The sequence below is a fragment of the Sebastes fasciatus genome, chromosome 15, assembly GCF_043250625.1.
Source record: "Sebastes fasciatus isolate fSebFas1 chromosome 15, fSebFas1.pri, whole genome shotgun sequence".
Lineage (NCBI taxonomy): Eukaryota > Metazoa > Chordata > Actinopteri > Perciformes > Sebastidae > Sebastes > Sebastes fasciatus.
Window position 1 is genome coordinate 17,951,027 of NC_133809.1, and position 72,089 is coordinate 18,023,115.

General features: G+C 41.7%; 1 protein-coding gene and 1 long non-coding RNA gene across 2 annotated transcripts; one reads left to right on the forward strand and one right to left on the reverse strand.

Annotated features, from left to right (window-relative positions):
* Positions 1-7,829: 7,829 nt before the first annotated feature.
* Positions 7,830-16,703, reverse strand: otx2b (orthodenticle homeobox 2b). The gene is made up of 4 exons (XM_074660116.1): positions 16,391-16,703; positions 13,683-13,891; positions 11,993-12,144; positions 7,830-10,418 (listed from the first exon to the last, which is right to left on the reverse strand). The coding sequence occupies exons 2-4, from the start codon at positions 13,777-13,779 to the stop codon at positions 9,780-9,782; spliced, it is 888 nt and encodes a 295-aa protein (XP_074516217.1). The 5' UTR covers positions 13,780-13,891; positions 16,391-16,703; the 3' UTR covers positions 7,830-9,779.
* A 417-nt stretch (positions 16,704-17,120) lies between these two features.
* LOC141783107 (uncharacterized) lies at positions 17,121-22,067 on the forward strand. The gene is made up of 3 exons (XR_012597215.1): positions 17,121-18,034; positions 18,703-18,817; positions 21,697-22,067. It is a non-coding gene; the product is annotated as an uncharacterized LOC141783107 (long non-coding RNA).
* Positions 22,068-72,089: the final 50,022 nt, after the last annotated feature.

The following is a 72,089-nucleotide window of genomic DNA, read 5'->3' on the forward strand; positions in this document are numbered from 1 at the left end:
CTCATACACATAAAGCGGGCACGTGATCGACGGCCCCGAGTCCACGGGCCTGCCAGCCTCATGGCATTGTGTTCCCCTTGGGCAGGCAGCCGGCCTCCCTAAATACCCTTTTGTCTTGGGTGGGATAACAAAGCAGTGGCCAAGCCGCTGGTGTGGCACGCGCACAGCCACTCATCCCCCTGGTCTGTGACCTAAACAGGTGGATAGGAGGGAAGGGCTGGTTGTGGCGGGTGGACGGAGAGGGGGGAGGAGGAGGAGGAGGGGGAGGAGGGGGGAGGGGAGAGAAGAGGCTGCATCTGTCCCCACACTCAACGACTCCCTGGGTCAGCCACGGCCCCATATGCTCTCAGGAGAGAGGGAGGCACGCATGCAGACTCAGACTAACAGGTGGAGGGCGAAAGGGGGGGATTAAGAGGTAAAATTGATCAGAGGGGGATAGAGGGGTTTTGAAACTGTCAAATTAGCTGTATAAGAAGAAAGACAGATTTGTCTATCCCCGGAAGATTTCACTTAGAGGAGATTCTTAACCCTTAAGCCATATCAAATGTTTGGCCTGCATTATGAGAAGCCCTTTTTGTGTGTCTGCCTAACGGCCATATTGGCTCTCTAGCCGTGGAGCGTCATCTCTTCAACAGGCAACTGTTGCTGTTTTCATGCAGTTGGCTCTGTTTTCAAGCCAGAAACTCATTTACACTGTAAAATGTGATGCTTTCTTAATTCCCTCTTATTAAGTTGTGTTTTATGCACTTTCTCCCTGAGTTTTATCTCTTTAATGTGGATTGTGTGTGTTTGGGCCATCAGATGTAGGACTGTCCGCAGCTGATTAGTCGACTAAACGGTCGTTTTGGTCTTAGTTGACTGTAGAATAGAAAATACTTTATCGTCTACTTTTTGCGTACAAAAGGCAGAAATTTGTATTCGGTTTACGTTTGCAAAAAGGTGACTACGATTTCTTTAGTCCATTAGTCATTTTTTCTGCTTTTTTCATGCTGAATGAAACTTACAACACATCCCTGGTAAACACAAGATTTAAAGTGATTCTTTGTGGAGTAACTCAGTTTCACAGGTCTCTCGATTAAATCACCTAATCAATTAGTCGGTAAAATCGTTTGAGTATTAGTCGACTAAGAATTTCTTTGGTCGAGGACGGCTCTAATCCGATCTTCTTGGGCATTTGTGAGTAGATCGATGGCAAACTAACATTCACATAGTAGAGAAATAATGCTGCTCCACAGACAAATAATGCTCACTTCTGTGAGGTGATTTTACAAATAGTTGTAGTTGTGCCTCTAACCTGTATTAATGCAGTTGAAGCAGAAGAAGGTAAAGATACTTTTTCAGTTGTGAGCATTAATGGGAAGCATACGGTGAATGTGGAGCAGAAGCATAATAGACCTTTTTCACAGCAGACATTTTGACTCGTCATAGCAGGAAAAGCACAAATGAAACTGAATTTAACGATGGCTCAGCTCCATCAAGTGTCTTCGTAAGCCATGCCAGTGAGCCGGCATGCACAATACCAGAACCCTGCTCACCTAAATGGAATGCAGTCGTTTTTTTAATGTTATCAATTACGCCTGCGCTTTTCCTGCGATGACATGCCAAAATGTCTGCTGGGAAAAAGGCCGATTGAGTCTGACGCTGTGTATGGCAGCACAGGTGTGTAAAATAAATCATCAATAATCAAAATCAAAAAAGTGTTCAAACACACTGGACAAGTAACAACATTTGCTATATTCATAGATGTCAGTATGCACGCTGAATTGGTTTGATTTTTGAGTTTAGAGTCGTTTCTGTGCTGCTGGTGAAAAAGTGTCTCAGTCATGTGGATGTGGTGTTTCTAGAAGTTGAACTATGTTTTGAACTTGTGTGATAGAAACGCCTGCTTTCATGTATTCGAGGCACGTTGGGGCCATGAATTCAAAAGGCTTAGCTTCTGTGCGATGACACCCAGCAACAGTTCATTGATGTATAACACTTAATGAAATATTGAAATAAGGAAAGAGGAGATATTCTCTCTTTGGGCTGATTAGCCTGTCCTCCCTCTCTGCAACTAACTGTCCATCTAGGCAGTGAGGGTGGGGGGTGGAGATGGTCTCCAAGGTCTAATCTGTTGGATGCAGCTAATTAATTAGTGGTTCCTCCTATAGGCCCACTGTCTCACAAGAGACTAGTGTTTGCAGGAGATTAAGAGATAGAGTGTTAGTCAGAAAGGTGTAAATTATCAGTGAGCACCTGTGTTAATTGTTCTAATGAGGAGTCTCGTGGGCTCAGCGGCCTGGTGAGGAGGAGACAAGTGGGTCTTTCACAGGTAAATTGTGGCTTAGTAGAAACATGGGAACCCTTTATACTTATGTAGTCTAAACATGTTAAAGAAAAACATTGTTGTGGTATTATGTTGCCGGTAATGGTGAATTACACATAGAGAAAGCTTGGCTTTTATGAATGAATTCATTGACATTGCTGAATTCATGGGGCCAGGGATTAACGTGTAAATTATATTATTGCACTACTTTTTCTCTTTGGAGATACACTGTGGCTGTTTTTGATATACCGTGTAGCCTGTGGTGAGAATACTGGCAGAATGGAGAGAAATTGGCTCCGTTCACCATGAAGTCATTAAATTTGTAAGCTATTTGTGATCAAAAGGTGTGTTTGAGGCCATTAACTATGGAGTTTGATCATGGCTTATATGCAGTGTCAAATGTCAGCTGTTCCTGCTATTTCCCCCAATTTCAGTTGAAAGTAAGTATTAAGCAAGAAGAGAATATCAAAAGCTTCCTATGTAAATGTTTGTTAAATACCACTACTGAAGTTCATTATATACTGTATTGTTTCTGACGCCCAAAATCCTCACTTTGCTTCGACTCAGTGGGATTACAGTGGGTTACGTCCATCGGTTCTTTGGCTCAGACCACACGCCCTGATAGTAGTGTTCATTTTATGGACTAAACCATGCAGAAATATTTTGAACTTGACGGTTCATTCTTGACCTTGGAAGCAGCAGCTTGAAAAAAAAAAAATTGGACATAAGGTCTAATTTACTTGTTGTTTCCGGAGCTTTCAACCACATCTTGTGTCCTTCATACAACTGAATTTGGGGGGAATAGTAGGAAAAATCTTCATCACAACTTCCTCCATTCACTGTGCAAGGCCACGAGATGTGGTTGAAAATGTCCAGAAACTAAACATAAGCTAGACCTTTTGTTGAGGATATCTTTCTCAATATGCATATTTTGAGTTGCAAAATGCTTTTTTAGCTGCAGGAATAGTTTCTTTCCCTACATATTTCCATTGCAGAAATAATAGGTCTAGAGAATGAGTGCAATTCTGACCATTGATCGCATATGGCAGAAGTGTTTTCTCAAACCCTGGCTTTATATACTGTATGTATGACATGTATGGCAGTCCTTTGCTTTGAAGCTTAATGTGGCTCCATTTAATACTGAGTGGCCAAATTGTCTGTTTGAACTTCAGCATTATTAATAACCATTAGTCGTCAGTTAGGGGCGATTATACTTGTAACATTTCAGCACTTTACTCTTTACCGTCCCGCTGTGTGGCGGACATCACCATTAGGACGAAGCATAATCCACTATGAAAATATTTCCATTTGTCTCATAAGGAGATTTTTATTAATGGTTGGTGAATATTTAATGCGAGGAGTTTGAAAGACCTACAAGCTTAGAGTGCATTACCACTAAATGTCAACATTTTAATGTTATTACTGTCCACAAGAACAATGTGGTAATCGAACATAAATGTATTATGATATTTTAGTTTAAATATTTGCAAACAAGTTGATTTATACTGAATGCATTGTCCTACATTTTGAAAATAAAATAAAATGGACAACCTCTTTAGTGCTAACTAGGTGAGCTTTAACTAACTGGGTATTAACTCGACCCATAAGCATAGTAATAATGTGTTTTTTAACATATGCTGAGATCTGGTAATCTTCTTATGGGTTTGAGGTTTTTTTTCTGAATAGCTTAACAAAATATGCCTCAGTAATGGATGGTGGTATCCTCATCCATCGCCCTCCTCCCACCTACTATAACTTGAAATAGGCCATCAAGTGGCTAATGAACTGATAAGCCCTCTGTGTCCTGTGGGGCTTATGAACATCATAAGCCAAATGTTTAGGCATATTTGGTGAGAGTGTGTTTTAAAAGAGCGCTTATGTGGGCAAAGGACTACTGAAAAAATAGTGCTGCAACAGTATGAGAATGGACTTTAATAGATCACTGCAGGTTATGGAGGAATATTTCTGATTTATCTCCCAGGTTGTGCGATGCTTGCCGGTGTAGAAAGAATGTGTGGCCCTTTGCTTCGTCAGACCTCCAGCTAGTCAAGCTGCTAGTATCATTATCAGTTTTGGATCTCTGTAAATCCATGGATTTGTGTGAGCAGTCTGAGAAATTAAAATAACATGCTTTTTACTGCGCTTACTTCAAATCTCTTTAGACTTCATTTTTTAAAACATCTAAATCTGTTATTATGTAGGCTATACAAAACCCCCTTTTAATTTAATCTTTGACAAGATTATCAAATTCATTGATGATGTCACAAACTTAAATAATTTCAGAAAATGTCGACTAAGCCCGGATAAGCACTTTCAAGGGGATACTGCTGGATTATCTTAAAAAAAATATTATTTATTTTGTTGTTGTTTTTTTATTAGTTTTTGGCACATTTTCTCACATCATTATGTTATAGCGTTAATTTGTATTTTCATTACAATAAATACACGTGCATATACTGTATATATCATGCATCCTACCATGCAGCTATCAAACAAGTTGTAAGATCTAAAAGCAATGTGGTAATTTGAATCTAAATTACTGTGATTTATTTTCTTTTTAATTTAGAGACACACATTATTATTATTATTGTTTTTTTTCATTTTTAATTTTTTACAATTTTACCAAACTGTCCCACATTCATGGGCAGTTTTTATAATCTATCTCCGTCTATTTTTCCCTTTTTTCTCAATAATGAACTCGTTTTTTTTTTTGTTTTTTTTTTAACTTTTCATCTCTAATACTTACTCTTTATATTCATTGAAAGTTCCAGCGAGTTCAGCATCAAAAGTAGATGGTAGTTTGACTTGGATTACTTGGTTTAAGGGTGAAAACACCTGCAGACTTGTGCAGAGGAACACCTGGAGGGAATCTCATAATCACCCATATCCTAAATATATATATAGGCTGGGTCTTTCTTTTGGATATTTTGTAAATAATATTGCTTATTCATCCTATACTTTCATATCATTTTCATAACTGATGATCAGACCCCTTACTGGGTAAATAATACCCCGTTCCCCCTGCAGGCGTTGCGGCCTTTGCACCAACTTTGCTGGTACACAAAAACCAAGAGGGATTAATGCAGCGTCTGTTGGTCCCATATGCTCCTCAGCTCTGCTTTGCTCTTGATTAAAACTCTTTGTATGTATGAAGCATTGTGGAGGCCGGATGTCTAATCCTCCTCATGACTTGTGCACTTTGAAGACACGAGGCTCCAAGGTTACAATAACAAGCCAGGCTGAAGCCATTGTGTGTTTTCAGCTGATATTGGATGTATCAGTGATCAGGGCCAAGTGAGTGCATTATTTTTTTAGCATGGAAATTTAAAGATGGTGAGACTGTGTGTTACATCTTTAAATCACACTATATAAGGGCCTTTCTTCCTTAAATATATAGTGTTTCTTTGGCAGTTTATAGTGACTTGAACTTGATATTTCTATAATAATCTGTGGTGCCACCTAATATTAAGAGGGAAATGTTTATATCTATTTGAGCTATACAGTTGTTTGTTCTTTAGGTGGAGTCTTCAAACTTGTCCTTCATTCGTCCTCCTTTCAGTCACTTGCTGACTTCTCTCAGTCCTTAGAAATAAGAGTTTTTCTCGAGCTGACATTTAAGACTGTGTGTGTTAAGACTGTGTGTATTACATCTTTAAATCACACTATATAAGGGCCTTTCTTCCTTAAATATATAGTGTTTCTTTGGCAGTTTATACTGACTTGACCTTTACGCATGATATTTCTTTAATAATCTGTGGTGCCACCTAATATTAAGAGGAAAATGTGTCTATCTATTTGAGCTATACAGTTGTTTGTTCTTTAGGTGGAGTCTTCCAACTTTTCCTTCATTCTTCCTCCTCTCAGTCACTTGCTGCATCTCTCTCAGTCCTTAAAAATAGGAGGGTTTTTTTTCTCGAGCTGACATTTAAGAGTGACCCTACAGCCTGAAACACTTTTCTTTCTCTTTTGCTGGAGGAGTCTGTTGTTGTTGAGGAGTTGTTGACACTGAGAGGAGACGCGTCTCATGAATATTCAGGCTTTCTGTCAGCCCAGGCTATTGTTTCCAAGTTCAATTGTTGCATTGTTTATCTCCACAACGATGCATATGCGTGTTGCTAAACTTGGCGTTGCATTGTTGCGATATTATAATTGATTCTTGAATATTACAGCCTGTGTGATAAATTAAAAAAAGAGCATAGGCACCAGGATATAAACAGCTATTTCTGCTTCACCCTTGAATAAGTTATGGATATGGGCTATTGTATAATTAAGTCTTTCAAAAGTACAATCCTTCTCCCTTTAACACACACACACACACACACACACACACCTATTTTTCTGTCCACGCAGGAGTGGAAATCAAAGTCGCTCTTCTCTTTTAACGCTTCGATTATTTCAAGCAACGCTTTTTAATTAGTGTGCTCCTTTAGCGGAGACTCCAATGAAAGAGAGATTATTGGCAATGTCAAGGATGCTAATTGAATGTTGGACTTCTAACAATTAGCCCACTGCAGAGCCATGTCGACTCATTACAGATCCCACAGCCGCTCTGACTTTATTGTCTCCTGTTCGTCAACCTGCACAGTAACGTTGGATTTGAGAGTTGGAGAAAAAAAAAAAAGTAAATACAAACAAACCCTCTTTAAAAAAAAAAATTAAAAAAAATCAGCCTTCACCTTCTGACTCCTCAGATTTATTCTAAGAAGCTGTAACCTCTTCCTCTGCACCGTCACGAAAAATGTGCAAATAAACCCATTACGCAGCATGTAGGTGAAAAAAAAGTTATAATCCTGTATAAAGTATTTCAAAGTCATCTATATAGCCCATATCATATTTTTTTACAGGAATATTATTGTGAGGTTTTTTTCTTGAGTTAAAAAAATACAGCACATAACGTTGCTTTAAGCAGTGACTTTGTAGGTTTTAGTGCCGAGTTTCTGCATGTTTATCCCTTGGATGACTTTTTTTTTTTAATTCACCACCCAGCATCATATTTACAGAAATGATCACCAACACTGCCAACTACCCAAAAATCATCAGCATTAAATAATATCTGCAGTGATTTTCAGTTCGCAGTGTTTCCTTCAGAGATGTAATTAAAGAAAATTGGTGCATGCAAGTTTCTTGATAGATTAATGCAATATATACCTAATGTGTGTTTACATTTTTCCTTGTTAGATGTAGGCTTCATGTTAGTGTGCACATTTGGGGATCAGGCTTGTAAACCCATGAGGTGCTTCTTTGATTTGGGGCCTCAGAGAAACCCCCGCAGGTCAAATATTAGGATTAACATCTCTTGGAGGCTCTCTTGGATTAAACACTGCTTTCTCAAAACGCACGCTCTCTTTGTGTTGAGATGATCTGAATTCAACTACCAGAAAGGGAAAAATAGGTTAATTTCGCTACATGAGCACAGGATAATAAACTATGACCCATATTCATGTTTTGACTAATTCCACTATTTTTCGTTAAAGGATTTTTTTGGGATGTATCCTCCCTTATTACTATACAATATATATATACAATGGACTTTTATCCTTTTATCCTTTATTAAACTGGTCCTTCTGTTGTTCTTGTTCAGACTATTTATTTATTAGTTAGTCTAATTTACATCAGTAATCGTTTTGGGTCCTGTTTTATATATATTTTTAGTTTACATATATTATTGTTGTTGTTGTTGTTGTGTGTCACTATGTTTATCTCTGTTTTTTATGTACAAGCTGCTCCAAACCAATTGCCCCTAGAGGGATTAATAAAGTTGTTTGAATTGAATTGAATTGAATTGAATCTAATATATGATTTAGTTAGTTTTGATAATATCACATATGTTGGAGTAACTAATGATGCATGAGGTAACGGTGTGGTTGAGAAGTAATTATTAGTCTAATTAACACACATGCAAAACTGCCGTCCTCCTTTTTTGAAAAAAAGCCTTTGTGTTCTAATTAAATCTGTGATTTTTAAAAATTTTATTTATCCCAAAATATTGATTCTGATTTTTAAATTATGCCTATTTAAGATAAAAATTCGAGTCATTATCATAAGTCTTTACTCTATTGGTTTTTACTCACTATTTCGTTTGGTATATAATGTGATAAAATGTTACTTAATTTATTTTTTCATTATTATTTTTTTAAGTTGTGTGTGTTTAAGAATATTTCTGTAACTTCATTTTTATTTTATTTATTATTTATAAATTGATTATTTATGTATTTTATTTTTTATTTATCCCCAAATATTGAGTCTGATTTTTAAGTTATGCCTATTTAAGATAAAAAAAATAGTCATTATCATAAGTTTTACCCTATTGGTTTTTACTCACTATTATTTCGGTTGGTATATAATGTGATAAAATGTTTATTTTTCCATTATTAATTTGTAATTGTGTCTTTAAGAATATTCCTGTAACTTAAATAAACCATCTAAAAAATACCCAAGCTTAGCTTTACACACACCATTTTCTCCTCCCTTCACCACACACACATGCACATGCACGCACACACAGACGGTTTCTTGATGAAAGAGTAAGCTCACAGGACCTTTATTCATGTCTTTTCAGCGGTGAGGTCACACCATCTTTGGAGCCAGTAAAGGATCCACAATCACCGTGTGTTGAGATCAATGGAGGGGAGCAAAGTGTGGAGCTCTCAGCAGCAGCAGAGAGTCATTTCCAGTATTGGCTATAACTCTGGATTATTAACTACCATGTGCTTGGAAAAGTCTCCTCTCTCTTTGTGATGCTGGGGCAATTTTTAACCATTAGCATATTGTTCAAAAAAAGTTAGAAATCTATTAAAATCACAGCAGAGAGAGTCTGATGCGAGAGGGGGGCTCACAAATTGCATACAATAATACAACAGATCACAGTTTCGAAGGCTAGCACAGATAAAAAAAACACATATGTACCATTTATATAAGACACACACTGATTGTCTCTTAGAAACTACATATTGATTCCTTATAAACACTTTTTTTTCTTAAAGTAGTGCATCCATGTCCACACACACCAATCCTCATGTCTTTTCTGCACAGCAGGTTGGTGTCAGAACAGAAGCCTTACAGGAGGTCTGTCCAGCCAGCCTGAGCACTTCACCAGGAGAATGATGGTGAGTTTTTGTTCTTGGATCAACATTAGTTCCTTGGCTGTGTGTTGTACTTTTTCTTTCAGAGTCCACTCTCATGTGTTGCCCTCAACAGGTGTTTTTTTTTCTTTTACGCACAGAGGCACACACTGACAGACATGGATGAGGGGCTACAACCTGTGAATGAAAGGGGGGGAAATCTCTTTGCCAGTGCTAAAATAAATTAAACCTCTCCTCTAGGAGGACCAAAGACCCATCATGCCAAAAAAACAGAGGCCCACTGAGAGAGCCCTGTTTTAACAACCAAGAACCAGTGTTTTTATTGAAGGATGGCAGCGCCTGTGTCTGATGTGATGTCACTGTTTGTGCACTTTTTTTTGACAGCTCTGTTTTCACAGGACCTGGAATTTCCACGAGGAAGTTTGATCCTTATAATCCAAGCAATCTGCATTGAAGTTCAGCTTCCACGACGCAGCTTGGTCCTTATAATCCAGGCAGTCTGCTGTGGAGTTGAAGCCCAGGCCGGACGCTCCGTAGCCCTGGCTGGAGATGGACGCAGGAGACTGGTTCAGATGGCTTGTGACCGCCGCTGTGCTGCCCATCGGACTGAGAGTTGATCCTGGTCCTGCTGACAGCTGGTGGTGCATGGGAGCGAGGTAAGAGCCGCAGTCCATGCCGCCGAAGTAGGACGTGGAGCCGGCGTAGCTCTGGCTGTAGCCCGAGGCCTGCGTGTAGGTCATGGGGTAAGACCTCTGCATGCAGGAGGAGGAGGTAGACAGCGGGTCTGACAGAGGAGAGATGGACGCAGGGCTCCAGATGGACACTGGGCCGGTGGTGGTGGTGGTGGAGATGGGTGCTGGGACCGTGGTGGTGCTGGTTGGAGGAGTGAACTGGCCGCTGGCTCCGCTCTCTGAGCTCACTTCTCTGGTTGGGGAACTTTTCTTCTTGGCAGGTCGCACCTTGTTCTGGCCTCCGTTCTGCTGCTGCTGCTGCTGCTGGCGACACTTTGCCCGCCGGTTCTTAAACCACACCTGGAAGAAAGAAGTCACATAATGGTACAAAGTTAGTGTCGTTAGATCCCTTTACTTATTTATAGTGTAAATACAACCCAAACTCTACTTTTTTCTCGAATATTTGGAGCGCAAAACAGTTGTTTCCACTGCAAATAATATCTAGTTTTTATTAAGCCATCAGAATCAGAATCAGAATTAGAATCAGAATTAGAATCAGAATCAGAATTAGAATTAGAATTAGAATCAGAATCAGAATCAGAATTAGAATCAGAATCAGAACCGGAATTAGAATCAGATCAGAATCGTGTTTATTGCCAGGTGTAAGAGGTATAAACTAGGAATTTGCTTTGGTTTTGTTGGTGAAAGTTAAACAGTATAATAACAAAAGAATAGATAAAAACGTTAGAATCAAATAAGAATAAAAAAAATGAATTTCTACCTGTGGTATAAAAAAAAGACTGATTCATTAATTTGCTTTCAGTCCAAATCAAGATGTTTCTATACTTTTGTTTGTTACAAGTGGACTGATCGGTCTCATTTTATTGCTCAAATTCTCGCAGGAACAGGAATCTACCGTTAAGTGGAATTATCTAACCCCACTGGCAAAAGTTTTCCACTTGATTTAAGGAGTCACATAATGGTACACGCTATTGTCGTTAGATCCCCTTACTTATAGTGTAAATACAACCCAAACTCTATTTTTTTCTCGAATATTTGGAGCGCAAACAGTTGTTTCCACTGCAAATAATATCCAGTTTATATTAAGCCATGTGGTATATAAAAAAAAAAAGACTGATTCATTAATTTGCTTTCAGTCCAAATCAAGATGTTTCTATACTTTTTTTTTGTACTAGTGAACGAAAACTTACAATTTGCAGTGGTATCTGCTACATATCACTTCTAAGGGCACATTTGTCAAATAAAGGCCAGTGACCATTATTCTGTCAGGTTATGTGGTTAAACAAAAATTATGATTCATGATCAAAATTTGATATAGATTTTTTTCCCCCAGACTTAAACAGAATACAGCAATTGTTTCATGTGTTTTCAGGCATTAAGCATTTTCTAATTCCAGGTGGGATATTCCTATTTGTCCTTCAGGGAATTTCTGTCAATTAATGTCATACAGTGCCCATCGGTCGGTCTCATTTTATTGCTCAAATTCTCGCAGGAACAGGAATCTACCGTTAAGTGGAATTATCTCACCGCACTGGCAAAAGTTTTCCACCTGATTTAAGGAAGACAAAATGCTGAGCTTTACCTATACTGTCAGTCACAGGTTAAGACGAGTGGTTTTTTTTGCAGTGCAGATATAAAATCAGTATTTAACAATATCGTTCGACCAAATTTAGTTTCATATTTATTCCCCGTAAATGAGATGTAGGTGTAGTCTACGTAAACTATTTTTTTCCACATTGTTAAATCTATACAATAGTTGTTTAAACACTACAAAATGTGTTAGACCCAAAGTGACACTTTTGCTTTAGTCTCACAAATAACAACTTATTTTTTTATTTTTTTCCCACATCTAAAATATTTATCTATATATCGATGATCATTTCCAAATCTGTCTGATGTTGTGTTTGACTCACTTGTACTCTGGACTCAGGTAGATTGATTTTCAGCGCCACCTCCTCGCGCATGAATATGTCCGGGTACCGAGTTTTGCCGAACAACGCCTCCAGAATGTCGAGCTGCGCGCGCGTAAAAGTAGTCCTCTCACGCCTCTGCTTCCGTGGCGTTGCTACAAGTAAAAAAAGTACATTTAACTTAAATACGTTTATTTACTTATGTATCCATAAAAAAAACCATGTAAAGCAAGTAAAAAAGATCAAAAGTCATCAAAGGCAGATCTCTAACATGATATCTATTAATCCATGTGGTATAATAAAAAAAATACTTTTTTTGGTACTAGTGAAAGAAAACTTACAATTTGCAGTGGCATCTGCTACCTTATATCACCTCTAAGGGCAGGTTATGTGGTTAAAAAAAAATCAGTGGAAACAAATTCTTCCGCGGTGTTGCTACAAGTAAAAAAAGTAAATTTAACTTAAATAAGTTTATTTACTTATGTATCCATAAAAAAAAACATAAAAGCAAGTAAAAAAGATCAAAAGTCATCAAAGGCAGATCTCTAATATGATATATATTTGTTGTTGTTGTTTGCGTAATTACGCACGAGTCCTGTGAGAATTAGAACGCCGGTGACACATTGTAGCACTCGACGTTCCAGTAAAATAACAGTAAAGAACTGGCAGCAAGGTTGCCTTTATGTTACTGTAAAATTAACATTATTATACTGTCGCTGAAATTTACAGCTTTGTACTGTTAATGAAAAATACAGTTTGAACTGTTTTTTTTAATTAATTTCACAGTATTTTACAGTTAATTTACTGTTTAAAGATACATTATATAGCTGTTTTGTCACCTTTCTTTTACATTATCTTACTGATTTGTTTTAATGCACTATTTATTTTTTTACATACATTTTAATAAACATTATTTTGTGCCTAGATGAATAGACTTAGCAGGTTACAGACATCGGAATAGTCACATTAAATACAATTAAAGGCACTTGTTAGGAAAAAGGCTATAATAGATTTGTTGACACTTTTCCCAAAAATGTCTGTCTATAGCTGGCTACAAGCACAGAATGCAAACCATAACAACATGTGAGTGAAGAACAATAAAGCTAATTCACTGATTTTACAATCATGTACAATGTACAAGCCTCACATGTGCAGATCAGGTCCCAGAATTAAAAAAATACTGCATGAAACTGTTACTTATGATACTTTAGACAGTTGATCAGCAGTAAAGTGCTGCTTTTTAAGAATGCATTATAGTTCAGTTAAAAAACGGCCTATGAGCGTAATTTAACAGGTTTTCTTTTGTAGCAATAACAGGTTAATACTGCTGAAATCCTGCTGTAAATTAACAGCAATTGTTAACAGTGTGCATCTAATATGCCAAAAAAAATAATGCAGCTTGAGCAGAAATCAAAGCAGTAATTCATTCGAAAGGCACATCTAAAAAATAAAATCACACAAAAGGAGACTTCTGTTCCCTTCAAGTTCAGTGCGTTTGCAAAAGAAGTTTGTTAGAATAACCTAATGTTGGATTTTCTTCATAATACTCGTCTGTGCTGTATCTCCCAAAATGTAGAAGTCATTAGATTTAGACGCTTTAAAATAGGTCCTGATTACATACTGTACCATTCCCAGTCCATTACTGTTCTCTCATCACTCCTTATATTTATTCTTCAAAAAAGTTTCCACCCACCTGGATAGCCCACTGATGGATGCAAAAGGTCCATTCCGGATGTAGTTAAGCTGAGGCCATTGACTGTGTAAGGTGGTTGCTTTAGATACGACATCATGCTAATGTTAGTCTGAGGGCTGAAGTTGGAAAAAATTTTGAAAAGTGGATGGAGCTCCTGATATGAACTTGGTGTCTTCTGCTCGCTGCGTGGTCCGTGTTACACCGGGAACCTGTTCCAACAAAACGACAAGAGAAGAAGACACCGATAAAGATGCATCTTGTGAGGAGATATAGAAATAAGCCTCCTCTCTCCAAAAAGCGCCAAGCACATCTCCAGCTGTCCTCTTCTCTACAACTTCCTCCACTACCTCCTCCCACACACAAAAAGCAATACACTATAATTGCAACAAGTCAGTTGAAAGTTCAATTAAAGACACTGGCTCCTATGAAGGACAATACAAATTAAATATAGGAACTTTTGACTTTAAAATAAAAACTTAAAAAAATAAGCTATTTACTTTATATTTGGCTTTGTTTCGGTTTGTTTGGCTCTATTACATTATTATTATTACATATGTTATGTAAAGTTTTGTTTAGAAATATAAATCAGTGGGAAGTGAAGAAAGAAACTGAATTGATGTTATAGAAACATATTCTATAAAAACATGCACAGTCAACATAAATAATCATCAATTTAAGATGATTTAAATACTATTCCTGAACTGCTGAATAAAAATGGCATTTGGTACCCTTTTTTTAAAAAACAAAAAAACAACAACATTGCTATGAATTTTCAAGGCAATTTGGAATGAAAATCATTTGAATTTTTTTTATTTCAAAACACGAGATTATTTGATTCTGAAAAGCTTTCATTAAACGAATAGTGATAATAACTTTACTGATCCCGAGGGAAATTCAAGTTTCCAGCATCACAGTTCCAAAGTGCAAAACATGTTAGTAAAAAGGCAGTAAAAAAGTTAGTAGTACGAAGTACAAAGTGCAAAAAAAAATATACCAGATATAAAAATATAAGGAGATGAAGAAAACTGTTAAAACTGAATATAGTGCAGGGTAACAGCTGTGATACACGACTATTTAAAAAAGTGAATATAGTGCAGAAGGGACTGTTAAAAATGAGTATAGTGCAGGGCAACTCCAGTAGCTTAGTCTATGAAAGTGCGCCGTTATATGTTAATATAGGCTGCTTATCTCAGTCTTCTATATGACATTTTTATTTAAAAACACGAGATTATTTGATGCTGAAAAGCTTTAATTCAGTAAAAAAAAAAAAGGACGTGCCTCCATATTGAACAGTTGTTTAAATAGCACTAGATGTGATGTTGATTGGTAAATGTGTGATTGCTGTCACTTCAACTTCACTGACCCTCAGCTTCTCTCCCCACTGAGCGTCTTGATTAGTTGCTTTTTTTTTCAACATCCAACGGTTTTAACCCCCTCATCCCAATCTGTCACACTTAAAACACACACACACCCGTCTACCAGTTGCACACAGCCGCTCAATAATAATAATCATCCTGTCCAAGAATTAATTATGATAAATGTGTTTTTTTTTTCTGTTGATGAATTAATGAGATAATCCGAGTGGCATTTATAGTGGAGCTGCAGTTTGGTGTCTATACAACCCAAATAAAGTGCTTCAGGCTCCTTAAAATCAGCAGCTGTACTGTAATCATATTTTTTTTTTAGTCTGAATAATCATCAGCACTTTGCAGAAAAAAATTAAACCACAGAGGAGACATTTAATTCTTATAATAAATGTTTCTTTATTTAAAAACTCCCAAATTACGCATCAGATCACAAGATCCTCGAAACAGGAGTGAAATATATGAAATGTGACATGTTGGTTTATTGTCCTCTAAATGATTTCGTCTCTGGAGGCAGAGGAGAGCCAGCACAGAGAAAAAGGCCCAGGAACATTATTTCTATAGTAGGCCTAAATGTTCTTTCTTTTTCAGTGCAGCTTTCAGCCTCAATCCTCCACAATTATAAATTTTTTATTATTGCCTTATTTTGTCTGTAAATTCACATCGTGAAACAAACAAAGTGTGCAGTATGAAATTAATTAAGGTTTTAAGTTGAAACTTCACTCATTGAATGTGGACTCCTCGGTAGAGAGACTGTGACATTTTGTCAAATAAAAGCTCCATGAATCATACCAGTATTATAAAAAAAGACAATTAAAATATCGGAAAAGCTTTGAATCTGTCTTTGTTTCCATTAGCAGACTATCATGGTGTAACTTCATCAATTTGCCACTATAATTATCGGATCCTCTATGCATCTATACATGTTTTAGTTTAGTTTTTTTTTTACATCATTTATGTCGATTTATATTAATCTAAAAGGGTTTGGTGCAGACACACCTATCTGTGCTCTGCTCAAATAAAAAAGGCAGAGTTTTATAAGAAGGTTTAGCCTTCATCTGCAGCCTATATAGTTTTCTCACTGGCGTTTCCTTTGAGTGTCTTCATAGATTTTATTTTAACGTTCCCTCTTTTAAAGAAAAAATATTTTGTAAACCTTTTTAAATGTAGTTATATAACAGGTGTGGTTAGGCTTCTAATTGTGTTTTACTTCTTTGACTCTATCTTGATTCCTTATTTTGATATAATGATAATAATAATGATGATAATACTAGTAATTATAATAATAATAAGGATGATTTTAATAATAATACTACTTCTACTAGTAATAAAAGGCAAACTTACCCTGTTATCGACGACTGTAAAGTTCTTTGTCTACTTGGTTCCCTCCAGGAGAAATAATACAACTCAGTGCAGATGAACGGCGTCCTGGCGCATAAAAAAACACCAAAGCAAGAAGAAGCAGAAGCAGAAGAAGCAGAAGCAGCAGTCTTCTTCTTTTTTCAGATGCAGAACAACAGTGAAACGGATAAAAGGTAAATGTTGAGCGTCTGCATCGGGTTTCTGAGCGGTGCTAGAGCTGCAGAGTGATGGAGGAGGCTGCATGAACGCCTTTAGGATTGTTGGTGTGTTGTGAGTGAAGTGCTTTGAGTTGGATTTTGTACAAACTGCCAGCCAATAGGAGCCGCAGGACTGAGCTGAGGTCTGTCTCTGTCTCCGTCTCTCACACCGGTGGGGAGGATGAGGATTTTTTTTTTTTTCCCTTTTTCTTTTTTTTTTTCTTCTGGAGAAACAAATGTCTCCAGCTACTTTTTTTTGACGCACAGTCCTCAGCCAATGGCAGCGAGAGGGCGACTGACAACATCCACCATCCCACTGCATTGATAATAAATAAACGGTATATGCCGGTGGATGTGGAGAAGTGGAGTTTAAAACCGGGGAAAAAGTCAGTTGTAGTCATATTTTTATTGCATTTTATATTCGACATCGCCCTTATCTAGTGGATGCATTGAACTGAGGAAAGTTACATGAAGGCTGGGCGGCTGATAAATCAGAATCAGAATCAGAATCGTGTTTATTGCCAGGTGTAAGAGGTATACACTAGGAATTTGCTTTGGTTTTGTTGGTGCAAGTTATTAACAGTATAATAACAAAAGAATAGATAAAAACGTTAGAATAAAATAAGAATACAAAAATTGAATTTCTACCAATATACAATATACAAAATAAGCTATAAACATGATATAAACAGATAGTGCAAATACATCTGAAAACATAATGTATGCACATATATTAGTAGTGCGAATAAACTCATAATTAAAAATATATATATATTTTCCAATGCATGACTTATCTTCATTGAGTGCGTATAAAAAGTCATCCAATATTTAATTTTTCAGATTTATTCATAATAAAAAAGTTCCAGACAATCGAGGAATATAGAATGTATTTTTAACATGAATTTATTTTATTTATGAGGCTATTTATAGGTCTGTATAAAAATAATAATTAAATAAATAATAATAATTATAAATAATAATCATAATAATTATAAATGTAAAAATAATTATGTGACAAAAAAGAGTGAAAAAAACAATGTGCTGGACTGCAGCAGAGATCTCTCCATGTGAAGGCTGCACCGTCCTCCTCTCACATTCCAGCGCGTCGCAAAAAAAGGGGATTTAGAGCGACTTATTTTCTTAAAAGTGTCCTCCCATCCACAGAGCCAGCCAGTCTGCTCCCATCAGCCTCACACGGGCCTGCGCCAAAAAATCACCCACAATATTTACAGAGGAGTTCCCACCGAGACACACCGAGACACCGATGACTTCCATGTAGCACCGGAGCTGCAGTGTGCATGCAGCCGGAGATGAGGAGGCATGTAGCGGGCAAATAGAGGCAGATAGAGGCCTCTTCTGCTGATGGAGACATTTTCATTTATTCCACTTGACACGCAAGAGGAAGATGTGAAAGAAGAGAAATATGAAGGTAAAGGCCTGTTTTTATTTTCGATTATAACATAGTGCATGTTTTGTGTTTTAACATTGTACAATAATATCATGTAATAATAATAATAATAATAGCAATTTTTTTTTTTTTTTTAAATGTGATATTATAATAGCCATTTAGTCCATCTGATTTCTTATTTACTGGAGGACCTACAGTACAAGCTGAGAGAGGGACAAATAAGCTTCCTCTATGTCACTTGAATTTTTGAACCTGCGTGCCCATCTCAAAATAATATGCCGAAGGTTTTTGTCACGGCTTGGTAAATGTCTCATCTTAAGAGGCTTTGCGGAACACCTACACACACACACACACACACACACACACGCACACACACACACACACACACACACACACACACACACACACACACACACACATTGCGCGCTTGCACGGACACACGCGCTCACTTCAAACAGATTTGAATATTGATTTAGATTTATAAACACAGGCAGACCGTGGGCTTTTATGAATCGTCATTTTGCCTCTCTCTGTGGCTCGATCTTGTGGAAGGCCATGCAGAGTCAAAGGTGCAGTGACAGCAGCTGCTGGGAGAACTGGTTTCCACTCAGAGCTGCTGCAGACTCACACACAAACTGGTATACAACATCTTATCAACTTCACAAACTCAGTGACATCTCTTTTGACAGATTTCGATCAGCGGAAGAATGGAGCTGAATGGATCGTAACCCTGGATTTCTTTTAAACTGCAGAGGAAAAAGTTTTGCTTTGAGTCTGAGGGGCGAGGAACTGCAACACATTCAGGTATCTATCTCTGTTTGTTTATTTTTTTGTGTGTGTTTTTATTTATGTTTATTTATGTTTTTATTGCCGGATAATACACATGTATTTTATAATTTAATAGGATGAAAAAAAGTAGAGTGAAAATCACAAATTCACCTGTTTATGTTGATTTATTCTTATTTTTTTCTAACGTTTTTATCTATTATTTTTGTTATTATACTGCTTACTTGCACCAAAAAAAACAATGCAAATTCCTTTCTGATTCTGATTCTGATTCAAAATGAACATGTCATTAGACTATATTATAGAGGGCAGCTTCAAACCAAGTCTTGGGTATTTTAATTATATTGCTGTTTGCTTTATGACCATCACAAAGGTCACAGTTTAGCCTTCCCACATTTTTTACCTCAACAGACTCCACTATCAGCCTAAAAAGCATTACGTTTATTATGTAAAGTTTAAATTAACAGAGACTTAAAATGTTGTATAATCTTTTACTTTCACCCCTTTAACACATACTGCCCATAATATGATCTTTTATAGTCTCTATTGAGAATGCAACATAGGAATAATCAGCTTGCAGCTATAAACATTTGTAACAATTGCACTATCTGTTTATATAATGTTTATTTTTGTTTATACCTTATTTTGTATATTGTATATTGGTAGAAATTCAATTTTTTATTCTTATTTTATTCTAACGTTTTTATCTATTCTTTTGCTATTATACTTTTTGACTTGCACCAACGAAACCAATGCACATTCCTAGTGTCGACCACCTACACCTGGCAATAAACACCATTCTGATTCTGATTCTGATTCTAAAAGTCTGTGAATATTTGCTCATGATATTTCTGCAGCTGCATGGTAATGTGGTAATGGACCCTAAAACGCGAGACTTTCAAACTGCTGCGTGGAAAATCCTGACGTGTGATGCAGTTATCTGCACGGATCTCACCGTTTAAATTGCTAAATAATTTATTAAAGTGTGCAGCCAGGCCCTCCGCAGGGACTTTGTGTATCTTAAAAGGACGTTTAAAGGGAGAAGGAGTTAAACGCCTCTGGCTGACTGCCGGCTAATTGACGACGACGGCTTTTATCTCCTCCTCTGCTGCTCTCAACCTGAGGCTGAGGTTCTCACCAGGCCGGCTCCAACCTGTGATTTCTACCAGTTAATGCGAAGCCTATACATCTTTACTAATGCACTGCAAAGGCATGGATGTTTGACCCTTGTTTGATAGCAAAAGAAAAGAAAAATCTTATTTCAAGATTGAATAATTCACCCCCCTTCTCCTCCCTGCTCTGCACCTTATCCAGGCATGGAAATAAACAATCAACACATTATACAATGGATAGACGTATGTTTTAAAATTTAAAAGAACAAATAAAAAAAAAACAGGATGATTTAAATGTTTTCTCTTTTGCAAAATAAATCACAGATGTTTATTGTGAATTGTGTGAATTTAAATCTGCCTATTTACCACATAGGTCTATATATATACATACATCTTCTAACTATCCAGGCAGCCCTTTTTCTCCTCTCCTCTGCCTTTTTCCCTCCTTGTTTGATATCCGCATGGCTGAATATGAGGAATGTGTTGGTGGAATTCATTCTGAGCTTAAAAAAAAAGAGCCAGAAAAAAAAGGAATAAAATCCATGAAAGTCAATTCATATATAAATGAAGATAATCTGTAATTCCAAGGCAAAGCTTTTTTCTTATGCATTTTTTAATTCAAACCTCAGTCGAAATTGCCTTTTGACTATAAAACAATAAGTTACTTTAGAGTTACTTTTATCAACATTTTTTCTCTTCTTTTAATTTTGGCTATTAAACACAGAAAGTTGCCATTAATACCTCAACTATTAGGTGAAATCATTATTTAGATCCGTACAAAAACTAATAAACTAAACTAATCTGGGTTTACAGAATCACATATCTGAGTCATTATTTTGAGAGAAAAATTTACATATGTAGTAATAATGTTTTTAAAATTCTTTATTATTCTTTTTAATGTCATGTGTAGCACTATAAGCAAAGTTGATAAAAACCACTGAGGTTACAATCCTTTTTTTTTTAGTTTTTTTTTTTTTTAAACCTGGCTATAGAAGGTAATTATTGTGGATAGATGTGGTGTGTGTGTGTGTGTGTGTGTGTGTGTGTGTGTGTGTGTGTGTGTGTGTGTGTGTGTGTGTGTGACAGAGAGAGAGAGAGAGAGAGAGAGAGAGAGAGGAGCTGAAGTAGGATAATCACAAGCTGTATTTTAATTAGCCCGGCAGGTTTGATAGATACGTTGCCACTGCTGCTGCTGCTGCTGCTGCTTTGCTTAAAAAAAAAGGTGCAGTGCGTAGTGAGAAAGGTGTCTAAACAGAGGGTTTTCCCTGTGCTCTTCTCTTATCACAAAGGAGCTAAACCTTTGTGTAATGTAACATGTAACTGACCCTAAAGGTCATCAAAACACATTCAGTCTCCTCCCGGGGATTAAAGGGGAAAAGACCCCATTCAGTGTCAGTTTTCACCAGTTTTCACCAGGATTCACCAGGCAGCACTTTGCATCTGGGATTTTACCTCTTTATGCAATTATTCACAATGTCACAAATTTAGTTTTGGCTCAAAGTTCTGCTTAAAATGATTATAGAAAATGCTGTTGAATGAGTCTGTATTCTAGTTTATTTTAGTGCCGTGCTTCTGTAATGAAAAAGGTGTGCTGATCATGAAATTATTGGGTTTATTTTTCCACATGCATTTTCTCCTCGAATTCAAACGTGGTGCCTCGATAACGCCGTGGCTTTGTGTGTGTGTGTGTGTGTGTGTGTGTGTGTGTTTGCCAAGTTTGCTCTCTCCATTAATATGACATGCCTTTTAATTAGTGCCATAATTGTTTGTGTTGTGTTTGTGCAGGAGTTCGCCAACAAACAAACGGATGCAATTAAACACACTCGCCTTCAGATCATCAATGAGGAGGCAAAGTCAAGACTGGTGGAAAAACAGACAAGGACAAATGTAAGACGGGAGAAGACTCTACTGCCTCAAGGTTAAACTTGAACTGTGTTAAACACACAATCTGGATAGTTGTTGCTTCTTCAACAAACACACATCACTGTCTGTTTTTTTTATATTAAACATCCTCTTTTTACAGCCTAATGTAACTCTTAATTGATGTTATATTTTGGTATCTATGCTAAAAACATGCTCTTTCTCTGTCTTGGAAGTAATTAAAATATAATGTGCAAATAAAGACTACCATTGTGAAAGCACCACCCTGCTCTTTTCCTCTCTTCCTCTCCACCTTAGCCACCAGTAGCCTTCTCCTCTGTGTGCTGAGGTGTCTGCATGGCGTGGTAAAACCTGCCCTGCAGACCGGACCTCTCAAGTCTTCAAAGGAGTAGGAACTCAATGTGGGGGATTTGTTCAGGCTTATTTGGTAACCTAGGATTTGAATTGGATTCTGGGAGGCATTCATAACACATTTGAAAATGTTACATTGTGTGATTTTGTGTGTAATCCCCATAATAAATTTTAGAAATGGTCACAGCACTTGCACAACTGTGACTATTCATGATTTATCAAATGGTTTCTTGTCTTGCCTCTCGGGGGTGAGGTGTGTGTGTGTTGCCGGCAGGGAAAGGGACGATCTTGGCCGTCGGTTGGGAGATCTGGCGAGGAGACGATTCCTACGTTTTAACCTTTCTCTCAACACTTTCTTTTTATTTGACCTGAATATGTGATAGGGTCAGCCACCGTGCCTCCAGAGGGATTCTCTCAGACCCCCCAACAGCACTGGAGCATTACAACCTCTAGTGGATTATACCTCCCTGGTAGGAGGGTTAGTGTACACACGCACACTGAAGGTACAGTTTATTAAACTCTGTATATTTGATCAAAGCCACAGTCGTAGATTAATAAGCGGTTCTCTTTTCTCCATCGTGCCTTGTAAAGTACTTCATACTTTGCATTAATACAGTTAAGTAGAAAACTGTGCGGCTGTATCGTTTTATACTTGTTGCAAAGTATTAAATAATATGCAAGTCTAATGAGTCCAATTTTAAAGGCACCCTCCAGACATGTTTTACGACATATAAGATACTCGGCTTTGAATAATAATTTGTGTCTGATATGGTTTTTCCACAAAAAAGTTCAATTGCCTTGTTCTCAAAATTACATCTGCTCATTTCTGCTCATTTCAAAAGTTTAACTGCTGGATAAAAGATGTCTCCTACTTGGTAGAAAAATCCTTTCTCATTTCACATTTGCGTAAGTGGCATATTGGACAATAATTGACATCCAGACTCGTTATGATGTCACATAATCTTGAACTCATATTTAAGGTGAGCACAGACACGTTTCTCCTTTAGCAAATTCATTTGAAAACCGCCTTTTAGTGTCAAACTCTGCACATACATCATTCCCCTCAGTGAAGGTAAAACATCCAATAAGTAAAACATATTTTTGGATGGAAGGGGGGCTTTAAATATCATGCCCCTTTGCCCTCAAAATGAGTTGTGTGTGTTTGCAAAACCAATCATTATTGGTTTGGGCAGGTGTTTTATTGAAATGGCAAAAAAGAGAAGTCACAAAGCAGCATGGTGTTTTAGATAGTCCAGAAGGAGTGAATAATGTTATCCAGCGGATTAACTTTCTTCACGAACATGGTCCATCACATGGTTTGGTGGCTCCACTGCTTGGATTTCTTGTCTGGTACATCTCCCGCCATAGTTCGATAAGAGCGAGAGCAGTGTTGTGTGTGTGTGTGTGTGTGTGTGTGTGTGTGTGTGTGTGTGTGTGTGTGTGTGTGTGTGTGTGTGTGTGTGTGTGTGTGTGTAAATCAGTGTTTGTGCCCTGTCCAAACCCCACTTTGCTTTGAATGACACTTTGGCGATGCCCCCAGCTCCCCACTTCGACTTCTCAAGCGTACCCCCTGTTAGTGCCAACTCTGCCAATTCCTCTCATGTCTTTAATATCTCTCTTTGGGCCCTTGGGTTTTGCCAGTGAAGGCTCCCCCGTGACAGTTGGACATCGCCCTCACATTTGGGAGACAGTGTTCGGGAGTGTTTGTAGCGTTCCCAGCCCCGGGCCTGTGGGGAATCTGTGATGGCTCGCCTGTCAGCCGGCCCCTCCCCTGTAATTAGGAGAGTAAACACAGCGCCTGGCTCGGCTTGGGGGACAAGTAGGAGGGAGCGGAGGAGGGGACCGTCCGGCTCCTGTCCTCCTGCTACTTGAGCTGTCCAGGAGCAACTTTGGACTGACACCCCATCACATCTCTGTGAAGGACTGAGATGTGGAGGAGAGCGTAGTCTGTTAACATGCTGAGAAACATCAGATTGTCATTTGCACCTTGTTGAGCATCAGTGAACCACTGAGGCTTTTCATTGAACTGAACCTTTGTAGAGAAAACACAAAGAAATAGATCACTCAAGACGATCTGAGAGCTGTTCAGATCAGAACATGTTGACGAGGGAAAGCAGTTTCCTGCAAAGTATTTCATGCACATGCGTATTATTCCCATGTAGCACCCAAGCAGATAAAAACCACCACTAAGCCTCCGTCCCTCCTCTCTTCACCTCTCTCCTGGTTGCTCGGGGGACTGGTCAGCGGCTGGAGGAATGTGTTGTGGGCTGGAGTTGTAGCCATAGCTTGGGACCAGCTCGGGGGGAGCGCCATCCCACCCAACCCCAGCCACTCCGCTCTGCCCAGGCAGGGAGGCTGGCTGCGGGAATGCCGAGACCAGGAGGGGAGGAATTTCACTGGAGGACCTGCCAGAGAAATGCCATGCGGGGAGCGATGAAGAGAGAAACCTAGATAGAGAGAGAGAGGGAGAGGGAGAAAAGGAGATCTCAGCCAATTGAAACGCAGCCTGTCAGTGTCATTTCGGGTTTGTAGGATGCTTACTGATGATGGGCCAGTTGCTGAATGAGCTGGTTGCCACAGACACAGTGGCACCGCATCTGACTCAGATCTTTCGCAGATGGCTCCGGGTTCAGTGGGCGTTATTGAGGTAGCTTGTAAAGTCAGTGCATCTTAAACATATTTTTGTTTTACAGTTTCAATGTAAATCATCCATCTGTATTAACCACCATCTGTCTCGCCAAGACATGAGCATGATCACATGCACTAGTTTTTGTGTAAGTACATTTTAAATCAGATGGTGTGCATCAGTGTGTGCATGTGGCGGACAGGGAGAGTACAAAGGGAGGGGTGCTTGAAGGCCCAGTGTACTTGCCAAAGTCTTTACGGCGCCCAGAGAGCCATGCTGCAGCATCATGGTCCACAGCATGGAAAGACATGGGGCAGATGGGTGCAGTGTAGCAGCACAACCTCCCCCTTCTCCTCCCAAATGTGAGGCAGCAGTGGTGGGAATGGCACAGTGTGAGAGGGAGCCTGGGTTCATGGCTGAAACAGAAAAGCTGTTGGAGGGGCATTTGGGGGCTGGGGGAGAGTGGGGGCTGAAAGCTGTTTGAGGGGGGGCTTTGGAGAAGTTGGTGGGGCAGGCATCCTGCAATGGAGAGGGAAAGCCAGTCCCCCTGTCACATCCCTTTGAAATCCAAGTGCAGGGGCACGAGCCCAGGGAGGAGTGGCAGCGTGGCCCAGCGCCTGGGCAGACAGGCAGTCACCGCACTGGGCCACAGTCCAGCTCGCCTCGCCTGGCCCCTTCCCACCCCAGCCCACCCCGTCTGGCCCAGGCTTACGGGAGTCAGGCAGCCGACCCCCAGTGGACAGGCCGGAGCCCTACACTACTGAGTCCCATCTCAGAGCCTCTGCTGGGTTCCAAACAGCGGCAGCGTCCACCGGGAGAGAGGCCCTGCAGAGATGTGTGGGAGGGTGGGGGGGTACCTCCGCTGCCTCACAGCTCCTCCTGCACCCAGGCCTCTGGATGAGGGCCCAGCGGAGTCTGTTGCTGATGATAACCCCCACCTCACCACCAGGCCATTCTGCCTTCAGGGCCTGCGCAGGTCCACACATCCCCATGGCAACAGTGGCAGGGCCGTCCACACAATGTGAGTGGGCACCAAGCCAAGTGCTGCCAAATTGGGATGAGGGAGAGACATTTTGGGAGAATGCTCAATCCTGAATCTTTTCACCTTTATTTTGTCTCTGGGTAATCATGTTTTTGGCTCCAGTGATCTAATATCAGAGACTTGGACGGCATTTGTTATTTGAACAGTGGTCAGCAGCAGCAGAGACATCCACACTGTCTATTGTGAGGTTCTCCGCCACTGTTCCATGTTACTTAAATTCTTCCACCACTCGTTAGGCTCTAAAATTTAAATTGTCAATTTCTAGACCGCAACGCCAGGCATTTATAAAACTATAGACCCTGGAGCAGAATTGACCCGATACATTCTGAAGCATTCGTTGTGTGTTTAAAGAGACCTTGTCGTGGCAATATTAAGCCTGCGTAAACACAAGTAGTTCAATGACATTCACAGCAGCCACCTAAAGTTGATTCCCCACCCACTCTAAGCCACTGGGAAGATACTGCGTAAGTGGTTGGGTGGTGTTTACTGAAAGTGGATATCTGCTGTTTGTTTTGTTGTTCTGCTTTCCGACCGTAAACACTGCATAGATTTCCTTGAGTGGTATTTGAAACGCGTATGTGTGTGTGTGTGTGCCATGTGTTATATTTGCTGATAACAGGATTTACTCAAATTGCGAATCACCAGTTGAGAAAGGTTAATTGTCAGTGCAACTGGTAGAATGGGTACATGCAATAATTATTAGTCTAAGTTGCTTTATTATTTAGGGACGCTAATTAGGCATTAACTGTGGTCCCCTTTTTGGATCACAACTTCAAATGCATGTTAAATTGCATTAAGTTCACTTTGACATCCATTTATCAAACTAAAGGAATGCTGTTTTGTAGATGTCCTTAGTGTGTTTATTATTATGAAACTGATCTGTTCTTGAGGTATTGATCAGAAAATTAGCAGAGGGATTTTCAGAAACTGCTCAATGTAGAGCATCCTCATTTAATTCGCTGTGAGGACAATACACTTTATGATTCATGTGCTTTTTTGGGGGTGCTGGTGGTTTTAGTTGGTTAATTTAAGATTGCATTAAGAAGGATATTTGATGAACAAAAAAAACCACACTTGATTTGAAGTGTATTCTCAGTTAATATTCCTCTTAGAAACACAAGGTTTGGACTCTGTGCCACCCATGTGGATGGGGCTGGCATCAGTCTGGCACTAAGGTGAGGTGGAAAGTGACAAGGAAAGAAAGCAAGAGATCAAGGCATGACTGCCAGTGCATGTCATTGCCCTACACTCTCATCAAATAGCCCCGTGCTGCTTATGTTGCTGCCCAGACGCAAATTAATTTGGACGCCTGGAAAGACTGCAGAGCCCAGGACTCATCTCTGCCCTTTAAAAAAGAAAAGACACCAGCGGAGAGCACTCTTCCAACAAGGGGAGGGGCAGGGGCCGAGAGAGGGGTTTTGATGGATTTCAGCGGAGGGCAATACAGTGTCTGGAATAAGATGGGAGGGTACAGAGGACACGGTTGAATGTGCTTGTCCTGCTATGATGACAAGATGGCTCAGCCACCACTGTGCCACTGGCCTCCCCTTGCTTTCTTCCTCCCCTCCCTCCCCCTGGTACTCCCCCTCAGGACACCAGTGAAGTAGAAGGGACTGCTGAAGGAAGAGGGGGGGGGTAGAGGAGCACTGACGGTTAGCCGCCATTTAATCTTCTCCTTGGCTCACTGCAGATTCTTTCACTACATGCCCCACTCCCTCTTCTCCCCAAATCTGTACCTGCTCATCCCTGGGCCCGCTTTACAGGGGGGCTCTTGATCAGTGAGGTGATGGAGAATGGCCCTCGTCACACACTCCAAATAGGATCGGATTGCCTGGGTGTAAAAGGTGAGAGCTTCATGGAGCTTGGTAAAAATAGAGGAGGTAGTGGTGGTGTGGGGGGGGTGCTCTCGCAACCAGACACTACCAAGAAATGAGCTCTGTTTGAGATGGAGTTTCCAGGGCTTTAGAGGGGTTTGTGCTGGTGCAGAACAACCACAAAACCCCAGTGTATGTGTGCTGGTAAGGGGGTTGGCCACGAGAGGAGGGGAGTGAGGCGGAGGACTTGTTCTCCACCGGCATGTCGTTGGCATGTCGTTAACCTCCCAGGGCTCAGGGGAAAATAAGCAAGCCTCTGTGTGTGCTTAAAACCCAGGCTTCGTTTGTAAGGTGCCTGGGGAGAGCTGGACCCCCGCTGGAGGACAAGGTAACAAAACAGCAGCATGCTGACTGAAGGAGGGATGGACACTGGAGTAAAGGGTTAAATAAAAACACATGCTGGGTCACCGACCAGCCCCCTGGGTTCGACATTATACAGTGAAGTGGCTCAAATGAAGTGTTTCAATATTCTGGAGATCTTTAACACTTCACTTTAACCCAATACTTGATCCCATTGATCAATACCAAAGTGTAAAAAAACTCCATTACAAGTAGAAGTATCAGTACAAAAAGATAATTATTATTAGAAAATGTACTTTAAAGGTGGTCTATATGATATTCAGAGCATTAATATAGCCGCAAACAACTATTTACTATGTAAAGATATAGGGGAGTAATGTCTACCTGAGCAGAGAGTGAAGTCACTCTCCTTCTGTGTGTTGTAATCCGAACTTCTTTATGCTTTGTTGACATAGCCGGCCGGCCGCTCATGCCATTTAGTGCATGTTCATGCATGTGAGCATGCCCCACTGGCTAGTTCACGGCCGGCGCTCTGCTCTCATACAGTGGTTACAGCTGATAACGCCGTCCCGACAGACGGCGTCGTCAAAGAATATATATTGCTAAGAAGTAAAAGTCAATCGTCAATCAACGCCCAGTAGCTAAGCCATTTTGGACTGAAAGTGACTACCGGACACCAGTAAAATGTCCACCTACAAAGTGCTGTACAACATTAAAACACAATTATTTCAATTCTGTTGTCATATTTAATGTCTCTACCAAAATGGCCTGTGTTGAACAATAACATATTATACTTATGCATACTTACTGTATGCAACTATTTACTTACCTACTTATTTATTTATTTATTACACTTTTTTTGCCCGGCCGCTTCCCAGAGGAATGTAAAGTGAGCGATGGACATAAATGGAAGTTAGAAAAATCCAGCACACAGATTTTGAGGATTTACAGCATACAGCCCATGGGTGTATTATAAGTTAATAAAAGTGATGAATTACAGCCAATATATCCATTATTACAGCGGCATACGTCTGTGATGATGAATGATTTACAGACGTCTCTTTATACATCCATGGCCACAGACTCATTGGTGTTTTCAGTCCAAAATGGCGGCAGCGCTACTTTAGGGCCATCTAGCAGCTAAGCACCGTAGTTTCGTCTCTTTGCTTCTATACTCTTTCGCGTCGTCATGGAAGCGTAGCACTCACCCTCTAGTTTCCTCTCAGGGAAACACTTAGCTCTGTCAGCACTTTCACCATTGTTTCCACTGTTTCCACTGTTAGCACTGTTCGCTGCGAGTCGGCGGCTCAGCTGTCGGCATGTTGAGAGCCGTGCAGAGGCAATAGAAATACTCCCAATCTGGCATTTAGCGCAGTATTATATCAATAGGGTATACATTGTCTTTTTGGATGTGCGAGTGGCATTTTACTATTGTAGTGGTTTGACATGGCGCTAATTTTTTAAATTATTTTTTAGTGGAGAGAAGAGTACAAAATGTCCCTCTGAAAATTAGTGAAGTAAAAGTATTAAAGCAGTAATTTGACATTTTTGAAAATCTGCTTCTTAGCTCATGTCTCGATACGGTAAATTTGAACCTACAGTCAGCAGCCAGCTAGTTTAGCTTAGCACAAACGACTGGAAACAGGAGAAACGGCTAGCCTGTGTCTGTCCAAAGGAAACAAAGTCCACCTATTTGAACAAAAGCTGAAGTGTACAACAAACAACAAGTTTATGGGAGGTTATGTGCGGCATAGTTACTTGGCTGCAGGCATCACCTGCTGTAAAATGGGAAATTGACATTTTTACATTTAGATTTTTTATTTTTTGTTTTCTTAGAGGTGTTTGTAGACAGATTTTGTTACCTTTGGACAGACAGAGCCAGGCTAGAGGTTTTCCCCTTGATACTAAACTAATCTAACTGGCTGCTGGATGTATTGAACTTCTATAACTCTCTACCAGAAAGAAAATAAGCATAAGAAAATAATGATTTCCCAAAACGTTGAACTATTCCTAATAGTACCATAAATAGTAGCATTTTAATACTCAAGCAAACTACAGGTACTTCAAAATTGTAGGCCTACTATAATGTGCCAGTTGCTTACACTACAAACAATGAATGAAGTGCTATAGCCAGTTGTTCTTTCTGTTAACTGTATTCATTATGGTAACTAACAGGATAACGTACTGAGTGATGTTTAATTCTACTATATAAGGTTTTAAATGTTATGAACACGGAGATCGGAATAGAAACTAGAGGCTGCTATACTTTCTGCAGCCTGTCATCTAACATTAATGCATATTTACTGCCATCACATAACGACAGTGAAAAGGAAAAATAACATGACTCTTTTCTCTTTGTTTTCAAAGGTTCAAAGTGAGTGCGTCAGTGTGAGGCGAGTTAATGAGATGGAGGCTGGAGATGGAGTAAAATGGGCAGTGAGAGTCAGAACAAGAGGTTGGTAACTCTTGCTTAGTCTTGTGATCAAACACCAGTGGTGACACTACAAACTTCTATCCCCTCTTTTCAGCATTTCTCCTTTCCACCCCCCTTCTTTTCTACAGTAGTAATGCCCCTCACTATTTTTCTACATCTTATCCCTTTTAATTAGAAAGCAAATTCTGCAGCCTGGAGAGACCTAATCCCCTACTACCCAACAATGCACAGAGTGGCTTTGAACAGCCGACCTGCAGCCCTCAACCCCCAATGCCTCAAATTCCCCCCACACTGCTGGACCTTCAAGGGGGGAAGGGGGCCTTTCTCTTCCCGGAACATTATTACTTAAGGATACATGTGCTGCGATATTTGCACAACTACATATTTGCATTTTAGGAATGTTAACAGTAATTAACAACTAAGTGACACATGTGACAGAAATGATACAAGTGTATGCCAACTCGGTCTATCTCCCCCATGAGAGATGTAGCCTCAGCTGATTTGCATATATATTAATGTCCCTTATTGTATAGATTAGATCCCATTAGTTGTGGTGATTCTGGTAGAAGGTGCAGTCACTATGATGCTTAACGTCTCGTTATTATGTTAAAATGATGTTTAAATTGTTGGAGGGCAAGGAAAAAAGAAGGGGGTTATGGCACTGATGCAAGGTTAAGGGTGATTAGACACTCTGACCATCCTGACAATAGGCTGAGATTAGATTCTAAAAGCCCCCCAAAAAACGAAAAGGCCTCTCTTAAAAGGAACTCCATTAGCTGTCTGTGCATTTACACTGCTTGTATCTAAAATTACCAGCTTTCATTTCTTAATAAAAGTATATCTAGATGGAGCACACAGTCTGCTGAAATTAAATTCTGGCTTCATTCCTGGGTCTGAGTGCTTTACATCCACTCTGGCAGTTAACATAGGGGCAAAGTGATCATTTACTGAGCTGTTTGTCAGGAGAATTATGAAGCTGTCAGCGTCTGCTCTTGTGCCATCCGTGGAAAGAGAGGTCATCTGATAGCAGCCATGATGAGAGAGAGGAGGAGTAAATCAGGCGCAGAGACGCTGACAATGGAAACGGTTTAATCTACTGATTGCTGCTCTTGATTTACAAGAGAGCTGAAACATTGGAAAGTTAGATTTCGAGTCTTTGTGCTGCAGTGCCTCCAGTGGCCGATGCTCTGCTCCACCCGTAATGTGCTTCCTTCATCACCATGGAGGCAGATGGAGTTAACTCCAGCAGTTTAAATGCAATTGGTGAATTTCAAGTCAGGAAGATGATATTGTAAGTGCACGTGAGGTTTACTGGTCAACAGAAGCAGACAGTCGAGTGGTATTACAGCTGGTGGGGTTTATCGTTGGCAAACACACCTTGAAGGAGAAAGAGACATTGTTAGTTATCTCTAAAGGAATAGTGTGTAACAATGAGGGGGATCTACTGGCAGAAATGGAATATACTATTAATAAATACAGTAAGTTTTCTGTAGTATATAATCTCCTGAAAATAAGAATTGGTGTGTTTTCGTTACCTTAGAATGAGACGTTTATATCTATGTAGGGATGAGGTCCTCTCCACGGAGTCCACCATGTTGTACCGGCATGTTTCTACAGGAGCCCAGAACGGACAAACCCTTTGCTGCTTGGGCCGGAGTCAATAACGTTACTCACTCCCGCTGTCGTCGCCACCGCTCTCTCTCTCTTGCTTCACCACTCTACGCACTGGCTCTGCTCCAAATGACCTACGCTACCCTTACAACTGGCTCTAGAGAGGGCCATTCACGTTTTTCACGTTGGCCACCGTAGTTCTCCTACACGCTTTGCACACGGGAGACGCTTCAGTTCAATCTGCAACCTCACTGCTAGATACCGCCAGATCCTACACACTGCTCCTTTAACAGTTAATCAGACTGTGTGTGATGTAAACGGGGTCGCTCGGAGGTTTTAGCATCTTTCATCTCATTGTTTTGGTTTCATGGCCTCACTGGCTCAAAACCATAGTTTCCAGCAGCAGGCAGCTGTTTTCAGTGAAAAAGCTCAGATAAACCCACTCTACGCTTCATGTCTAGTAAACATCAGACAGACAGACAGACGTTAGTAACATGCTTGTGAACATAGTGGAGCATTTAGCGGCTAAAGAGTCAGATATTTCTCAGGAGTTGGTGCAAATGATGCTAATGTTGCTCTATGTCTGATGATGTAAATAGGCAACTGTTTGCTAACTTGTTATTCGCTATACCAACTTTGTAGGGTGATAATATGTGTTGTGTTTACAGCTTGTTCCTCTCCCCCCATCTGGCAAAAAGACAAAACATTTTGCTGAATTAAATTATTCTTGGCCACAGCCCACATTCCCTTTACCTTAATACAACAGATGTGTTTTATATGTTGCAGCCAATTTCCTGCAGATGTGTCTGCTACATCACTGCCGACCATTGTCCAACCCATGTTGTACAGTTTTAGACTTCAGGAAATTGTTTTGCTGCCTCCCATGCAGCCACAGTTTACAGTAATTTCAATATGAAGTGAGAATGATATTACTTTAAACCTGCTGGATGAAGGTTACCCATCACAGTGAACACAATGTCTTTTATTGTTGTCTGAATTACATTATCATTGTGTAATAATACAGTAATGAGTGGAGATTGAGTTTACGGTCTCCTCGAGTTGATTCTTTGGCTTCATAGAAAAGCTACGATAAAGTATACACGATTTGTGCTACATAGATAGATACATAGAAAGATAGATAGATAGTAACTTTATTGATCCCGAGGGAAATTCAAGTTTCCAGCATCTCAGTTTCATGGTGCAAACATATTAGTAAAAAGGCACAAGTAAGTAGTACAAAGTATATAAAAATATACCAGATATAAAAATACCAGGAGATGAAGAAACTGTTAAAAAAATGAATATAGTGCAGGGTAACAACTGAGATACGGGACTATTAAAATATATTGTAGTGCAAAAAGTGATATAGTGCTGGATAATAAAATATTGGAGATATAGAGACCAGAGGATTAAGAAATGTCAAATATGGAATATAATGCGGGATAAGAACTGAGGTAGAGATTTTTTTTTTAAATAGACTAAAGTGCAGAATAAAGCTGTACATTGTAGAATACAGTAAAACAAGTCTATAAAGGTGCAGAGTAGAGCTGTTTGTGGTGTGCAGAATTAAAAGTAGCTCAGTCTATTAAAGTGCACTGTGTGCATTATCTGTCCTGTCCTGCAGACCGTCCTCCTTTGTCCCCCTCCTCCCCAGAGAGGTGTTGTACAGTTTGATGGCTCGGGGGACAAAGGATTTCTTGAGTCTGTCTGTGGAGCACTTGGGGAGCAGCAGCCTGCCGCTGAACGAGCTCCTCTGTTTGGTGCTGACGGCGTGCAGAGGATGGCTGGCTTTCTCCAGTATGGCCAGCAGTCTGTTGAGTGGTCTTTCCTCTGCCACCATCACCAGAGAGTTAAGCTCCATGCCGACCACAGAGCATGGGCTACAACATGAACAAAATCACTGGTATGGACCTTTAAAGCTGCAGTCGGTAACTTTGAGCAACTATGACAAAAAGCTATTTTTTTTATAAAACTGTCACTATATCCTGACAGTAATGCATGAGACAGATAATCTGTGAAAAAAATCATGTTCGTCTGCCTCCCCCAAATGCTCCTAATGGCATCTGCAAGATTCAACCGGGCACAAACATAAACAACCAAACGGAGCCAAGGAGTCTCTACAGCAGCTGTCAATCACTGCTTGTGAAACTCAAAGCACTCAAACTATCAAACTAGGTAGCCGAGATCAAATATGAATCAAGATGCCGTTACTGTGATGCCTATTTCTCTAACGTATTTTAGTGTACTTTTTAGCTGTAGCATGAGAAAGTTTGTGAACCAGCTGCTATGTTGAAAACAGTCGAGCCAAAACCAGGATATAGTGACCATTTTATAAAAATAACTTTTTTTTATCATATTTGCTCAAAGTGACCAACTTCAGCTTTAAGTCAATTCAAATTGATGTTACATTAACTTAAAATTGTTTTCTAGATGTGTTAATTGGTTGATAGAATAAAGTTAGCTACTAATAATTTGAGTGCAGAGATATCGTGATGAGCTTAATCATGTTTCTGAAGGCTAACTGTAGGACTCTGCTAGAATAGTGGTTTTGCATGCTGTTTTTGCATCTTAATTGTGTTTAGGTTGTCTAAATGTGTGCCTTGATGACAATTTTTAAGCAGAAAAAGGCAAACATATGGAAGTACATTAATGAACCAGTGTCAGTCAGAGAGCAAACTGCAAAGAACGTCATTTTGGTTCAAATGGAAGAGATGAAAGAAAATCTCTGTCATGGATGAATAAATTGGGCCTGTGTGGGGAACGTGGTAATTTGCAGACTACATTCTTCATAGCTGCGTTTCTTCATTCTCGGTCTCTCAGCTCCGTCACCTCTCCCCTCTCGCTGTAACAATGTTGTCTTACAGGAATTCCGAGTTTTATTGACATAATGAATGATCTTTCAAAGGAAACACCGATTACATGAAATAACTTCATTTAGCCTCCATATTAATCATTGCTCAGCTAATTAACATTGATAGAGATGCCCTGAGCAGGGATAGTGCTCTCTCTGTGTGTGTGGAGGGGTGGGAGACGAGGGCATTCTCCCACTTCCATTTACTTAAAGCTCAGAGGATCTTTTTTCCGTCTCAATTAGTTACTCACGCTGTCACTCTGTCTGTCACGTCCTGGTGTGTCACGCTGAAACAACTGTGGAGTGGGCCGCCTGAGATGAACAAACAACAAGTCTGAGCGTTCAGCAGGAGAGCGTGGGTCACACTCTTGCCTAAGGCCACCATATTCCTTTCCTACTCAAGGGTTCAATTTTCAGAAAGCTACTTAAGTATTATTCTAATCCCTTTCCAGCTTTTCCCCCCCAAGGCCAACAACTCAGGTTACCACTTTGGACACTTGATCAGGCGTAGTGCTAAAGTTTGAAGGGGTGGTTTAGTTTGTTGCAACACTGTGTGTGGCATAAGGAGACAACAATGGCAGGTTTGAGGCCTTCTACTGACTCTACGGTCAAACTAAGTGACTGCAATGCTGTGGAGCTGTCAATTAATATGGGATTGTTTAGGAGAAGGCTGTTGTGCCAATCTTTATCTGATGGCGTAGGCTCCAACTTATTAATTAAACATCATCTCTTAATTTGCTATAACAACTCATTAGCATGACAAAATCAATGGCTTTGATTTGGTATTCATGTATTTCTCTGAGCATATTTGCTGATCTCTTGGGCCCGTGTATATGCTCTGAGGTGGTGTTTCCTGAGGCTGCTGCAGATGGGGGAGGGGGGTGCAGTGGAGGTCATGGTGAGGACTGCTGGGAGTTGCGGGGACGTCCGCCTCCATGGGATGTTTTTCTCTTGTACAGTTTTGTTGTCTAAATGATTTACAAACTTAATTGGCATCCCCGAGGGAAGGCTGCCAGCTGTCTGCCTGATGGCGAGGGTTTCTAATTTGGTGCATGGCGAAGGCTAGCTGCCGGGGTAGCTAGCGGAGCGGAGCAGGGCGCGCAACGCGCCGCACGCTGCACATGGCCCGATCAAGCCCAGAGTTTGTTTGTTTTTCCCTCGTTTGTTCAGCAACAGACATTGCTTCTCCAAGAGAGAGTGAACAGCTGCTATCTAACAAGCAGAGTGCAGAGAGAGTGCTGGGCCGTGATGCTGGGGTGAGGTTCTGGAGAGAGCTGGCTGACCACTGGTGGAGCTGGCAACACAGACCTGGTACATTATCAATGATATTTCATAGATTAGATACCAACCTAATCCAACCAAAAGTTTTTTCCCTTTTAAGTCACACTTAAAGTAGGATTTAAAAGTTAGCGACAATGTTTCAACAAGGTCTCCGAGCTGTCATTTTCTCTTCACAGCACATACTGGTTGTCCAAACTGCTTTTTACCTTTCACTTGGTGACTCTCAGGTGGAGCTCCAGCTAGGTAAGTCCTCTTCTCAACTCCAGCCAGCCCTTAAATTTAACAATCTGGTGCCACTGAGGGATTTCAAAGGTCAAGCTACCAATTTAAAAAGTCCAACTAAGCTTGATTTCTGCTTTAAGCACTAATTCATATAATAAAGTGGAATAAAGAGCTCGGAAGTATTAAAGGTTTAGTTAGGGATAGATAGAGGATAGGAAACTGCTGACAGTAGAGTGCACACTTTAAGACTTTTATTTACAAAAATGTAATTGCAAAGACAAAAGTTTTATGTACTTTAAGTATATCTATATTTTAGTTTCAGTACTCTGTAATTGTTTCAAAGTTGGGGTAAAGTATAGCCTAATGAAATTCAATAAAAGAAGGATTTTATTAGAAAACATACAACACACTGTAAATGTTGCATTATGCTGATCATGTAGATCATTAACTTAAGTAAAGTAGCAATATTGTGATATACTATATTACATGCATCCAAAATTTTATGTAAAAGTACACAAGGTTTATCAGCAAAATGTACTGTACCTAAAGTTTAGTACTCCTTATGTAGCAGATTGATCCCTATCAGTTTTAAATTATTATATATTAGTGGATTCTAATTATGTCTAAGCCATGTTTTAGTATAGCTTGTTGAGGTGGAGCTTATTTTATATACATTTATCAAAGTTAGCTATAACTGTCAAATACATGTAGTGGAGCAAACCGTAACATTTCCATCAGAAATGTAGGGAAGTAGCGATATGAACTAGCTTGGAATATTGAAGTAAAGTACTAATTGTATGTATTGTACATTAAGTGAAGATATTGTGCACTATAACACCAGACGGTACTCTTTGGAACTCACATACTCTACATAGAAAGCATGGATGATGATGATGATAACTGGTTTCCAAACAGTGTTGGTGGAGTTAGATCCATTCAGATCTCCACACTTTACACACACACACTCACACACACACACTTATCCAGTCATAGCCTGCCTCCGGCTTAGCTAACGGAGGTGAGCCCTGCTGTAGTGACCTGTACGGCAGGGTGGGCTGGGGCTTGCAGGGGCCAACCCCTGCCAACGAGCTCAGTCTGTAAGACATGTTGACTCTGCTGCGCACATTATCACCAATGCATGGCGCTGCATAGTCACACAGGATAATTGGCCTGCGGTGGCGGCACGGCAGCGGGAAATGTAAAAGTTGCTGGTTTTTCAAGGGTAAACAGGACTCGTCTCCCTGAAGAAGTGGTGACAGCTGAGTGATTTATAAACATGCTCTGGGGAAGAAGGTCCATATTCATGACGGGATATCTGAAATCTGAAATCTGAACCAGCTAAAATCAGCCTCTTGTTGGTGTTGCATTGGTATATTTACTACAATACCGCGACTCTGAGAGGTATTAACCACGTGAAGAATAGCTTATCTGCAGCAGAAGTGGCATTAGATGCTGTAAATGTGCTCCTGTGGTGCCCAGAAGTGCTGAAATACCAAGGCTCTCAGTTTGGGAGTAATATGCACCGTCTGGTAGGATAAATATCTTTAATGTATGAGATGCTTTCCACTCAACGTCCCTTGCGATTCGTAAACTGTCCAGGTAAACAGAAACAAAGACTGGTCAAGTGTGCTCTTGTGCCAGGGTTTTGCTTGTTTGACAAATCCAGGAGATTTTGCTGGAGTACCCTATCAGGAGATGTCTAACAGCTGCAACCTCTCTACTATAGATGGGCTACTCCGCAAAGATCTTGGCTCAAGGCCCATCAATTTTTTTTTTTCATCCACTTTTTTCGAACAAGAGGCCGGATGTGGAGGATGTAGAGGATCAAGGGATCTAAAGCTTAGTAAGAGCACCGCATTCATGATGCATGTGGTTGGTGGCCGGGACTGGAGAGAACATATGCTGAGGTCTTTATTGGCATTCTAGCGGAGATTGGAGGGACAATCAATTAGCCATGAAGCTGTGGGTCCCCAGGGGCTCTTGGGATATCCAAATGACTTAGTGACCATACACACACCAAGATGCTAATTGACCAGGCTTGACTTCATGGGCAAATGCCACTCGGTGAATACTGCCCGTACACTGGTTTCCTTGATGTTATTAAAGGTTGACTCATGAATCAGGTGCAGGTGGATAAAGTGCAGAAGGTGTCTGAACCTGGGTGGTACAGGCCAACCTGGTGTTAGTGTAGCTGCTCGTGACTTTAATTGGCCCTGTAATAGTCTAATTGATAAGTGTTGTGTGCAGGACAGGGAGGGGGCAAAGGGCTGCAGTGCACCCCTGGCTGCGGTGCAGACTTGAGAGGAGCATGCAGGGGCACTGCTGATTATTCAACATGTTTCTCTAATCCCAGCCCTTGTGGTAGGAACCTGTGAAAGAGCCTGGTCTTTGTGCCGGGGGGCTAATCGTGTTTTGGAAACGCCGATCGAGGCTAATCTTCTGGCCTGCCTCTAATGTGGAGCTGCTGATATCCTCTGCTGCGATAAATTAAGCTACTTATTAATCTAATTATGGCACATTCATCCCCACAAACTTTCATGTGACTTGGAAAGCCCCCTTCACCATTAACTCCCACACCCCTCCATCCTCCCCTTCTCCAAAACCCAGATCTTGAGACTGACTCCCCTCTCTCTCTCTCTCTCGCTCTTTCTCTCTCAGACTGCCGGGCCCTGGCCGGCCCAATTAGGAGCCCTCAGGATCTTGCCTCTAACGAGCCTCCAGGCTCCAGTCGGCCTCTCCACACAGACTGGGGTCAGTTCTCCGCCTCCTTCCCCCCTGCTAAATCTCCACCTGCTTTATTCTGTTTTTCATTAATCATTTTTGGTTTCCCCCACTTTGGGGGGGCAGTGGTCTCAAGATTTTTCTTTTTTTACTAATCACTACAGTTCATAATCATTATGTACAAAATGTAGCTTCTTCTCCAAACAGCCAGTTTTTCTCCATGTGCTCCATCCAATCATCCAGTTTGGTCCTACTGTGAACCCCCTCTACATTTTGACTCATCCTAAAGTGAACTTCTTTCTAACCTTCTTCAGGCTTCATGTGATGCCTCAACTCTGCTGCACATAGTTGTGCTCTCAGCTTTGGGGTGATGTTGCTCCTGCTGCGTTTGCTGGGCTTTCGCAGGGCGCCATAGCTCTGCTAGGTGGGAATCTTGAGGAGCTGGAAAGCTCACTGTGGGGAAGTGAGAGCAGGATGACAGGACCCTTCCCTCCATGGACAGTGACCCTGAAGGGAGATGAAAGAAGTTCACGTCTGCACTTTAGCAGCTCAAACTGGGCTGCAATCATCCGTGAAGGCTCTCTTACCCGTCCACCCCCACTGTCTCTCCTCTGCACCTCTCCCCTGCCCCTCTTTCTTTGATTTCAGGTGAGGTGGAGGAGAGTGTCTGCATATACCCCGGTATTTCGACTCCTCTTTCTCTTCGGCCCCTCCTCATCTCTCTCTTTTTCTTTCTCCCCGAGGCCAGTGGGAAACGTTTCCTTTGCAGTATTCCACTTGCAGCAGTGGAGCTGACTTTGTTGTCACCAAGAGCTGTGTGAATTTCCTATTTGTTGCAATACTGAGGAGCAGACTGATTGTTTATACCATTCAAATATAAGTCTATCTTGTTTTGTCCTTTCTCAGATTACAACAAAAAATCTCTGTCATACACTGCACCTCTCTTTATTGCTGCTACACCATGACCCTTTTAATTTCCTTTAAAAAGGGTTTCTATTCTTTTTCATTTGCATTTGAATGTTTTCATGCTGTTTTAATGTTTTTAATGCATTATGTAAAGCACTTTGAATTGCCTTTGTGTATAAAATGTGCCGTACAGATAAACTTGCCCTCCCTTACCTAGTGTAGCACACCTTACACAGGTATAATATGTGTGGCATTAACCTTCTAGTGCTCCCTAACTCAAGTGATGATGTGGATGTGTTCTTTCCTCAAAGGCAAGTGGAGGGGCGAGACGACAGGGAGGCGCTCGCTGTCATTTGGTCTTAGAAACAAAGGTTCCCGGCTGCTATCAAACTCCCATTAGATATGGAGAATTGAGTGTGCGGTCTGCACCACGTACCAAACAGCGAGGTGATAACACAACGCAGAGGCAGGCCAGGACGCTAATTGCATGCCGAATATTTATAGTCCAGACAATTAGCTGTTGCCTTTTATATGCAAAATAACAACAGCAGCAGTGGCAACAGAGAGAGGGATGCGGGTGTGGGGGGGGGGTAAGTAATTAAGATGCTCAAAACAGGACAGGGACATGCAGGCTGTTGTGCTCTGATTTGTTGCTAACAAACACAATAATTAGCCTGTTATTGTGGGATAATGAAGTTGCCAGTGTCCTTTTCCCTCTGCCAAGTGCCATTCTGAACAAGGACGTTCCCACCACCACCACCACTGCTGCTGTTACTGTGGACAGGACCCTGAGGACGAGGTTGTCCAGAAGTTCAGAGGTCACAAAGTGTGTCATAGACCTGTTAGGGGGCTTTCGTCAGGGAATAGTTTGAGGTTTAGTAGTATTATAAGTAGGTTTTATGACAGTAGTGGTAACAGAAGAAGTTATCCTTTAATGAGCTGGGGTTGGAGCAGATACATGCATCAGGGGTGCTTGAAAGGTAGTTGCGATCAACAGTTACAGAAAAACAGGTGACCTGAGGTGACTACATGAGACATTTTGTGGCTCTCACCTAATGTGTTCGTGTCCGTGTGTGTACCTCTTTTGCACATATGGCTGTGTATGTCTCTGACCGCAGGTTCATTGAATCAACAATGCTGTCTGGCAGGATTAGGTGCAGCTAGAGCTGATTTGATATTTGTGGCTGATAGTGCTTGTAAGTACGCCTTTGTTCCCTTCCATTGTGGCTGAGATTAAGGCGAACCTCCTCTTCATCATCCTGCTTCAGTGTAGTAATAACCTAGATAAAGCTACTCTTTGATTGAATCATTTCTGCCCGCGTTCAGGACCTGCTCTCGCTCACCCCTCGTCAGCTGTCGCTCGTGCATCAGACGCTTTGTTACTACTCTTCTCTTTGCCTTCATAACTCTGTCACTGTGTCACTCATCTCTGTTTTCATTTTCATACTTTTTATCTATAATACCTGTCAGTCACAATGCTAGACGCTAATGAGAATGTTTGTGAATGTTGATTTTTCACTAATGATGACTTGAATATGTTTGAATATTGTTTGTAAATATCTAAACTGCATCTAACACCGAGGAAATAACTTTTACTAGAACTTTTAATAATTGCATTAAGTCTCTGACAGGTTTGTTTGGGTCCTCTTTGGATCCACAGATGATGTAAGAAACACTTATGCTCAAGAACCTATATATGCAGGATTATTCAGTAATGTTGGGGGTTGAGCGTACTGTGTTGCGTAGGAGACTTCAGCTGCGTTTGTCGACAGCGACTTATTGATGATCCTTCTGGAGGTGTTGTGGGTCGTATTCAGTGCAACATTTGTATTGATAGGTGCCAGCCTCATAATGATATACCCACACTCACACACTCATATTCAAATTAGGCGGCCAGGAAATGGTGCAGCACGTCTATTAGATTTTGGGGGTTTTGACATCTGCATTGGAGTTCTTTATGAATAATAACTATGAATTATGGCACTCGATTACATCACATCATGTAAATGTTATGTAAAAAGGTGATTTCCATGTGAGCTATTTGACCAGATGATAGTACCAATCCTCCTGTATGGAAGTGAGATATGGGGTTCCCAATCCTGAAAACAGTCTTAATGATTATGGATTATCATATTTATGGTACAATAGTGGAGATATGAATCCAGAATGCATACAAATTTCCGGTTAATCTTTGACTCAAGGATATGGTCCTTCAGGATTGGGATGATGAAGTTTATAATAACTACACGTCGCCTAACCCTGATTTTGTTTTTAAAAAATAATTTTTTTTGGTTAGCCCTGTGCACAGAATTAATCATTATATATTCAGGTGCGGTAGTGATGTGCCAGTTTTTAAAAAAGAGATATATAAGTGATTATGTCCCAAGACCGTGTACTAGTGTATTAGTTTGTCCTAGCTTTGACGATGATAGAAACAGATAAGTTATAGTATCCTATGATACTATAGGATTAATCCAACCACTGTTACATTTTGAAAATTGTTCAACACCAAGAGTTCACCAATCTTGCTGAGTTTGTTAAAGTAATAATGGGTACTTTTAAGTAGCTATTGGATATTTGCCAAAGTGCTTGTTTGCTCATTTATATATTTGTTTATTCATTTACCTTTAATAGTTATCGTTCTCCACTTACATTCTCTCTGTTTCTTTTGTTTTTTTAATATATTCATAAACAACCTTCAGGGTCATCGTGGAATAAAGAAAAGTCCAAAGTCCAAGTGTCAACCAGTCAACACCTTTCATGAAGTGATGGCTGTGCAAAACCGGCACTCACCGTCTCACCTGACCAGGTAGACGTACTGTACTATTGATTGTTCTATACATTCAGTGTTTGTGACCTGCTGGCACCATTTCTCTCTCTCACATACACACACACTTTATAGTAGAGTTACATTCATGGTCACAAACGAACCCTTCCTGTTTGCTTGAGGGTTGTCACATGACAAAAGACGTCCAAAGTCACACACACACACACACACACACACACACACACACACGCTAATCTCTACAGGTATTTCTCCTCGGCTGCTGTTATTAGAATGCAGCAAATGCTCTCTATTGATGCATGTCAGAGCCTCATTCTTTCATCTCCAACATTTAATTTACCGTCCTGTTGTGCCACTAATCCTGTGTCGTGCCATTTCCTCCGCTCCTCAGATTGCTCTCTCAAAGCCCCCTCTCCGCCAGATAAAGAGGAAGGTAATCGCCATTGTCTGGCTACAGATACACCAGTGCCGCCGCCCCCCCTCGTATCCCCCCTTCTCTCCGCAGCCCCAAATTAAAGGGCCGTCCTGCCCTCGCGCCCCTTTAATCACTGGCCTCGTCTCTCTGTGCGAGTGGACCCTAGGGCTGCTGCACTTTCATCCACAAATAGGCTTTCAGTGAGAACCACCCAGGGCTGGCCTCCTCGCAGGAGATCCCCACACACTCCTCAGCTCTGCTCCGCTCTGCTCCGCTCTGCTCCGCTCTGCTCCGTCCTGCAGCAGCAGTCTCACTTCCAGCCTCACACACTTGCTCTTCCTCGGGCCCCCCTCCAGTGATTGGACATGAAGAGTATTCTACTTTCACTTGTATTGCACCCTGATGAATTGAGTCTTTCTCTCTCCTCAGGAGGTCTGACCCACAAGTCTGCTAAGGAACTTCAAAGCGAGAGTGCACAGAGTCATTTCAACTGTTTCAACTGTGAGTGGAGCCAATAACACCTTCCACCTTCCTACCATACCTCTGCTATAGATACTTTAATATTGAATGATTGCCTTTAAACCTGCAGTAGGATGAATGTTTTTGGCATCATTGGACAAAATTGCATAATAACCTTTCAGTATATTGTAATTCAAGTGTTCTGAGAGAAAACTAGACTTCTGCACCTCCTCATAGCTCTGTTTTCAGGCTTTAAAAAATCTAGCCTGTGACGGGAGACTTTGGCCAATCACAGGTAATTTCAGAGAGAGCGCGTTCCTATTGGCTGTTCATTCAACGGAGGCAGCTGTAAATCACAATCAAACAGTCAAACTAGTGCTGATCAAATATGAATCAATATTCTGTTACTGTAATGCCTATTTCTCGCCTCAAATGTTTTCAGAAACATCTTGTAGTGTACTGTTTAGCTGTAAAATGAGAACGTTTGTTCCGGCTGGTGGGCGGTGCTTGGTATTTCCTCAACTGATCTCAACATGGCTGCTGGGTCACAAAGTTTCTCATTTTGCAGCTAAACAGTGCACTACAAGATGTTTCTGAAAACATTTGAGGCGATAAATAGGCATTACAGCAACAGAATATTGATTAATGTTTGATCAGCGCTGCCTAGATTGACCGTTTGATCGGAGTTTTGGAGTGATTGACAGCTGCTCAGAGACGGCAAGCTTCAGCTCGGCTCTGATTGGTTGTTTTCCTCCGGTCTGTGAAATCTTACAGATGCCATTAGGTACACCGGAGGACACAGAGGAACATGATTTTTTTCAAATGACCCGTCTCATGCACTACTGCCAGGATATAGCGACCGTTTTATAAAAATAACTTTTTAAAATCATATTTGCTCCATTTCTACCCACTGCTGCTTTAAGTGATGCATGTTTAGTTTTACTCAATAGCATACATTTCTGATATGTGTCATACACTGACATTCATGTAAATATGGAGACAAAGTGTGTATCATTCATTAATATTTAGACATTTCTATAAAAGTGTGTACTCATATCTGTTGATAGTGAACTGATGATGAGGCAAAAAGCGTTCACAGATTATCTCTAACAGCTACTTGGATAATTGACTGAATGATTCTGCCTGATGCTCACAATCATGTTGTGATGAAGTTGGCCCGCAGCAGTAAAAATATAATTGATTGGCAACACAGCGTGGGGTTGTTAGGGTCAGTGCCCTGCCCTCAAATACGCAGAACCACTCAATAGCATTTAGCTAATTTCTGTTAATTGTGGCTCTTACTTCCCTCGGCTGAATTGACATAACGCCGGAGGGCTCAGCCAAATCATCACCATTATGACATTAGCAAGGGCTTATCCAGCGCTAAGAGCTTGAGCTGATACTAACACTAAGGAGTTTAGGATGCTAAGATGAGACCCAGCAATTGCAGTAGCTGCCGTAAGACTGATGGACAACAATGAAAGTTTACAATAAGGATCAAAGATTCTCGCAGGGTTAAGGCAACTATCCAATTAAGAAAGCGCGCCTTTCAGTGCATTCACACACACAAGCTGGAGCCTCACATAAAGCGAGGCAAGAGACGCTGCTCGAGCTAATGCAGAAAAGCTACACCCCCATCTACTAATAACAAGCCGTTTAGCTTGAGCGACTGCTGCCATGTACAAAGGAACGACTGCTCTTTGCTACACAGTTAGCCTCTCTGCCCTGGACTTATTAAGACTCCTGTAAGAGGGTTTCTCCTCTTTGACTTGGGTGAAGAGCCTGTTTAATACACACACTGCAAATTAGTGGGGAAATAGTATTGTGCCTTTCATGAAACAAGGATGGGGGGGCAAGCGACCGATGTTTTTGGGGCTGTGGGGGAAGATGATTGCTTGTGATGTATCCCAGGTTGTAATCCTCGGACAAGAGATTGTGGGTTCCCTTTTAGCCAGCAAAGGGGCTCTGGCTGGGGAAAGGCGCTGGGCTTAATTAGACTTGTCTGGGGAAGAGATGGGCTTTAGGTGTAGCTAATTAAGATCATAGCTGTGGCTGAAATGGCTTAAACTGTACTGCAATACCAGTCAGGTCCCAGAGGAACAGAACAATGCCAGTGAGACGCCATCTTTTTGCAGCCCATGAATGCACATATTGGCGATTAGGGCGAAAGCAGTTTTAAAGGAGGGTGTTAAGGAGGCAGGGTGCATGACTGCATACATTTTACTTTACATTAATGGAAGTTAACAAAGCATGAAGGAGAACTGCTCCCATGTAAAGTCAATGTCATGACTTGTTTTAACAGATATGGTTGAAATTGATTAATTGAGCACATGGTACTGCTTGTTCAAATGTTTGTGCGAATGAGGCAAAAATATACAGTCAATTCAGTCTACAGTACGTCAATCTGAAAATCTCCGTCAGTCTGTCTGTTAGCGCCAGAGACACTCGACAATAAGAGTGGAACTGAATCAAACTGGAGCCCTCTTGTGTCTTCTGGCGGGCAAAATGGTTGGAGGCCAAACAGCCGCTACCATAATCCTCACTATTGACAGGGCCTGCTCTGTTCTCCGCCTGATCTGTTTGGTCTGTCAAGTTAAGGGAGCCCCTCTAGTGCTTGTGGGAACCAAATCTATAAACAAACCCTCAACTGATCTCCGATCCTTTCCTATGTATTGTCCTTGGTCTGCCATCGTCCCTGCTCTTTCAATAGGAATCATTATTTAATTGGGCCCTACAACAAAATGGCCAGTTTTTTTGTTCCATATTGGAGTGGGGGGATTATATTTCAACACATCATGCATTTGAAGTTTGGCGGTATCTCTATAATAAAGTTTGAGGCTCACTTCACATTGTGAGAATGCGCTTCAGACCAGAATAAAGGTGTGAATGAATAGAGCAGTAGAGAAATACATTAGATATTTCCCCTGAGCTTTTCGGTCCTTTCATCATTCCATTCATCTTTGTTAGGAGCAGACCTTTCTCGCTGTGACTTTGTTCAATTTCAGCGTTTCCTCTCTTGTTCATTTCAGCTCAGGGTGAAGAGGGGAGGGAGCGTTCTAAATGTAGTCGCCTAGCTGTGATAACCAGGCTCTGTCTCTCTCTCTCTCCCCTCTGACCAGCCGTCACCTTTAAATCTGCCTTTTCATATTCCTCTCAAAGCATCTTGTCCATAGAAAAGGCGCCTGCCAAACCGGATCTCTGGACAAACAAGAGATGTGGAGAAAGAGAGAGATGGGAGACCTATTGGAGAGAAATGATTTAACCACTGGTGAGGAATAAAAATGCCTCCTCTTATTTCTACCTCCCACTTTTCCATGTTGCTGCTGGTTGTAATAGAAACTCATAGAGGAAATCTCTCTATTTCTAATACTATAAAGGCGATATTAAAAAGGCTTCCATGAGTCAATAGTTAATTGTAAAGCATCCATCACACCTGAAAGCATTTCTCAAAAGGCTACTGATGCGTGTTCAAGAGTTTGTCTTTATGCGTCAGGCTTCTATAGGGTGTGAGTGACAAATCCGAACAGCAATGTGAGTAAGGAGAACAGCATATCTACCTGGGTGGCTGTCCAGTGACGGGCTGTGGGAGAGCACCGGCCGGCGTGAAGGACAGGCCTGCGATGGGTGACGACAGCCCGGCCTCCTTGCCCATGAATAGCTGGAGGCCCAGCAGCACCTAAAACTACATCTGCCAGCGCTTTGGAAAAAGGAAATATTCAAATGGTAATCGGAAGGCCGTGAATCATAAGCCCAAGGTAAGCTATGTAATGCTGGTAAGACAGTGAGTAGTGCTTTATTGGTGGAGAGGGGAATCCTTTTTGCCATTCAGGAGAAGAATTGCAACAGTAATACCATTAACTTGCACCCTGGATCGCTAAATGCCATTTAATTGCCAATAGTGGCCCATTGTTTGGAGTGGGTGAGTTTAGGCTTCAGTGTGGCTGTGTTTATACGTGAGAGGGGGTCGAGATGGAAGGGTTTATGTTGCAGGGGGGTTGTAGGGTGTCATAGTGTAAGACGTCTGAAGAATGATGGCCCCTCACACATGCACAATCGCACACAAGCAACTGACGCCTAACTAAAGCTCCGCAGTAACTAGCTTAACTAAAGTCTTTAGGGAAAGTAAATTCGGACAAACTCCTCTCTCCTTAATACCTGATTTGTTCAACAACATGATTTGGGGCGCGTCTATTCAAGGCCCTTTTGGGCCAAGCCGAGGTCTTAAGGCTCAAGGCTTGTACCTCGCGGTTATTGTGGGCTGTTTAGGGTTTGTCTCAAATCTCCTTGTGCGGATGTGTGGACGCTCCTAATGCTGGCTAATGGGCTTCGGCAGAGTAACAGTCTCCTAGCTCCCATTGAGGACCCCATGGAAAGCAGCATAAGCCCCATCGAATAAAGGCCCTGGCCAGACCTTTCTTTTGGAGTTTTTTATTATTGGGAAGAGGCCACCCTCCATCACCCCCATTTTCACCCCAAATCTCCTGTCCATTCTCCTTGGATCTTCTGTCCCCGCCGACCTCCCTCCAACCTGACCAGCACCAGCACCCCTTCTCTCGACTGTGAGCCCAAACCCATCAGCATTGTCATTACACCCCTCCTCCCCTCGAAACCTGCCACAGTCCAAGGCATTGGCCTCCACCCCCAGCCTTGTCTCATACCGCCGATGCTGACCCTGACAGCCATGTCCCGGGGAGGGCTAAATTGAATGTGAAATGCATGGTGGGTCCTCGCAGACTCCATTGTGCAGAGGGGGAGTCTGGGAGGCGAGCAGCGTCACTGCTCCTCAGTGCTGATCGAGTTTGACAGCACGACGGGAGGAGGCAAGAAAAACGTTCTCCTGCTCTCATTCAAAACTGAAAGAGGGCCTTTTTCAGTCCCAACACCACCCCACTCCACCCCCCCGCAAACCACTTCTGCCATCCCTCCATCCTCTCGCCCCTCTTCTTCTTTTCACCCTGCAATGAAACAGGCCTTAGCTTTCCCTGGACCACTAGCTCCCCTGAGATCACACCGCGTTTCATTGAGCTCATCCTTGGAATGACAACAGAGGAGTTATATTCGGAGATACTATGATCATGTCATTGTAATCTACTGCAAACCCCACCAATCTCGACCCCAAACAGTGTGGATCTTAGTCAAAACTCTTAGATTTTGTGGAGTTGAACCCTTTTCCACATTACTACACCCATACAATATAACATGCTGTGTTTGTATATGTGGCATATAGGGTTGGCATGTGTATATGCATACAAACCTGTGTGTAGGCTTGTGTTTGTGTGTGCACTTGTGCATGCAGGTGTGTGTGTTGCTCTCCGTACATTATGGAAAGTGCTATTCAGTCCGTTCCGCTCGGTGGCAGGCATCCCCTCTCCCCTGGATGCGGCAAACCCCTCATTTAATGCAAATGACAGTCATCTAGAATCCAATGCATCTCTCATCGCTGCACATTGCCTAATCAATGTGAAGTGCTGTGTAAAAAAATACATTGCCTCTCTGTAATAGTTGTTTTTGACCGAGTCAAGTGCAGCTCCTAGAATTAATCCCAACCTGAGATTCAATTATGGGCGCCTGGCTAAGCAGAAGAGGGATAGCACTGCGAGCAGGGGTGAGGGGACTGTGATTGTATAGTCTGTATGTTTCTGGATCTGTGTGAAGTGTATGTATGCGTTCCTGGTCTCGGACCTGTGGGTGAGTTATATATGAGGGCTTATAATGTGGTGTTGTTTCTGGCCCTTGCTGGCTTGAATTGGGGGCAAAAGGCCCTCCGATCTCTCCCTCCAGGAGTCTCGTCGTCATTCAGAGGCAGCCCACGTCAGTCTCCCCGGCCGTGCTCTGGGTCGCAAGGGGAGATGTGGAAAATTGGCTGGTGGAAATTCAGAGTTGTGAAACCTCATTGTCACCTTTTTCTAATGAGTTCCCTGATCATCAAATGTGTTCTCAGTTTTGACATTGCTCGAGGAAAAAGGGGGAGGAGGAGGATGTGTAGACTTTACAGCCTGGTGGTGGGAGGCGAACGGGAGCGACACTGTGGCTTCATCAATGTGCATGAAAGTCAGGCTTCCGGAAATTCATTTCTGCCGCCTGTGCCGCATAAGCATGTTTCAGGTCAGTGTTTGTGCAGTGAGTTTTTGAGGAGACGCTGTGTTCATTATAAGGTGTTAGAGTGGCTCTTGTAATTTTTATTCACATTTACATACTGTTGTTGTTGGGATCCATCAACACCTCAATTGTGTATAACGACCAATTTGAAGATATTAGATTAGCCCACCCAGCATGCACCTCCTCACAGAACACAGGTGGGAATTCACTTCAGAAGCACAAAGTAAGACTTTTTTTGGTAAATTTTAGCATTAAAATGAGCACCCAATATCGCATCAGATGTGCACGTCTGAATGTACATATGCGTAAAAACACACATTGACTTGCCTGCAATACACGCACATATTCGTGGTATATATGCCATTTACTATACAGTAAAAGTTGATCTTCCATCCAGCCCAAGGACATTGCTGCTGTCTCCCATCCTCCCCCTCCTCTACCCTTCCCGACAGTGGGCCAATGACAACATAAACACAGAAAAGGCAATTTAGCTCCCTCTTTTAGAACTACTTTGAAAATAAAGGAATTTTAATTATGGACACAATGAAAAAGAAAAAAGGACTAAAAAGGGAGAAAACATTCACGCACAGTAAACAAAGCTGAAACAATTATCTTCTGGTGACCAGTCGGTGTTTTTAGAACAGTCATTTTAATCTTTTATTTACTGCAAAGAGAGAGAGGGGGAGCGAGAGAGCAAGAGACAGAGAGGGGAGAAGAGGGTGTAAGAGAGAGAGGGAGAGAGGGGGAGAGAGAGAGAGAGAGAGAGAGAGAGAGAGAGGGAAGAGCGATAGGAGAGAGAGAGGGGGAGGGGGTGAGAGAGGCTAGGGTGAAAGAGAGAAAGATAATATGCATATATTTAAAATATCCCCGCCCTCACAATCAAAAGATGCATTTTTTTTTTATTAGAGAAACAATTTTGCCACACACCCGGGTGGAGGAGGGGGTAGTTTGTCATTTGTTGTTGGAAATTGCTCGCTGTCAACCCCCAAAGACAACATTGCATTTCTCCATTCATCAGTGAAAGAGAACGGAGTGACATTGTGAGTTTCCTCTGGTGGGATAAAGCCAACCAGCAACAACAACAACACAATACAATGTGATGATGGCAGAGTGATTTTACACACCGCCATAATTGAACCTAGAAGTAGCCTTTTGTTGAGTCGTGGTGGAGTCATAGAGCGGCAGGCAGGTTATAATAGTCAGGTAATTGACATTCACATGATTCAGATGACCTAGCATGCACAATACGTGACATACGTTTAATGGTCAATTTCAGATGTGAAACACCTTCCCTCCCCCGTGCAGAGAATTACAGTCCTGCACTGCTAAGTGAAATGATGAGGAAGAAATCGAGGCCTGTTCAGCATTTTGGACACGGTGACTGTTGCCGGGGCCTTGTAATTTGCAAAGGGGCTGTGCTGTGGGACGCCGGTGTAAGTGAAATATAATTAATCTATCACATCTATTCCAAATGAGCCATTGACACCTTCCCTTTGAAGCTGTGCTGCTGCGTGGATGTAGATGCGTATCAGCTGTGTCTGGCCCCTGGGTGCCTCAGATATAAACATTCACTCCACCGGATGCTGTTATCCTCTATTGAGTGACACTGATGCGTTATGTGGGATTGGCCAAGATAGCAAGGCAAAAGCTACAAATCTCCATTTGCGATGAGGAGAAAATTCCATAGGATTAATTTTCTGTATAAGACCCCTGCCCAGGCCTCCAACCCCCACCCCGTCCACAACTTCAGCTGTGCAGCCCGGTGTTAAAAGACCCCGAGGAATACTGTCTTTGTCATCCTGCCGTTTGGGGCCGAAGAATAAGAGAAGTTTTAATCCCCATTGTCCACGAGTCTGGTGGTGGTGGTGCGGGTGGGGGGGTCGGCGGCTGTAAGATGATCCAACCGGCCACACTAATCCCTCCATACCACTTTCGCCTTCACATCAAAAACACCCCCACCCTCCCACAAAGCAGCGGTCTTGTGCGTTGGACCCCAATGTGCAAATTCTAAAGAGGAAAATGGAGCAAAGAAAAAGTTGCAACAACAGAGCAGAATAGACTTAAAGACAGTTGCACAGAAGATAGGGTGAGCTCTGGGGCGAGGGTGGGGGCATGGTAGGCTCCATCGCCGCGAGAACACACGCTCCCTCTGCTGCCACTCTCCCCCTCAGGTCGGGCCCTGATGCTGCCGCAGTTGCTCTTTTATAGGTCTCCCTGGCAACCGAAATATTTCACGAATCCTCCGTATTTTCCATTTTCTAGAAAGACTACAAGCCAGGGGGAAGGGGACAGGTGCCACTCAGCCGAATGCACATGGGCTTACCGTTGTACACAAATACCGACTGTGATACACCATATTGTTTCTTTCTAAATCCTGCTGGATTAGCCAGTAAAACAAAAAGGCAGCCAAATGTGAACAAACAGAAAAAAAGTGGGGATTGTGGCTTCCAAGGGCTCTCTTTGCTGGTGGATCAAAAGTGATTTTTAAGAAATCATCAACAAAATGTGAATCTCATTTCAGGCTCCTTAAACAAGAGTTGCCTACTTGGATGTTTCCGCACTGGACAGATGGGTTGTATGCCTTTGTAATCAGGCTGTAGTGATTCATGATTTAGTACCAAATTTGATGTCTTTTGAGCCATCTCTAGAAACCAAATTGCATCAGAAATCTCCAAAAAGCGAACTTGAAAGATGTATTGCATAGGCATCTGATAAGAGTCACCATGACGATTCTGATGATGATGATGAGACTTGAATGTGAAATGAGACATCTTGATGAAGTGGGGTTCCCTTTCTTATGATGGTTGGAGTCGCCAAGGCGAGAGAGGCGAGAAAGCAGATGAGGGGCCGGAGCTCAAGGCCACCGAAGTCATCGAGACAATCCACTGTGTGGCCTCTGGGGGCACACACACACACACACACACACACACACACTGGGGCTGCTCTGATGAAGTTCACTGTAATAGAGAGTGTGTGAGGAGTCAGGGTGGGGGCAGGGAGAGAAGACACGGGGGGGTGGTGTGTGTGTGTGTGTGTGTGTGTGTGTGTGAGGGAGCCAGGAGACAGCCGTTTAAAATTCTGTTTCCTGCAAGTGAGGAGGCTAATCCTGCCCCCATAATTCCCTGCAGCCAAAGCACCCCTCCTTCCTCAACATCACCACTCCCTTTTTCTCTATCTCGCTCTCCCTCTATCTCGCTCATTCTCTCTCTCTCTCTTAGTGCACACTCCATGAGTGACAGCACAATGCCCAGGCCCTCGCACGCTTATCTAACTCTAGCAGATGGTCGACTTGGATCAATGCACACACGCCACGATCAATGGCTGCGATAAAGAGCAGCAGGGATGGTACCCTCTCCCCAGCTCCCTCTCTCCTTCTATCTGCCTCCCCTCATGCCCATCCCGCTGCCCCCTGCCCAATTGTTTCTCTCTGACGCTCGTTCATCTGCATCTGCACTGGCACCTACCCGGCCGCAGGCCCTCTGCCGGCGCCGAGGTCCCGCTGATGGCAGGGGTGCCCGATGTGCCGTCTGCCGCATCCATCCACCTCCCTCGACCTGCTCCCTGGGAGTACTCTGAGCCCTCTTTCTATCAGGCTTATCATGAGATCACTGCTTCATCTCCTCCTCGCCCACCCTCCTCAACTTTCTCTCCTACACTGACTCTGCCTGTATCTCACATGTTAATCTCTCACGGCTGTACTCATTCTCTTCAGCCATACAGGGAGCTTTCTGCTTCTGACCTTCTGTGCTCTTCTTGAATGCACCGTTTACCATGTAGTTGCCATCCTCTGGTGACGCAACCTCATGCTCATCTCTTCATTCCCCCGAGGGATGGAATATTTCCACTTATACATCCATAATTCCTTCGCTTTTGTTTCATCCAGTGTCGCCATGTTCAGAGGTGGTTCTAGTGGGACGCTGAGGAGACTGAGGTGAATCAAAGTGGGTCAAAGACAGAACTGTGAGGATAAAGTGGAGCAGAAGTCTGACTGAGTGAATCCCCATCAGGAACTATGGGTGGAAGTGGGCCAGGGTGCACGCTGCTAAACAAATTTAAACACCATAAGCAAAGATTGTATTCAGAAACGCACAGGGGAATCTGAAAGTCAAAACAGAGGTAACAACAAAATAAACCCGCTGTAGAGTTTCAATTTTTTTTTTTTTTATCACTGTTAGGTTGCTACAACTTTAGGTTCATTAAGGCTCAGAATCCAAGTCACACTTTCCCTGTTAAGGTCTGTTAAAGGGGTAATTCAGCGATTTAGTGTTGCACTTCTGTTAATATGGGGGACTTGCGAGAGACAGAGCAGTAGAGGCCGAGATATGCTGACTTTAAGTCCTCCAAAAACAACATGATTTCATCCCTACTCGTCATATTTTGCCACTTGGGCAGAAGCCCCCGGCGTCACTTCGCAGCCTTTTGTGCTTTGGCAACAAAACTACTTGGTTAGGGTTAGAAAAAACATCATTGTTTGGCTTAAAATCTGACTTATCAAGCCAAGCTGAGACTTTGTTCTCCAACTTAAAAACAACTCCCTTCAGAGCTACAGAAGACATTAAACAAATGTTTTACAGGTTGAGTTGTACTCCTCCTCTCTTTTTGAGTAAAATCATCAGAGCGCTGTGTTTATGTGCTGTCTGCTAAAGATGTTGCTGTTTATTTTAGAGTATAGTTTAAAGGGTTTGTTCACTTAAATGACAACACTATATATTTAGTCACTTACCTTTAATGGTATCTAGCCAGGCAGATAGTTTTAGTTTTATTTGCCCAGGTTTTGGAATAATCATCAGAGACTTCTGCTGTCTATTAAATATAATCAAGGTCAGTGGAAATTCATTTGTGGTGATCATAACAACATCTCTTTCCTGAATCCATGCACCAATTACTCAAAACACTGAGAGGTACTATTTCTTATGCAGAAGGTGTTCCACTGAAAACTGGTCACCGTGAGGTTTGTAGCTTATAGTAGAGAGTAACAGAGTAACAGGGACTTTGATTATGGAAAGATGTTGTTGTAAAACATCACAAATTAAATTCCACTCACCAGAGGCAGAAATCTCAGAAACGGATATCATGACATTTTAATTTGGGTGAAATGACCCTTTAGATTAAAACTGATCTCCACTGACAGGTATGAAGATAAATTATAAATGCATGTACGATTTGGCCCCAGATGTGTTCATTGTATAAGGTGTATGTTTTCAGCAATAATGTAAAATACAAATAGTGTTACATTTCAGCTATTAAATGGCACCCATGGGACCGCCACTTAAAGTAACCAAAACATGGGGCCATGTGACCTGTCAGCTGCATAAACTTTGCCACAGAGTAAGCTCTCCCTTTCCTTCTCCCTTAAGGAATTTGTAATTTGCCGTTGGTGATGTAATGCGGTTCATAATAAGCCCATTAAAGCCTTTCTCTGTGCTGATGGAAAACGCAGTGGCAATATGGACACCTCCGCTATTTATACCTCTCAAATCCTCATGCATATTCACACAGTGCAGAGACGGGGAAAGAGCAGGCAGACACCCTGACAAATAAGTGCCTGGATCTCATTTCTTTTGGGGCCTAAGCTATTTCAGCACACTGGGGCCTCCTCCCCTCCTCACACTGTGGCCGCAGCCTCATCCATTCTCCGGGTCTGCCTGCTTTCATTTGCTCTCGGTCAACAGGAGCTAGGGATGTGTGTGTGTGTGTGTGTGTTTGAGAGTGTTAATATATATATATATGTGTGTGTGTGTGTGTGTGTGTGTGTGTGTGTGTGTGTGTGTGTGTGTGTGTGTGTGTGTGTGTGTGTGTGTGTGTGAGAAGAGGGAGAGAGAGAAGGAAGGTAATAACGAGGCCTGGCTAAAAAGTCTAATCTGTTTTAGTTTAAGAACAACTCAACTCTATACTCATCCTTTTTTAAAGGACTCCTAACTATTGGCGTCCTCAAGCGACTGTATTCCTATTAGACTATTATGTAAAGCTTCTTCTTCAAGCTGACTTGTATCGCTTTTTGCTTTATATACTTTTAGGATTAGTGTAGCTTCATGAAAACACAGGTATACATAGCTTTTATACATAGCTAAAAGGTACTGTGATAATCCTATGATATTCCAATAGGGGCCTCTTCCATATCTGTGTTCCTCAATACGGTGAAAGTGTTTTTATTGCCAAATGTTTTGGCATGTAGTGATTGAAAAGTTGTTTGTTCACTCACTGAAATGATCACTCTGGAGAGGCTTTGTTGCTAAATAAGTACCAAAATGAAACTGTTTTTGATGTTGATTTTGACACTTTCATAGTGAGACTAAGGTTACAGGCCGTGCTCTTACAGACCAACCCAGTATCACGCCAAAGCGTGTAATAGACCCGCCTGTCCAGCAGAGGATAACGTGTCAGTGTTACGTTTTGCCTTGCTGAGGCGTGAATATTACACACGTGTATGGAGGTGCAGTACCAGCAGGGGCAACAAAACCACTTAGTTAGGTTTAGGAAAAAACATCATGGTTGGCCTTAAAATAAGTACGTAAACATAATACGTGCGAAAACAACATAACATAACTCAATTTATAAAACAAAACCTCGGTCTCCGGGTTGAAAGTCCTGTGTGTTTGTTGGACCTATCGGAGTCCCGTCCCACCCGCCGTAAGTCTTCCTCACTTTTTATTTTACGTCACTACCTCTGAGCGTAGCATATTTACGCAGATGAATTTACATTGCCGTCAGTACAGACTACATGGCGTACAAAGGACAAAAACAAAGACAGCGTTCTTATTGCACTCTTTTCCCTTGCACATTATCATGTCATTCATACGCCTTTTCTTGCAACCAGGCTGTACAGACAGGTGAAAAAAGGTTCAATGAGGGGCCAAACTCATTCATGCAGAGCCTCATCATCAAAACACCAGATGTGGGAAACTAGTGAAAAAGAAGTTACAGAAAAATGGCAACAAGTGTGGATGAGATTGACAAAGTTGTACAAGTTGTTTTAAGGCAATGTAAAGAAATAGATTGACATATTTCTTTCACAGATGGGAAGAAAAGTTAGTTAACTGTACCTATCTATCTATTGCTACCAAAACATCCGTGTAAATTCACACTGACGCCAGCGGAATGGACGTGTCACTAGCTGATGATTGGTCAGGACAAAACAAACAAAACAACCCCTCCTCACAACAACAAATGGGCTAACATGCACATGATGTCAGGTTGAATAAAGTAAGTGAAGCGCACTGACGGTTCAGTCTGATTATCAGGCTAGGTCTCAGAGACTTTGAGAATCTTTGCCAAAGTGCATTCAAGCTGCTCTGGCAGCTCGTGGTGGCCCAACACCTTACTAAGACACTTTATGTTGTTTTTTCCCTTTAATTTATCTCCCATCTGTATGTGTCATTGTTGTGTGGCGGTCCCTGAGGGCAACCTCACAACTCCCACGTCGGCCTACTGCTGGACCGATATTCTGGCTGACCACACTCAGCTATTGTCACATGAGCTGCAGTCTGAAGACGCCGGTGCTCCCCCCTCTGTCCCTCTCTGTCCCCTCACTCCTTAATCCTGCTTAATTTGAGTGCAAAGAAATTCACATGTGCCAGTAAGAACATTTACAGAGTACACTGCCTCCATTTTTCTCCCTAAAATAAAACAGAGCTTAAGCACTAAGCTTTATTGATCTTACAACTTGATAGTGTGATTAAGGGGGAAGATGGTGCCTCTAAAAAAAGTGCACACTTTAAGATTACAGGCCACGCTACACCGCTTTTAATTGGGAATTCATTAGCATGGCTGCAGAACCTTTGGCAGGGAAGTCCCCCCTATATTTCAGCATGGACACCTCTGTGTTTTGATGCCTGTGTTTGCAGTGTTATACATTTTTAGTGTACATAAGAAGCTGAAAAAGGTAAAGAATTGCATGCCACTTTGGTTAACCCCCCCCAAAACAGTTTGAAACTTTAAAGGATAATCTGTAGAAGTAGCCCTAACTCTGGCTGCCATCACCGCCACTTACCAGCCATCATAGGGGAGGAGTGGATCTTTGTGTGTGTTTACGTGTGTGTGTGTGTTAGGGAGAAAGAAACAGAGAGAGAGAGGAGGGAGAGAGGGAGCCGTGGGCCAGAGAGATGCAGATTTGTCCCAATGGAGATTTGAACACCTCCATACTGTGGGTGGGCAGACACATGGAGAGACACAGAGCTAAGGGGCTGCACGGCCACCCGGTAGGAGAAACTCTACACTCTGGCGATGGTAGGCATTAGTTCAGCACCAGCTCTTCGGCTCACACACACACACTGACAAACCCAAAGGCTGCAGAAGTAGCAGCTTTGATCACTGAATCACTGGCAGTGACGACATGTACACATCTACCAGTTCCATTTAACCCACTTCCACTAAATCACAAAAACTCAAATTCATTTTTCCCCCCTCTCAACATCAAAGTGCTATGACACGAGGCGGTTTCGTCCTGCGAGGTTCCATCTCTATTTGAAAAAGACAAAGCACCATGCAGTATGTGTCTATAAATGTCGTTTTGGAACTAAAACTTCATATATTAGATGTACTGACAAATCAAACAAAAGTAAAAACCCTCACCAAGAAGCTGAGCAAAAACTGTGCCATGTTTTCCTAAGATTTTGTTCACATTAAGCCAAAAGGTAAGGAACATGAAACAAAAAATCCCCCATTGACAATGGCACTATCTCATTGTTTGCGATACTGAATGTAATGTCTCAGATCTCATTGGCATCTTCCTCTGGCAGCCTCACTCGCTCTCCTTTTTGTATTTTCATTGTGGATTGTTGTTTACTGGCTTCAGCGTGTTATATCAGTGCCTCTCTTTCCTCAAAACACCTACTCATTTGAGGACTGATTCATTCCAGGCTAATTCATATTCCCGAGGGATTAGAGACATCTAATTTGGTGATATTTCTGTCATGCACACTTTGAATGTAGTATTCAAACAGTCTTCCCCTCCCCCTTTGCCACAAGCACAAAAAAACAAATACACTGCAACAGATCGTGTAGTTATCTGACTTGCCAAGCGAAGTATCTCCTCATGTGTTAGAAAGAATCTCATGTTCATGTCTTTGTTGGACATCTACACTATAATGTGATAGGCAGATAACGGGTTCAAAATAGGGACAGGAAGAAAAAAAAGAAGTCTTAGCAACATAGAGATAAGTATTTCTAAAATGAAATGAGGGTACAGAGGCACAATGGAGCACTCATGTGAGCCAATGGATGTAGATAAGAGGGAGAAACTGAAAGTCTGAGAGATCTGGACAAGGCCCCAAACAGATTAGATCAGACGATAGCAATTCTCTGGTTGACAGACGCCTGAAAATATTCTCAGTAAAGGTGAATATCCATGAATTTAAGGTACAAAATATATCATCCGTACACCCAGTGCAACCTTACTGTACTGTACATGACAACCAGTTGTCATTCCCAGGGTGCAAAATACCATCACTCTGTCATTGTGATGCCGTCGCACAAGGCAACCGCTAAAGCCTGTATGAGACCCACCGGGCTTTCAATTAACTACAATGTAAACCCATCCCGGCAACAGTAAACGTTTGTTGAAAGTGGTCTGGGAGTGTGGTGACGTAGTCTAAAGAGCTCAAAAACACACTTTGGGCAGATGGGTCCAGGGCTTTCATCCAGGAGACAGCTGTTTGTGTCCCGTGCGTTAAGTTTCTCTTTCACTTTACAATCAGCTGTTCGTTTGTGTTCCGTGTTCACAACGTTCAGTTTCATTTTCATTGTGCAAACGTAGTCATTTTAAGCCCAACCATGAATTTTTCCTAAACCTAACCAAATGGTTTTGTTGCCTCATCCTAAGCTAGAGTTTTTGTTTGAATTCACAACGTTAAGCATGTGTTTACTGTGACGCTAAAGTGACGGCAAAGCGTCAGTATGTGACGAGTTTGGATGACCTCATAAATGTAAAGACTAAAGGATCAGAAAGGTGTTCAAAAGTGTATAAAAACAAAAAAAGAATGACAGGGTGGGTCTCACAATATATAGGATCTTATTGTTAACTCCTTAAACACCCACTTCCTTTTAGGGGTGGTCTGCAACAGTTGGACTATTTTTGATTGTTTCAACCTTGCAATGACTTTGGGCATAAAGGTTTCAAGGATGTATTTAACATTTAGCAAATAACTGTATTCGCTTTCTTGCCAAGAGTTAGATGAGAAGATTGATAACACTCTTAGATATGTGAGTGGTATCAGTTTTCTCATTTAACTCTCAGCAAGAAAGCAAATAAGTGTATTTCCCGAAATGTTCAACTGTTCCTTTAACGTTTCAACATTGTACATTGTTACCTTGATTATTTTATGGCCAGAAATTATTTTTGAAAATGACAATTACCAAAAAACAAAAAGTCTAATGATTTGATACATGTACTACATGTTAATATTTGTATAACTTATAGCAGTAAAGGCAGAACAGTGGATGGTAAAAGGTTAACTTGTTTTTTTATTTATAGTGAGTGATGCCAGGAGGTAATCAGGTGTATTATTATACAACTGGGAGGTATTGTTATATATCTGTACCCTGTTGTTCAGTTTATCGAACACCTATCGAACAATAAAAGAAGAGTTTCCTTTTCAGTCACTGTAGCAGTACTGAGAACGGTTTTATTGGGTTATGAGTAGCTCCATTTTCTGGTTCAAACTTTGCAAGCCCTTAGGGTGTAAAAACTAAAACAAACATTTGACGTTGAATTCACGTTTTGTTCTGTCAATGGAGCAGCTCCAGGCTATGCATCAAATAAACAAAACAGTCATATTTTTCTCACTTAGAGAGAATTGTTTGTTTTCACAAATTCACAGCAAACTTGTCTTCAGGCGCAGGAAGAAGGTTATGTAGAGTTTTCAGGTTTAAAGCAGCACCCACCCTGCAGACATTGACTTCTAGATTCCTGAAGCCACAAGTGTTGATGCAGTTTCTCCCCAGTGTGCCCTGGTTTTCAGAGGGTGGCGTGACATTGATGGATAGCTGTAAGCTTGGTACCAATAAGAGCCTCCAAGTGGTCGATTTGGGGCCCCGGGCTCCAGTAGATGGGCCCTCCAGGAGACCCACTCTAAATTAAATCCTCTGAGGCTGCCAGGCTACTATGACGCTTTCCCTGTGCCCCACGCCCGCTCTCGACCACTGCCTCCAGCCAGCCTCACTTTTGTTCCCCAAGAACAAGTTTTTCCTCCTTAATTAATTCAACAAAAAGTAATTAAACCTTTGCATTTTGCCGACATGCCTCGTCTGCCCCCACCCTCACGAGACACAAAGAAAAGGTAGGCTGGAGAGAGGGGGTGCAAGAAATTAAGAACACTCAGTGCCAAATGACCGTCGGAAGCAAAACAATATTAGCCCCCTGAGTTAGTGGCTAGGACTCATAATAAAGGAATAACAAGACCAGGCATAGAGCTGAGATGAATGCTCTGCGGTGGTGGTGCAGGTTGTATTGTTCGGCGGGGAGTTGGAGGCTGCTGAGGTGGACGGCCCCAGCCTCACAGCCCGCTCTTAATTTGCTGAGTGATGTAAGTCCCCAGGGGTGCGTGTTGTTCGGCCCTGAGGGGTAATAATGTACTTGGCAGCTTCTCCTCGTCTCCCCTGCATTCAGCACTTTATGTGGAAATAATAATTAAAAAAAATGTTACCTCAGTGCTCATAAACTGCTCTTAAAAACACCTCATAATATATATTTTTATTTTCATATATTAACGAACATCAAAAGGCTGCTTTAGCACTGAGACAAAATATTTTTTTTCAGCATAATTATCCATAAATCTCACAGTTGATTGACAGAAAATTCAAAATAAAATATTTGCTAGACATTGAGACATTGGAGATAATATTACTGCATTTTTCTAAATCTATCGTTTTTTATTCATATATTCAATCTTTTGAAAATAATTCTCCAACATTTCAAAGTTTTGTACGTGATTAAGTATTAGTATGTGTCTAATTTCAATACATTTATTATTTTTTCCTTGAGTTGGTTCCTTGGTTGGAATTGGTTATATTAGTAATAACTATAAACTGCTACTAGCTATAACAACATTAATAATACTTGAGATGAAGAAGCTCTTTGGACAAATAAAGGGCACCAAAAATTATGTGGATAAATTCTGTACTTTTATTTAGAATACTTTTTTAGCTGATAGTACATTTGTACTTTTGCTTAAGTAACATTTCAAATGCAGGAATTTGACTTGTAGTTGAGTATTTGTACATTGTGGCATTTACTTTTACTCAAATAAAGAGCTTAATTATTCCACCATTGCACAAGGTTTGTGTTTTCCAGCAGCCAGTGTGAGTTTGTCCCTACTAATCCACAGTATACATGTTTACGTTCTTTAGACTTCTCTAGTAATTACCTCAGTTTCAATGGAGCACATGACCCATCAACACTTCACTTGCATTCTCAGCATTTCAGCTCCAGCACACACAACACACATATTCAGTGTGATCAGATGATTTACTGTCTAAATGCAAAGCTTTACATGAAATTAGGATTTTTATTCTCACTGGAGGTTATAAATGATTCATGGCCTGCGTACTGGGTGTGGTCTGGGGATGTCTTGATGGTTTGTCAAGTAAAGAGAAAAGTTGGTTAAGCCCGTGTCTTTGAACTGTGATGTTGGGTCAGACAGCCAAGGCAGATATTTGCCCAGCAAATATTTTAATCCCCAACTAATCACTTGGTGAGTCCAGTGGGTGGAGGTTTGGGGTTGGGGGGGTTATGAGGGGGGCTTCTGCGGTGGCCTGGCACATTCTTCCTGTCCGTGACACGCCCTTTTTTCCAAGGGGATTGTGGGAAGAGTCAAACAGGGCGACCTCCGGAGTGAGCCGCTGCATGGCAGGAGGCGTTAACTCAGGCCCTGCAGAAAGACCACGTGGGTGCATGCATGTGGCACCCACGTCCATGCGGGCATTAACAAATCCACCTAAACTCCCCTGAACAATTGGCTGTAATCAATACGAGATATGACTCCATTTGTCATCGATCTAAATGTGAAATCTGAGATATAAATGAACATTGTGAGTGTGCGTCTCTTTCATCTCAAGCATAAAGAATCTGCCCTCTAGAAGCCCCACTCTTTCTGCACTTTGGATTACATTTCCTTTGAGTGAAAATGCTGTGCATGCACTGCTCACTCTAAACATTTTTTCCACTGATGCAGAGGAACACACTCTCTCACGCTGTGGCACTCCAGATTCCTCAGCCGTTCGGTGACTCTTGGCATTTGCTTATTATCAGAATATTCTTAATCATAGTGGAGACAGTGCCAGTGGAGAGAGCGAGCCGAGAGAGACACGTCAAAACATCTTCAACCGTAAAGGACCAGACAGCAAGCGTGATGGGCAAATTAGTCAGAGGCGCTGCCTAAATGGATGGCGAGGGCATAGGGGGAGAGATAGGGAGTACGAGTGTGTGTGGAAATCAGAGAGGGAGCAGAAAACAGAAAGAGAGGAACCTTCTCCATTTCACCATTCAGCGGTGCCTCCTATTCCCGAAGCACTTCGCCAGATCACAACCCACTAACTGATAGAGAAATAAATTAAGGAAAGGCTGCTCAAAAAGATATGATTCTGAAGGAGATTTAAGGAGTGGAACTGATTGTGCATGTCTGATTCCTGCGCTTCAGAGTCCTCACCCGGGGGGCTTGGCTTTCAAAGCTGAGTGACTTGCACGGAGAAACACTCCATTAACAAAGTTCAGCTCTCCTCTGAGCCCCCCTTCTCTTCCCCCCTCTCCCACCATCGAAGACCTCTCCCAGGCAGCACGGCTTTTTTTTTTCTCCTAATGATGTTTCAGGGTGCCATTCCTTAATAAACAGGAAGAATGTACATAAGAGAGCAAACAGTTGACGGAGAAGGAGCTCCAGGCCTGGTTAGAGTCTGAAAGGATAATTCCAGTTTATTACAGCTTGGGTCGTATTTTCCTAGTTTTGGCCATTATTTCTATCAGTCATGATAACATTGTACTCGCCAAGTTAATTGCTGAGATCTGGGAACATCAACATCCTCATAATATGAAGTTGTTGGGGCAAGTCACACAAGCTGTCAGATGATTAGATAGATTGTTTTATAATCCTGTAATTTAGCCCTAAACAAGGGAAGCAGTTATCGGTATCTGTGCCGATACTGACGTGACAGATCCACATTAAAGGACCAGTGGGTAACAATTAGGGGGCTCTATTGGCAGAAATGGAATATAATATTGATAAGTATGTTTTCATTAGTGTATAATCACCTGATTATAAGAGTCGTTGTGTTTTCGTTACCTTAGAATGTGCCATAGGGAGGTTTCATGCTTAGGCCGAAGTCGATAACGTTACTTGCTGCCGTCACCGCCGCTCCCTCTCTCTTGCTTCACTACTCACTTCCCACGTACACACACACTCTACGCACTGGCTCTGCTCCAAACGTTACTTTTACAACAACTGGCTCTAGAGAGGGACATTCACATTTTAGCGTCGGTCACCAAAGTTCTCTTATACGCTTGGCACACGACAGAGACTTCAGCTGGCTGCAATCTGCAACCTCACCGCTGGATACCGCTAGATCCTGCACACTGCTCCTTTAAAAAAAAAAAAAATGTGTTCATTAATGTCCTTATAAAATTCAGTTTTCAGTTACATACATTCAGTCCCAGCGGGTTGTTGACTCAAACTTCAGTGCCACAGCAATCCCTGGCCTCATATTACCATACATAAAAATTATTATAGCTTAATTACTAAAATTACTAAAACTAGAACAGAATTGCGTCGTTCATTGTTATCAGTGGGCACCGTGAGTTGTGATATCAGAATCTGTTCTGTAACGGAAAAAGTTGGATCAGTTGGATGCATCACTCACTTAAACCACTTTATTTGATGGTTATATGAGTCCACCTGAAATATTAGTAATAAAACGTGTATAATTCTTCATATATATGTTTGCTATTGATTTACCTAAAATTGTGATTCTGTTTGTCCGTGTTGCAATTTTACTCTATTACTCTTACTCTATTGATACTTCTTGATTGTCTGCGTGCTCATGCTCCCAGTCACATACTGTATATAACGCTATTTAATATGTTAATTACTGAGCTTTAGAGGTGCTAGTAGGGGGTTTGTTACCTTTGGACAGAGCCTGGCTAGCTGTTTCACCCTGTTTCTAGTCTTTATGCTAAGCTAAGATAAGCTACAGATACATGTATGATATGTATGAGAGTGGTAAGCTTTTGATCTTCTCGTTTAACCTCCAGCAAAAAAGTAAAAAAAAGTGTATCTCCCAAAAAGTTGTATTTTGTTCAATCTTATTATTACCAAAAGAAATGATGACCAAAACTATGAAAATAAGACCCAAGTTGTAATAAACCATAACAGTCCTTCTCTGCTTTATTTGTGTTAGCCCTGTCCACTTTAGTAATGCTAAACAAGTCATTTGCATCCAGATGTACAGAATTGTGCTAAAGGGTTAACATGAACTGAGGCGGTTCAGAGAGACAGAGGGGCATTGAGCAGGCAGCATGGAGGAGAGCAGTAGCTTGGGTCCCGAGTCCCAGGATTAGAGTCATGGGACTAGGCAGAGGCAGGACCATTACCTCTGAGTGGAAAGGCTCAAACCCAGTGACTCCTTCTCAGATCAGATGGAGAGAAAAAGACCCAAAAAAGAAGAGAGAGAAGCAGAGAGGGATAAAAGGAGGGGGTATGCGTCTGAGAAGAGGATTGCAGAAGTGCAGAGCAATTAGGTGTGGTGGGATGGGGAAGATGTGTTTTTATGGTCAGAGGAGAGTCTCGTGATCACTTTGAAAGAGTGTGTTCATAATCTCTATGGAGGGGTTACTGTACTGAGAATGATTGTGGTAATGGAGGTCAATTTCTGGCTGAGGAGCCTGAATAGGCCATCGCCACTAAACTTCATTTAACTTAGTCCTTCTGAATCCATCTGATACGAGTCCCCTAAAAACCCACTCATAAATCCCTGTATTATTCCAGTGGGGCTGTTATCACCTGAATGTGTTGCAACTTTATCACTCGGCTCATGTCTACGACTGAGCTCTTGACCATTAACCCCTTTAACTCGTCAATACGGCATTGGAAATATCTTCTTTTTTTTTTTTTGCATGGGCAAGAAGGAGAAGAGGAAGCTAGGTGAGTGTGGATAATTGAGCAGTCTGCAGGCATGGAGCCCAGAGATAAGTGAAAGAGTCAGAAATTGAGTGTGATGCTGAGGCGAGGGCCGGGCCCTTTATTTGATGGAGAAAAGAGGAGACTGGTAAAAAGGAGAGGAGGACGTCTCTGAGGAGGAGAGATAGACGGCAGCAGAGCGAGGGACTCAGAGACAGAGAAGGGGAAAGATATGGATGGCAGGCAGCAATTACTGAGACTGAGGCTCCATGTGAACACAGCCAAGTGTGTGTGTGTGTGTGTGTGTGTGTGTGTGTGTGTGTGTGTGTGTGTGTGTGTGTGTGTGTGTGCGTGTGTGTGTGCGTGTGTGTGTGTGTGTGTGTGTGTGACAGTATGTGAGGAAAAGCGAGGCACAGAGCGAGAGGGGGGAAGAGGAAGAGGGAGGATTGAGATCTCTGCCTGCCTGGGCCCCTGCTGACTCTCATACAGGCAGATCACAGGCTCATCATGTCAGCTCTGTTTGTGGAAATCCTCCCTCATCAAATGACAAATTTGCTACACGTTTACCTTTATCAGATCTGGGAAGAGAGGCAGAGGAGATGAGCGAGGGAAGTGGGGTGTGTGTGTGTGTGTGTGTGTGTGTGTGTAAGTGCCTCTCTCTGTCGCCGCTACCGTCGAGGGGCCAATTACTTGCTCCTCCGAGAGCAACTCTGCCATCTCAGGCCTTTCATTCAGCCTCCCGCCCTCCTCCTCCTCCTCCTCCTCCTCGGAAACATCTGTCTCTGAATATGCAATGAGCGTGTCAAAGAGAGTACACCCACGTCCTGCACAAAGCTAATATTTGCTAACATCAAACCTGTCTGTTCTGCCTCTAGTGCCGTGTACGCCGCTGGAGCAGGATGCCACCAGTGCTGCTGGGAACCTCTCCCCCTCCTGCTGTAAGATTACCGGCCTTGTTACTGACACCATGCCTCGCTGCACTCCTCCTCTTCCTCCTCTCTGCCTCCCCTTTGGCCATCCTGCTCTTATCAGCCGCACTGCCCCTTCTTCTTCTTCTTCTTCTTCTTCTTCTTCTTCTTCTTCTTCTTCTTCTTCTTCTTCTTCTTCTTCTTCATCTTCTTCTTCTATCTGCTCTATTAAGGTTTAATTAACTGGACTTGGGCCTCATCAGCCTTCTTGAATAAATATCAATATTGACCAGAGTTTTGCATGTCAGCTTAGGCTATCTGGATATTTATGGCTCATGGATGATGAGTACATTTAACCTGCCTTTACTTGTCTGTCCTAAAAAGGGAAATATTCAGTATCTTGTGGTATTTTATTGGCTTAACTTTCTACGCAGAGGAGAAGCCCAAGATCAATAGAGAGAAGTGAAGATGTGATTATATCTGTAGGTTTTTGTACTTGTGCAAAATGGGAGCATTTAAAGGGAATACTATCTTAATTTATTTTTCTTCTATGTTCTTTCACGTACATTGACTCTATTTAACAGGGACTATTAAATACCTAGTGTAAGCTAATTTGTTCCTGGTTAGGCTTTTGAATTCTTAAAAAAATCATTGCTACATCAGATTCAGAATATAAACAACAAAACAGATAAAACAGAGTCTGATGCACTGACATATATTGTGTCTAAGAGTGTAAGTAGGCTAAGAGGCATAAATGTATGTGTGAATTGGATCCATTCAAAATTGACTCAGCGTTCATATCTTTGTTGTTGTTTTAGCCACTGTTTCACTTGTGTTTTTAAAACTTTAAATGTTGAATTCATGATACAACAGACCATTGATACATAAATAATAAGAATACATGAATATTGAAGTCCCTTCAGCTTCATTCCCCCTGCCACCCCTCAACCCAAACACCTTCGACCCCTACCCTTCCTCCACCATTCAAAGTGTACTCTACTGATAACATTGTCGGACTCACGATGGACAGTTTAAAATGAAAAAGACCAAAATCGTTGCTGCAGAACCAGAGATGTCATCTTTTTTTTTCACCATGCTTTCTTCTTCCTTGTCAAAATCTGGCGCCTACATTAGCCATAATGCAACTTTACAGCCAACAGTTCAGTCAGAGATTTGGGTTTGTTTTCCTTGCAGCGGCTAATGTAGCCTCGAGATGAGGAGCCACAGAGGTCTGGTAGTAAGGTTGCTTCTTTCTTACTCCAAACCCCCTTTTTTCTTTCATTTTAAAATTTGTAGTCTCAACACGTTCTCATCCTGCCTCGTCACATATAGCTGCTTTGTCACGCCCCTTGGCGTCACTTTATATTTGCCATCAAAACCACTTAGTTAGGTTTAGGAAATTAACTAAATGGTTGGGCTTAAAACTAAAAACTGCTTTTGTAGTGAAAAGTGAAAATGAAACTGTACGTTGTGAACATGGGACACGAACAGCTAATTGTAACGTGAAAGTGAAACTTAACACATGGGACACAAACAGCGGTCTCCTGGATAAAAGCCTTGTGTTTGTTGGACCTTTCCGCCTCCCCTTCCGCCAGCCCTTAATGTGTCTTTTCGCTCTTTAAACTACACCACCACAGTCACTCCCGGCACACTTTCCCTGAGCGATTACTATTATTAAAAGGCTTTATGCAAGTTTTTCACATATGCAAAAGTACTCCTCAACACCTGTAAACAGACTTTGACGTGTAAAATCAGTTCCCCTTTGATAAGATATCATATATAACATTTAAAGCTGCAAGGAAAATAAAGATTCTGCCTCCTCGGGGGCTCCCGCCCAGGACTCCAACACCTTTTGATTCAGCCTATTGATCCTAACCACACATAACTCTATACATGCACCTCACCATCGATAAAGCGATAGAGAATGTGAAGGTTTCTGTTTAGTTTCCAGCATCTTTAAAAACCTTGATTATGAACCTTTACTTTGAACTGTGGGTGCCTTGGCTCCCTCTTCCTGACCTTTCATTTGCTTTGGCTGATTTTGGGAACCAACACTTCATGAATGAGACGGGAGAGAATAGCGAGCCAGAGAGGAGCTGCTTTGACAGGAGACACTCTCTCTACACTGTCTCTGTCTCTGCTGACTGATGAAGATTAAAGAGACGGAGACACAGAGAGAGGAAGATTATAGGAGAGCAGAGATTGACTGCTAGAAAGAGAGCGAGGGAGAGAGGCTGAAAAAGGGAGGGAGGTAGAGAGAATGGATGATAGCAGGCTATGAGGGAGAGAGAGAGGGAGAGAATTAGCATAATGTCCTCCACCACAGTAAGTCCCTGAGGCTAGCCATGCTGGATAACAGAGGACCAATACTCTTAATTCAATCTCTTTATTTTTCTAATACTTCAGAAATTAATAATTCGTCCCCATTCCACCCCCAGCCACCCCCACTCGTCCGCAAACCACCGTGAGCGTCGAGCTGAGCTGCCTAAGTTTGTAACTTTAACCCAAGAAATTGATGTGAGCAGGCCTTCAGGCAGACCTGCTAATGAATGGATAGAGAGAGAAAGAAGAAAGTTAAAAGATGGTCTTTTATAAAGTAATTTAAGAAAATCCTGTTAGCTGGATCAAGTACAAGAGTATAATTTCTCAAAATGGGAAAAAGAGGAGCTTTCGCGCTTCTCCCGCACACTTAATAACAAAATTAAGGAGGTAAAAAGATAAAGAGAGGGAATCAATTAGGCCAGGCCTGGTAAACAGTGCTAAGAGGGTGGGATGGCCCATGGAGGTGGGATGATGGGTGCGATGCTCAAGTGCTCACACCCTCAGGCGGCCTAATTCCACGCCACCTCCCACACTGACACCCTGGATGAGAACTGGGCTGGGTGAGGCCAGAGGGGGAGGAAACTCAGGACAGGTACACACACTACTCTGTCCATACACCTGCCCTCATTGTCATGCTAGATTTAGATTTAGGAAAGTATTGCAGAAGTACAAATTTACCCGTTCAGTTCCAAATTAATCATGTACATTATTTGTTTTCTACATGTAATATTGTGCAACTCCTACTAAAACATATAAGATTAATTCGCCCCTGCTCTACTGTTGCCTTTTTTTTCTCAGGTCCATGATGACACGATCATTCCCCGATGGCGGAGGCGTGGAGAGACACCCATCAAGTAGACAGCCTGTTAACCAGGCACTAAACACACTGGAGATAAGAGGAGATTATCAGACTGTTATTGTTCCAAAGGGGAGTCCTCTGTCACAGAGACCTGGCCAGGCTCAGTCAGTCAGAGAGGAAGGATGGATGGATGGATGGTACAGTATATGGTGGTGATTACTTAGGGAGAAGAGGCTCCCTCACTATCTCTTCCCTCTGTTGTACGCATAACCTTGGCAGCATCGCCTCGGGGACTCAGAATCAGATAAATATAGATGAGGGATATTTGACATTTGTTTTGAAAATGACACCATTGCTATTTGAATATTTTAAGTGTAAATTGATGTGTGCATGTAAAGCAGGAGCTGTGCGTTTAATGCAATCTTATGTTAAATCATAAGAGGGTTTAACCCCTTAACATGCACTTTTCTGCTTTTGTTCCCCCTTAAGTAGCTTTGTTAATGTCATCTTACTTCACACTGTGTGATAGTTTCATATATATATAAATCATGTAACAGCTGGATTCAACTCCTCATATATATCACTATATATCTACAGGATAGTTCTTTTATATATCATACACTAAATGACATTTTCAAACCCATGACTTCATGCTTTCATGGCTGCACCATTTCATCAAATCAACTAAAATGTAAAAATAATGAGTTCAAATTATATTAAAATTATATTATCATTTATATTTGTTTTTATTAATTATAGGATTACCTCACACATTGCATCTAGATAATGCAATCTGAGATGATACACTTTGAATTCTTAATTAAATAATTTGTCCTAAAAATTATATATTATAATTTTTTTTCTTTTTTTTGGTAATAACGGAACAATGTAAAAATAAAATTACAAGTAATAGTATAATTTCAAATTAATTTGTCAGTATTGAATATACTGTAATCAAACAGTTACAAAAGTGGTGTAATTTGTTTACTATTTAAAATCACTTTATGTACTACATTATATTATATTAATTAATATTATATATAAGTCTAGAAGACAGACTGCATATAGTAATTTAAAAGCAACAGAAATAATTTTGAAAACTAAAAAATATATGTGGATATTCAGTATCAGATTATATCTAAGCATACAATTAATCATTCCTTGTACATAATTTGTACCTTTACCTAACACTGAAATGTGACCCCTTTGACCTTTTATCCAGTGTTTCACTTCTGTTCCACTTCCTCAGTAGATAAAAGCGAGGATGAATGGTCTCTGTGGGCATACCAAACACTGAGCATTATTTGATTCAGACTCCCCTGGGTGTTATGACTGGGAAATAATTGTACGTATTTGTATTTGTTTCTTTTTCACTGTGGTGTGCTCTGGGTAATTCTTAATACCTTCTAGAGATTATACGGTAACTCCCAAACTCCCATGATTATAATTAAGCCTGACTTGGTTATAAAATGAGCAAATAGCAATTTAGTTTTGCATCGTGTGAGGGAGCATCTCTGTGTGTTCCTCCGTGCTCCCGCGTCTCCATACATCTTTACATTTCTGAATATACTTGTGACTGTGCTTGAGAGTTTCAATGCGCACATGCATTGTGTGTGTGACAAGGGAAAGTGCTGCAGAGGGAAGGCATATATATACGGGGATGTTTGGTTGGGCATGGAGACTGCTATCATCTTCCTTCTGGCAAAAAAAAGAAGAAGAAAAAACCCCACAAACATTCCCCCATCCATTCTCTTTCTCCTCCTTATTCTCTATCTTGCTCTCACTCAGTTCAGCTTTCTCCCTCTCTCTTTCTGTATCACTTACAAAGGCAGCCGTTTCCTCCAAAATGAGGCCATGTATGGAAGGTATGCAAATGAAATCATTGCTCGTGGATTAGAATGGGACACCATATACCCTAAATCATGATTGTCAATCATGGCTGGGGATTAAGGGATATGCGCTCACAGACCTAAAAAAGCAACATTTCCCCCCTCAGGCAGATCCCCATTGTGAGGAGCTCTGAGGAAGAGAGGGCTCCACAGGGGAGGAGAGCAACACTGGAGCACTAGTGCCCCCTTCTGTCTGATGTTCACCGCACCATTTCATCATCAAACAGCAGCCAGCCCGAACAGAAATAGAGGCTGGCACACACAAGCCTATTCATTTACATTCGATGTAGCCGCAGGCA

Bases quoted from the DNA above. Each gene is read 5' to 3' on its own strand.
- otx2b (XM_074660116.1), bottom strand. From the start codon at position 13,779: ATGATGTCGTATCTAAAGCAACCACCTTACACAGTCAATGGCCTCAGC. The intron at 12,145-13,682 runs GTGGGTGGAAAC...TTTTACTTGTAG, and splicing joins TCCATCAGTGGGCTATCCAG to CAACGCCACGGAAGCAGAGG. The intron at 10,419-11,992 runs GTGAGTCAAACA...TCTTTCTTCCAG, and splicing joins TACCTGAGTCCAGAGTACAA to GTGTGGTTTAAGAACCGGCG.